Raw genomic sequence first — 72,089 nt, 5'->3', positions numbered from 1 at the left:
AAAGTAGAAAGGCATTATTACAAATAGGGCATAAAATGGTTACATATTCTCATTTCTTTTATTTAGACTCATCAAAACACAAAATTCAATATTAAGTGGTAAACTCAGTCACTATATTTGTTTTTCTAAAAAATGAAACAAACAAAAATCTAGTATGGGGTTTTTATTCTTTGTGCACACACAAAAAAATCTAGCTAATTACTCCAGCTTACTGTTTATCAAGTCTTTAGCAAGTCTGAAATCTGTGTTTCTAAACATCTTTTCTCTCTGAAATAGTCACAGGCATTTGTCTTAATCAAAGGTCACTTTCTATTTTATCACAGCATATTTTTTACATGTGAGGCAGAGGCATAGTTGCTTGCATATTTGAGCAATACCTTCTTTAATAAACAGACATGAATATCAGTTTTAACAATCAGGTCTTTAATGAAAAACATAGAAGACTTGTATGAAAGCACATTTTAATAGTATTTATTTTAATTTCTGCCATTAAAGTAGGAGGTTGTTCAGCATATATTCACTGAATATATGCTGAATATTAAATTGAACCAGCCAGTATAAAAAAGTACTGGCTGGTTCAATTTAATGGAGAGAGAAACTGCAGAGTTCCATATCTAGAGACTTCTCAAACTAAATAATTGGACTGAGTTCAGTAAAAATCATGAATAAAGACAACAGAAGGCTGACATGTAAGTCTTGACTCTTTTTTCTGCAAATGTCTATTGGAAATACATTCAGCAATTTAACCTACCACAGTTGCAAGAAAGATACCAAGGAGAAAGAGAAGTCTTTTAATTCCAAATAGATAATGATAACAACACCAGCAGGAAAAAAGTAAACCAAGATTAGCAAGATCTGTCCTAGGTCACTCATGCTCAAGAGCCAATATTTGAAAGAAAAAATCTGGTGAGATAATGGTAATTAATTTTACTGATTGATAACTCCACTTCCTAGAGAGAAAATGTGACTCTTCTTCATTGGCCTTCAGGCAAATAACTGAAGCATGTTAGCAAAGAAAGATTCCTGTGTGCAGCAGATGTTCCAATGAAGGCCTTGCAACAGCATTAATGTTGTCAAGTAACAACAATGAAAAAGATTAGGTTAAGTTAGAGTTTTCTGTAATAGACTAGTACAAAATAAATCTGTCAATATGTGTGAAGTCTATAGTCTGCAAAAATTACAGAAGAAAATGTACATATCTGTGAGTGAGATGCCAAAATAAAAGAATGGTAGCCAGTCCTTATTTCTGTGCTCAGGAATCCTGACTTGCACCCTGTTGTGAATTAGCAATGCAAACAAAGCTCAAAAGGAAGTACACATTCCCAAGGTTCAGCCACACATGTGCCTCAGGGTGCTAGTGTTTGAAGACAAAATATACCACATAGAAGGAGGAGTTGTGTTAGGAAGATGTAAATTTTCAAATGCAGGATCACATTCTTGCTTTGAATTATTACGAGCAGAGATGATGTTGCTCAGATCACAAAACAGTAATAAAATGCAAAGTGATAGAAGAAAAGCAACACAAAGTGCCTTGGTATAATGAATATACATGAAAACAGAGGTCATAAAGCACTGAACACTAAGAAGGCATGAAAAACCACAGGTATTATTAAGCTAAAGGCATGGTTTTGAGAAGCCTAGAAATCAAAGTGGTATTGACACTCCATGGAATTATGGACTCTTTGTAATAAAAACAGGCAAGAATGCCAAGGGTACTTCTAGCAAGCTTAACTTTGGAATATTTTTCTCCTGTGTAGTAGATCCACACCTTAAAATAGATGTAAAACTACTAAGCTTTTTCATACAAATAACCTGAATAGAGTTTTCAGGGGAAAAAATTAACAGGATTATTCCTATGATAAGTTATTGATGTACTAAATTGTATTGTTTGTTGCCACACATTATTAGCAACATAAAAAAAAACATGCCATGTTTTTTATGTCTATATATACAACTACAAAATATATTAAAGAGTTCATGCTGAATTACTATTACACTGGTAAAAGGGACAAGGTACTGTGGTAGCATGAATGTTATTTCTCTAGCCTATTGACAAATTACATGAAGAAAGATAATTTTAAATAATTCGATTTAAAAATCAGATTGCATCCTTTTGCTATAAATCAAAGTCTCATCAGAAGCACCTAAATCAGCTATTTATAATTTTTCTGGTGCCATACCATTCCCTGAGGAACAGAGCTGGCCCTGTGGCTGGTGCAAGAAGAAGCCATGCATCCATGGAAGAGAGAGGCAGAGAGCATGATCTTGTGCAAGGTGTAAGGGGGCAGAGATGGAAAAGGGAAAAAATCAGACAGAATTAACAGAGAGATGGAAAATTTCATGCTCTGCACATTTATTAGTTTGGTATCAAAGTGGTTTGGATCAAAATATAAGGATTTGAGAAATGCAGACCAGATCTCAAATATCTTCCTTTTGGAGGAAGTATTTTAACTGCTCTAATGCTGTACAGAAATAACTCCTTTCTTCCCTCCCTGGAATCTAACTGGGCCCTTCAGGGAGCACATACACCCAGATGGGATTCACCTGACCTAGTTTTGGACACTTAACATCTTGATAATTAGATCTGAGTTAGCTGTCTGAACTGTTTTCATAGTGAAGAAACAGTTGTATAGCACCATTCCTCTCAGTTAAAATAAATACTCATAATAAATACATCCAAGTAATAATTTCCTAGAAATGTTGTTAATTATAAAGGGACACCAAGGTGACTAACAGAGACACAGGGTTAGTTCATGCTGCAAAGAACCTCAATAAGTCTCCAGACTAACCTCCTACTCACTGAAGCCAGACCAGGTTGCTCAGTGTGTGTTCAGTTAAGTCTTGACCACTTTCAAGGCCAGAAGTGGCAAAACCTCACTGGACAACATGCTTCCCTGCCTGACTGCCCTCATGTGGAAAAAATTCTTTCTTATGTCCAGTCTGTGTCACTTTGTGCTTGTCATCTCTTGTCACCATGCACCACTGGGAAGAGCAAGGCTTCAACTCCTTGCTCACCCCCCCCCCCCCAGGCACTGTTAGGGGAAGGCTTCTACTGGGTGCCCCCAAATCCATGATTTCTTCAGGCTGAACAACCTCTTCTCTTGCAGCATCTTCTCACAAGCCCCAACCACTCAGTTTTCCACTGAACTCACCTCAATTTCCTGTACCAGGGAGTCCAAAACTGAATGCAGTATTTTCAAAACCATAGAACGTTGTGAGTTTGAAAGGATCTTTAAAGACCAGTTGGAATAACTCCCCCTGCTGTGGGCAGGGACACATTTCACTGATCATGTTGCTCAAAGCCCCGTCAAGCCTGGCTTTGAACTCTTCTGGGGATGGGGCATCGTAAATTTTCTTTGTAGCCCACCAATCAGTGTGTGCAGCAGGAAGGGGCTAAACAGAGGGAAAAATAAGGGACTTGAGGAGTAAGTGGTGGCAGGGAACATCTCAAAAAGTGTTTCTGCTTAGGATAAGATCTAAAGAGCCATATAAGTCTCTGTGTCTATGTCTGGTCTGCTGGGGCCATGCTGGGGCCATGCTGTGAAGTCTTGAACCCAACAGAACAGACATGGAGGCACTGTGGGTCTCTGTTTTTTGTCTAGTCTCAGTACTATTTCTTTCCCTCATAAATGAATAAGAAATTGATGCCACAATCTGCCTGTGCCTTGTAGATGGCTATGCATCTTTCCTGAGAAATATGAAAATATTCCTGGGTTTGATAATGCAAACATTGTCTTTGTGGTCTCACACTGCTCAAGCAGTGAAAATGGTTCACCCAGTTTAGTCAGAGAAAAGAAATCCCGTAGTACTGACTCCAGTTCTGTGTCATGGCCACTTCCAGATAGGAATACACAACTGCTAGCCACAACCAGGCAACCTGGACCACTCATCAGCCAAATGATGGACAGAAGACTTGTCTTGCACAGAAACTGTGAAACAAAAGTTTAGGTCTTCTTGTATAATTTTGGGTGAGTGCTCCTTCTCACTTGGAAAATAGGGCTAATATTGCTATTTTCTGTTCAGCTTTTAAACTTTTCTACTACAATCTTTTGCTAAGCATTGACATTCTGACTTCTCAGCATCAGCTGTGACTTGTAGGTATTTCAAAAAATAGGAACAGTCAAATAGAAAATCAGCAACGTAGCATTTTGCCATGTTGCTGGCAACAGCAGTGTTTCAATACTCAAGATGGAATGCTGACTAAAGCAAAAAAAACCAACCATGTATCATTATTTTGAATGGTTGCAAAAATCCTTTTCTGATCCACTTGTCCATTATACCAGAACCATGACCTTGGATTTTCCTCAACACTATAGGCTTGGCTGGAGAACACTGGATGGTAGCTGACCTTAATAGTTTGCTACAGACAATCCCCATACATTTCCCTTGACTTCCCAGACCCCTGCCTCATCCTCATGGACATGTCTGGTGGCCTGGATTTGCTGGCTGACCTGGTTGCCATCACCACCTCTCCCCTTTTCCCCTTGTTTAGGTGATGGGATTGCAGTCCTGCCAGCCCCTCCATCCCTCCCTGCTGCCAGCCTCACTGGCCTTGTAGAGTATCCCAGGGCTGCTGCTTCCTGACAGAGCCTAGCTGTGTCAGCAGACACAGCTGTGTATTGAGCACCAGAAGATGCAGATGGATAATTTTATTATAGGTTGTACTACTGATATTCATGGAGTGCTTGCAATGTTATGAACCAAATAACCCTTCTTCCTCATCCAACTCTCTTCTTACAACCCTCTGTCTCTCTTCCCTCTCGATGACCTTGTACTTCACTGCTTTGTGTATGCCTCAAAGTATCAGTAGCTAATGTTTTGGATAATGTTTAGGCATGAACACAGTTACTTTCTATGTATTTGCACAAACACAAACATGAATTTGAGGATCAATAAATAACAGAGAAATATGACCTCTACCTCTACCTGTAGAAGATGCCAGAACTACAGTATAAAAAGGCCAAGTATAGACAGTATATCTGGCCAACAAATTTTATTGTCTAACTATATGAAAGTCCTTTGTCTTTTCTTTCTGTTCATTATCCTGTAGTAGAACAATTATTCAATATATATTGCATTATTTTGGCTACATAGATGTTGGTCTATCTATAGCCCAAATAATCTTGGGCTATAACATTGAGAAAATGAGTAGAAAATGTCTGCAGGGTTTTTTTCAATGCTAAGATGTTACTTTTTAAATTTCACTTATTAAAATAGCTTTTGTGTGTGTGTATGTGTGGGGAGATTAACTATACTCCACTTAAGTTATAATTTATTAACCTTATAATTTTTGCCGAAGAAAAATTAGATTATCACTTCTAAAGTCACTTCATGCGCTTAGTTGAACCTGACTCCATACAAAATTGACTTTAATAGGGTCCTACATGAATTAATTTAACTCACTTAAATCTGGCTGGACTTCAAAGCCAGCTGATATTTTCCTCGCATGGCTTAGCTGAGACCTCCTCAGTCAGCAGGACTGGGTCTTCCTCTTACTTTCTCCTAATTTGACATGGTATCTCTCCACAGACTTTCAACACCCTCTTGAATAAATAGTGAAGAGCACTGTTTTTCAAACCAACAAGATTGTAATGAATGTTGACAGGAGTCAGATTCTGGAGCTGAAAGACATCCCTTTCTGTGTGTCTGTGTCTATGTTTCATTGCAAATAAATTTAAAGGAATTCTTTCTATAGAAGTCCTGTTGTAACCTGTGACTGTGTTATAATCAATATTTTTAAAACTTCTGATAGAATTTTATGTGTGAGTTTTGCCAAAACTTTTTGAACATTAAGAAAACTTCCCTGTCTGACCATCCAGCAGTCACTCTGGCTGTCACATTCCCACCACCTGAGACTGTCACTGCTGGGACAGAGGTCCCTTCACATTGGGCAACTTTAGAGAGCTGCTGGAGCTATCTTGACACCCTACACACTCCTTTCCCAAACAGTCAGACCAGGTTTCCATACTGGCTCAACCCTTGGATTTCCACAGCAGAATCTCAGACATCTGGATCCCTAAAATAATTTAATCATGGTGCAATCACAGAATAGCAGGCCAAGCTGGTGCCTCTGAGGACAGACCCTGAGCAAAGGACTCCTGGGCTCTCAAACCCTCACAATTGGTGCATGGTAACGTCTGGGGTCTTCCAGCTGAGTGCCCCTGAGTTCCTGGTTGCCTGGCTGGCCACAGGCCCCTGTGCCCTCTGTTCTGCAAAGGGTCAGCAGGTCACAGCCTCTTGGCTGGGGCTGCAACACCCAGAGCTCAGCCTGCACCTCGAACTGCAGCTGCACCCCGACCTACCAGCACTGAATGTATTCCTCACCGTGAATATCAAAGCAATTTCTAACCATGATTTCCTGATTACAGATCAACATGGAAACATAAAAAGAATATAGAAAACAAATAAATTATTCTTTTTTAAATTTTCTCACATCTCTAACTCCATGGCCTAAATTTTAAAATGCCATCAGTTGTTTTGAATGGGAATTATAAATATGCCCAGTTTAGATAAAAAGCCACATTTAGAAAACTAAGGAATCACCCTCTGAATATCTGTCCCTTTTCTCAGGTGGAAAATTTAAATACTTGAAACCACAGGGTGATACTTATAGATGTAAGATAAATATAGAAAAAATCCCATTACTGTTCAAATTCTTCCTAAAATTGATTGACTTACGTAGGGACAGTCATGAACAAGTTCTTAATGTAATAGTTGCACAACCTACAAGAAACATTTTGTTGCTTTTTCATTTTGAATCAAGGCATAATATTAAGGAGTTTATCTAGCAGTTTCCCTTGAACTTCCTTTTCTTTTCATCCTACTTCATTCAAAGGAAGCTCTCATTGGTTTGTTTACATACACTTCATTAGATTAAACTAATCCACATGTATCTTAGTATATTTATAGTATATATCATTCCCTCGTGGATAGCCTTTGCTGGTGACAGTAATTTCTATTTTTAGTTGAACAACATATTTACAGAGTGCTGGTACAAGTCCTTGGCTTCAGATTTGTAACACAGTCAAGCTTCATGGAGCCAACAATTTTGTGGACATATTAATATGGCTGATAATGAAGATACAAACACTTGTGCACAAATTGTGTTTATTCTTACATTTCCAAGAATTATATATCTAAAATTCTGTCAGCATCACTCCTCAGAATGTGCATAGGATTGTTGTTGGCTTTTTTTTTAAATTAAACCCTAGAAAATACATACCTACATAAGAGAAAAAAAAAAAAAAAGGGGGGGGGAAAAAAAAAAAAAGAAAGAGCAAATGCCATTATCCAGTTCTTTTATTTCCCCCCAAAATCTGACAGAAATTTCATTTCTTTATATTTCATTACATATCATTTCATTGCAGGGTAGCACTTACCATTAGATGCAAACATTCCTAAACACATTTATTTTGAATAGAAGAGTCTCAGTCAGTGGAACGGTCTCCATGAGTATTTTGGGAGAGTCCTCCCTCTAGTGGGAAAAGAGGAGAGATTTTGGAAGAGGTGTTTGTCACACCACTTCCATGACATATACAAGAGATAGACACGATGGGTCGATGCTGCAATATGGGAAAAGGTAAGAAAAAAACGCATTTAGCTAAGAATCAGAAATGGGATGCAGGAAACAAACCATTGTGGACCAGATCGGAGTGTTTTAGGGAACTGTATAAATAGTGATTGTCATCTTCTGCCTTTCCTAAAGGGAAAAAAACCCCGAACAAAATCAACAAAAAAACTCCATACAAAACTAGTTTTCTTCTATCAGAACTGCTGCATCTTTTATATAAAAATATATCAGAAAATCCTTCAGAACTTTGCATAAACAGCAGGTAGAAAATCCTTGTGTACTTATTCATTATTCTAGGAAGTAGTCCAGTTTCAGATTAGCTTCCAAGAAAATTCCGTGTTCTTGTATCAGCATTTAACATAACTCTCTTCCCTTCATCCACTGATTTGTCAATTTTGATAAACTTCATCCATTTTGATAAGCTTTACCTTCCTCAGAGGCTGCAGAAGAAAATGTAAAGATACTCTGGAAAAGTTATTAAGAATGGGAAACCTTAATTTACTTGGTGTTGGTATATTACCTATTCACTACAACGCTTTGAGCCCTGTCATTGAGGCAGCTCTTCACCCAGTGCACCATGTACTGCTCCTCCCACAACTGCACAGCTTGTCCAGAAGGATGCTGTAGGATGGTATCCAAAGCCTTACTAAAATGCAGAACTCTACATCTACTGCATTCTCTTCATCCATGAGGTGGATGACCTTGCCCTAGAACAATTTCAAATTATAGATAAATAGGAATTTCTCTTTGTGAGCTTATGTAGATTGTGACTGAAGGCTACATTATTCTTTAAATGCCTTTCAGCAGTACCCAGTATAATCTTCTACAGTGTTTTTTACAGAAACTGAGGGTAGAATAAAATGTCTCTATCTTCCCTTGCTCTTTCCGTGGATGGGAATAACACTGGCCATTTTCCAGTCAGTAGGGACCCCCCCAGACATCCAAGACCTTTGGTAGATGGTCAAGAGAGGTCCTGCCATCACATCCATCCCTTGAGAACTCTGGGATTAATCCCATCAGGTCCCATAGACTTGTGAACACTCTGCTGATACAGCTAGTCCCTTAAAATTCTGGTGTTCACAAACGGAGAACCACTGTTCCTGCAGCCCTGTGACTCAGTGACTCAGTGACTCAAGGCTTACCAGTAATACTAAAGACTGACTCAAAAAAATCATTCTATGCCTCTGCCTTTTCTTCGTCACCATTTGTCAGGTGACCAGCTTCATCAGGTTTTGGCTCAATATTTTCCTTAAACCTCTTCTTGCTATGAACATACTTTAAAAAGCCATTTTTTATTGTCTTGACACAACACCAACCAATTTCAACTCTTACCCTAGGGAGTGTTTTCTCCCTACCCATGTGAACTACAGCTCTATGATCTTCCTGCAAAGCCTGACTTTGCTTCCAGAGAACACACAATTTTTTCTTCCACCCAAGTGGCAAAAGGAGTTCCCAGTTCAGCTAAAATGGTCCTCTGTCCCATTTGTATAACTTACAACACCATGGCATTACCTGCTCCTGGGCTTGCAGAAGGCGGTTCCAAACCGACCTGCTCTCACAGAAAGCCCTGCATGCTCAAAAGGCAGGGCACTGTAAACTGTCTCCCACAGCAATTAAAGGCTTGCTCTCTTCTAGTCCAGGGCAGTGACTTCACTGACCTTTTCTCTCATTACACTGCAAATTTTGAACTCTACCATTTTGTGATCAGTGTGGCCAGATAATTTGTGTTACTACACCTACCACCACTTCTCCTGCACACAGAAAAGAGGTGATAAGGTCTTATCTGTTGAGTATTTAAGCAGCCGTGGGGAGACACAAAGCTAGTAAGTGACCTGACAAGTTGCCTCATGCAGTCGGAGTGAGAAGCCAGCCTCCTGCTCCCTGAGCACCTGGGATAGAGAGTTTGTGGCCCTGAATGACAGAGCTGGCCAACAACAGGCTGTTGTTGCCTGACTTGTAAGTCATTGCCTGATTTGTAAGATGCCATCCTTGTAATGCTGTCAATGTTCTTTGGACACAGATCTCGAACCAAAGATATGAGTGAATATTTTTTCAGTACTACAAAGCCATCTTTACAGATTACAGATTTTTATTTTACTCAGGGAACTCTTACAAAAGCTTTACCCAAGTTCTGCTACAGGAAAGCAGTGCAACTCTCCTATATCAATTGATTAAGTAGTAGAAATGATTATCAGAGTGAAACAAGGCACTTTTGGATAGTTTTGTCTCTAAAGTCAGTAATATCTAAGTGTTATGAGAAATTATAACTGAGAAATTGAGGAAATTATGACAGAAGTGAGATATGGGAAGTTCTAACAATTGCTATTAAAAAGCTGGAGAGAATTTATGTACCCTTTGTGTCTTTAAAATAATCTTTTTAATGCCTGAAAATTACTGAGTAAATATATGATCTGAAGTTAGACTAAAACGATAAAAACACACTGAAAGACACTTTCTAATGTTAGACTGCAGCAAATCAAGTTTTTCTCCTATATTTGGATTCTGGTAAAATTCACCTTCCTCAGTGTCTGCAGAAGAAAATGCAAAAATACTCCTTAAAAGTTTCTAAAATGTTAAAATACTACACCAGCCATTCATAAAAATTTCAGGGTTTCTTTTTTGTTGTTGTTGTGGTTTGTTTTTTTTTCCTTTATAGAATTATAGTATAAAAATATCCAGTTTTTTATTATCCCCTAATTAAATATTATTCAAAAACTTGCGAGGAATAAAAAAGTAGAAAAAGAGGATTCCACAATGCCTCCTCTTAAAACAAGTTTAGTCATTTTCCTCTGGAAATAATCCAAATTACCTCTAAAAGCATGACCAAGAAGCAGCAATGTCTGTGCTCCCTCTCCTGGCTCTGCAGCAACATTGACCTGGGCAAATGCTAACACGGGTAATATCAGGACTGAAGCCTGTGCACAACAGAAAGAACAAAAATGTGAAACACTGTACTGTTTCAGCTTCCTTAATGAGAAAAACTAGAAGTTGCTTTGAATGGAAACTAAAATTATTTTTAAAATATTTGATTTCCAAGCTTCTTGAAAGTTTTCCCCAATATCTGACAATTAAAAAATATAAAAATGCCTTGCACAAGGGACAACAGCAGTTCACTCAGTATTTGTAATACTGCAGGTAATTTTTAAGAATAGTTACAGATATCTTGATCTTCATGGTGGGCAATCTGAAATCTTTAAAACAATAGTTTATCTAATAAATTGTTCACAAAGAAGATTTAATTAACCTTTTTAATGCTTAAATTAGATCCTTTTTAATTGTGCAATTGTAAAACCAGTAGCTCCCCAAAACCAAACAGCACCTGAAATAAAAAGAAGACAGCTTCATCCTCTCAGGTGCAATTTATATCTATATTTCTATAGGAAGAACTCATAGGACCAACACTTCATTGCATCACCATACATGATTATGTATAGTCTACTATGAAGAAGAACAGGTTGTATGAACAATACAACTTCCACCTCAAATATGACAGAAGGTATCCTTTAAAATTCTTTGCAGTGGTTCTACTACATTCAACACAAAGCTCTTTCATCTCTAGGATGAAGCCATCATTGCTGGATTAGTCATGTGTCTTCTCAGCAGCCTTTAATAATGGCTGGTTATTTCAGTTTTAACTAAGAAAATATATTCATTTATAATTAAAAATAAATTAGTGGTTTCACAATAAATGGATAAAGTACATTCTGGCACTTGAGATTACTTTTTCATCTATTACAATTTTATTACGCTCTTAGATAGCTGAGCCATCTCAGAGGCAATAAGGTTCATATGGTGACTCAGTCTTCTCTCTAGTGTGGTATACCCTACACAAAAACTAGGGAAAACAATTTTCCTCTCCTCTTGCTCAATTTAATAGGAAGGTGAGCTGGGCATGAGGGCTAGCAAAAAGGACAAAATAAAAATCCTGCTTTCTTCCTCCTACATTTTTTGTTTTCTTAACATCTGAAATGGAAAGGATACCTTTTTCCTTTTTTCTTTCTCTCCAAGAGATTTGGAAAGCAAAATACACTAGACAGCACTAAAAGAAAAATCTGCCACTCCAGGAATCAACTGTCCACATACTGTGTAGTGTGACTCAAAACGGGGGCAGAACATTAGATGGTGTCTAAGAACTGCAGACAGGACTTTGAAAATAACATCTGAGATGGACCAAGTTAATTACTAGGGAAGCAGTCTCTCTTCTCTAGCAGTAAATCCCAATCACAGCATATGTTCTTCATGACATGACAGCTGAGACCACAGCAGCATCACAGCTGCCTCCAGCCTCAACCCCTCCTACACAGCATTTTGCCTGAGGGAACTGGGGAATGTGGGCAGCCTCTTACTCCACATGCAGGCATAAATTCAGGTGTGGCTCTGCTCCATAATAATTTGCTCGTGCAAACCAGAATGACACAGTAGCTTGAGACTCTATTAAGAAGATTTCTGGAAGAAGAAGTTCTGCTGGTTGGTGTCATAGGGGCAGAGTTACGAGCTATGTATTTCCTTTCCTGTTACTCTGCAACTTGGGAAGAAAAGGAAAGAGGTATTAATTACACCCTGGCCCCTTTTTCAGTCATCCTTCCCCAGAGGCACACACAGGGGCTAAGGTTAATTTTGCTGCCATTGGCAAAGTGGAGCAATCCTGCCTCTGTGCTGGTACAAGTTAACAAGCAAGTTCACAACAAGCTATCCCTGCATTAATACAAGTTGATGAGGTTTCAAAACACCAGCATCTTGATTTTCAAAACCAACACTTCCTACTTTTCAAAACACAAAGCCATTAAGAGTTATACAATACACACTTAGAATAGTGTGACTTCAGAAGTGTGATGTATTCTGCTAAATATCAACTGAATATCCTACTTCTGGTCTCTGTATTTAAACAATAATTAAAACCACAAAATTTATAGGTTTGACTTCTGATGGTAGCAATTTGTTGCAACCTTGGCTTTCAAGAAAACCTGTCAAACAACTGTTAGGTCATTTCAAAAAAGCAATGCTTATTCAGTGACTTGCAATCTCAAGCTAAATGCTACATGCAGCTACAAATACTTGAAACACTTGTGGCTTTGGGACACTCTGCACAAAGCCTTTCATAGAATTGTAGGGTGGTTTAGGTTGGAAGGCACCTCTGGAGTTCTTCCCTGCTCAGTAGGGCCATGTAGATCCCTTTTCCCCAGCTATGTCACCTAACTGCTTCCTGCAGCAAGAGAAAGCTGGAGAGATATATAATCCCAAAGTTTAGGGCTATTGTATAGAAATACCATGGACAAGGAAGTTGTCTAATGCCCAGAGTTTATTTAATAATTAAAATTTTGATTTCAAGGTTAGAGGAAGACATTTACATCTTACAGACCATCTGCTCTGAGAGCTTCTACAGACCCTGCTTTTTAAGTAGCAATGGTTCTATTTGGTTAAATTCACTATTCAGGAGTCAATAGTAAAAAAGCAAAGGACTAAACATTCCTATAAACACTGATCTTTTTAGACCACAATCAAGTAAAAGTATTACGACGTGCTTTGTTATACCTGTGGAAGTGTTATACCTGTGGAAGCACTAGTAGGTGTATTCATGGGGAAAGGCAAAAGTGCCTCAGCTTTCAGATGCTCAAGAACTGATAAACATTTTCTGTGTGTGAAGAATGGAATGGGGAGCCTTCAGGTCTGGATCAATTCTGTGAAATGATTCTCAAAACTCATATTGAGGCCTCCAAAAATGAAACTCGCCATAGACAAGGAGCATCAGGAGAAACATCATTTGATCCTTTTACAGAGAGTAAAGGCAGTGCATGTACAGATATATGTCTCAATAGCAAGTGGCAAGCCCCAAAACTCAATGACAGTACAAAATAAAAATCCAAACAACATACAAAATGGTTTAGCTCATCAACCCATCTTGATGCCATCCAGTTTCAGCAGCCCTACTTTTTAGCCTGTGTGTTGATGCTAGGGGTTGTGATAAATTTCAGGGACAAGGAACCCTTGATATCAGGTCTGATACAACTGAGGTCTATAATGCTGAAATGCTTTTTCTGTGAGAAATCAGATACTAGGAGCTCTAAGTCTGGTGTGTTATACCTGCTACGCAAAACCAGAATCACATTTAACACTAGAAGAAAACCTCCACTCAGAGATGAATGTTTAAATACAATTGCATTTTCCTAAATAAAAAGGTGAAGTGTTAGAAGCATAGATTGAAGAATTTTTTGATGACATAGACAAGTCTGGCTTGTCTTCAAAAGTTAAACTCAATAAACAAAAAACCCAAGCCAAACCAAAACAACCAAACCATAGACAAACAAATAAAAAAGAAAAACAAAACTTTTTTTTCTGTATGACAGAAACAGGGACTAATGAAGGTAGTATAGGTTTGGCAAAAAGATGGATAATGAGCCTGAAAATTATTCTCTTCTACAGTTGCTTTTTGTATTTAAAAAAAATGGGAGACAAATCTGGGTTAAAAAGACATCTATGGAAGTTAAGAAAATGTCACCTTTCAAATAAAAATCTTCAACACGTAAAAATCGTAGTTTTACACACTGACAAAAATTGCTTATGAGCAAAAGTTCAATGGCTTTGGAGAGGAGTCATTGAAAATAAAATCTCAAGAAATGTCAGGAAGGATTGATCTCTCTTAATTTTACGGGCCACATTCAGCTCTCATGTTAGCAGGTGATCCAATAAAAATGTGAATAAATACAACCCATTGTTTTTAGACATCAAAGGTCACTACATTGAGTTAGATAAGATTACTGCAAACTGAGTGCACACCAAACCTATGAACTTTGGAAGTTATTACACATGAAAACATCTATACTACCCTGAAGAACCTAACAAAGTTTTCATAAGCCAAAAGGGCTGTTAAGAGTCTATGATGTATGAATTAAGAGAATTAAACTTGTATTACTTTATTTTCAAAACAGTCTATTTATATTTTGGGTTTATTGATGTTAAAATGCAACATTTATATTAATGCACAGAATATATATGTCAGTTTTCAAAGTTTTGAAATTATTATGTAGTTAGTTCCTAATAAATGTTTGGTACCCATAGGTCATATACATGATACCACTATCAAGTATCAGCTTAAATGATTCCTTAAATGAAAGCATTAAATTGTTGAAACCTAAGGATAGCTGTTCAGCCTGTTCTTTTTTCCTTGTTATCCCCTTCAGGGCTTTTTTGTACAAGTAGGGATGAAATTTAGGGTATGTTCTTTTTTCTTTTCAAAGCTTTGTGAATTTTATATTGAACAGCTGCAGGAGAAATAAAAACTTATTTGTCTTACAGAATTATGACACTGTAGAAGTTAATTATTACTTTGACCCTTTGTACAGATTCTTATGTTGCCTTAAATTAAATCTGATCTTTATGATTTTTGTTTTAAAGTACTGATTTCACATGTGAATGAAGTTTGAGTTAAGTCAAAACTATTCCTTTTTGTGTGTTTTAAAAACTATTAAGAACATAAAGGTATTTTTATCTTAAATAGAAACCACCTTATACATAGAAGACACTTTATATTTCAGAGAAAATTATTTCCTCTGATCTATTAAATAATTTTGTTTGTATTCTTGTAATTCCAGCTGTGAAATGAAATGAACATTCCCCAAAAGATGCTACAAAACATTGCAGTCACTTCTGAAGATGTGGGATGTAAATATTTTTGAGATTTTGAGATTTTTTTTTTGAGATTTTTGAGATTTTGAGATTTCAAGTCTGCAAACTCTAGAACTGGGAATATCAGCATTTATTTATTTATTTATTACAGTTATTGTGAATATTACCACAGAAGTGTGACTACAGCACACTTCCATAAACACAGAAATGCTCAGAAACTACCACATGCAGACAAGTCTTATCCAGTACATAAAATATATTTGGGAAAACCTTTTTGTGATCACTAATTTCATTTACTTACTGCATTGTGCTCCCAAATGGCTGAAAAAGCAGTTTAGAAAATGAAGTATCAGAAAAGTTGCTACTCTGATTATATCCATACATTTATGTGGGGAAGCCTTAGAGTCTGTGTTTTTTCGCTGGCTGTTGCATATCCAAGGATCAAAGGTAGTTGCAGTGCTTGTCTGAATGCAGTGCTTGTCTAAATTATTTTCACTAGACACTGGCTTTTGCAAAGGACTGAGGGGACAGATCCAAAACCAAATTAAGATTCCTATCACAATGTCTAATCTCTATGTGCCTGTCCCTTCAGAGACCCATCAGAATCCCAAGGTTAGTGGGATTTTTTTTTTTTATATGTTCACGGGGAGCAAACCTACAAGTCAGTGACTGCAAGTCGAGGACTTTTTACGTGTTTATAGAACAGTCTCCAGAAAATTTCAGGCTCTGGTGATTTTCTGTCTACTGACAGGATGAGCTGTTCATTCTCCACTATGCAGGGAAACCGAAGTGTATCTTGTAATTGGAAAGTCCTCACCAAAGTACCTACTAAGCTGGCAGCTTATTTGTTTGGCTTGCCACACTCTCCAGTCTTCAAAAAACTTTCAAAGATGATAATCAAGTCACAAATAACTGCGTGTAGGCAACCTTAGCCTCCTCCAGCTCTCATTTAGCTCTCTCGGTGACAGTGAATTACCTGAAGTTCCTTTCCCTCTGAGAACACCAGGCAGGAAGCTCAGGAGTCACCCTAAGAAAGGCAGAGTGAATGATTTCCTTCCGCTGCCTATGCAGAACACCTGGCTTGGGAGCTCAGGTGGGACACAGATCTTGGGAAAGCGCAGATCAATCTGACTGAGGGACATCAAGCGGGAGTATTTTCTTTCAGTGCTCGGTTAACCCCAGGTACCAGAGAAAGCAGCACGTACATAACTTTCCATGGGAAGGTGCTGCACTGGTGGGCACAGGTGTGAAGGGAGCTGTCCTACGTGCTCCCTCCGCTGTTGTCCCTGGGGTGTCCGAGCAGCAGTGTGGGTGCACCCTGAGGAGCTGGGACTCCCCATGTCAGGAAGAAGACACAGAACTTTACTGCCAACCCCCATGTTTTCAAACACTTTTTTTTTTTCTTTTGGTCCTATGTCTTCTTTAAAAAAAAAAAAATTGGATGTTTTTCCTTTTCCTGTCGGTTCCAAACATTTATGGGAATTTGCCTGTGGGGAGCTGAGGGAGTACTGGCTGTGCCTCCCTTCCTGCTTGTCCAGGGTGCGGTTCCTTATTGCAGCAACTCCCAGCTGCCCGAGAGATCGGGGGGCTGCTCTCTGCTGGTGGGAGGCCAAGGACAGGAGGATTGCTTCCAGATCATTCTTGAATAAGTGCTTTGAGGGACACAACCTGTGTCCACCTTGTGGCTTATTACTAGGAATAACCCCAAGCACCAGTACAGATTGAGGGTGACCTGCTGGAAAGCGGCTCTGCTGAGGAAGACCTGGGATTCCTGATGGACAACAAGTTGTCCATGCACAGACCAGCAGTGTGCCCTGGTGGCCAGGAAGGTCAATGGTATCCTGGGGTGCATCAGGAAAAGCATTGCCAGTAGGCTATGGGAGATGATTCTGCCCCCCTGCTCAGGCCAAATCTGAAGCGCTGTGTCCAGTTCTGGGCTCCGCAGTACAGGACAGACATGGAGCTCCTGAACAGGTCCAGATGCTGTGGATTAAGGGGCTAGAGCATTTCTCTTACAAGGAAAGGCTGAGGGAGCTGGGCCTGTTCAACCTCAAGAAGAGACAACTGAGACAGGATCTCATAAATAATTATCAGAAGGGAGGATGCGAAGAGCATGGAGCCACACTCTGGTTCAGTGGTGCTGAGAGATAGGACAAGAGGCAATGGGTAGAAACTGATGCGCAGGAAATTCCACTTGAATCTGAGGAAAAACTTCTTGACTCTGCAGCATCTGAATATGAGGAAAAACTTCTTGATTGTGCAGGGGACCCTGAACAAGAACATATTGTCCAGAGAGGTTGTGTCACTCAAAGAACTTATTCAAGAACGATCTGGAAGCAATCCTATTCAATGTGCTCCAGGATGACCCTGCCAGCGTAGGGAGGTTGGGCCAGGTGACCCTTCCAACCTCACCCGTTCTGTGATCATATTAGATTAGGCTATCAGTGTTTCCAAGAAACAAAACAAGTACACGCGCATTTCAAACACCAGTCGGGAACACACAATGCTATTTCTTTTGCCCATAGAGCACTGCTTTGTCCAGCCAAGGCACCCTCACGCCAGCAGGCCCTGACACCTCTCCGGCCCCTCATACCCCCTCCTCCCGGCCCCGCCTCCCGGCAGCCCCCGCGCGCCGCCCGGCCTCGCGAGACTCTCCGCTCTCGCGACAGCGGGGCGCCGCCATCTTACCCGCTCGCTGGGGCGCTCGGTGTGTCGGGCGCTGCGGCTCAGGGCGGCGGGGGGACTCCCCGTCCCGCACCGCACCGCCCGTCCTGCACCGCACCGCCGCCGCACTCGGCCGCGCCGCCCTCCGGCGGGGGTGACCCGCGCTGCGCCCGGGACGCGCTCCCCGACAGAGGAGCGGCGAGAGTGGGGCCCGCGGAAAGCAGCCGCTGCTCGACTGGTTCCGCCCCCTCCGTGTCGCTGGGCCTCCGGCCCCTGCCAGGCGGCTTCTGCTGAACCGGGAGCCGGCGGAGAGTGCGGGGAGGCGCGGCGGGAGCCGGGGTGCCGGCCGGCGGGCGGCGCGGACCCCGCCGCCGGGGCTGCTGCTGCTGCTGTTGCTGCTGGCGGGGAGGCGGGGGGCCCGGGCCGCTCTGAATGGTGGTTAAAATGATCATAGAAAACTTCGAGGCGCTGAAATCCTGGCTCAGCAAAACCTTGGAGCCCATGTGAGTAACCGCTACCCTTCCTCGCTCTCTCGCCCCCTCGAAATAAACCTTCTTGTAGAAGATGGGGATCCGCAGGGGCGGGAAACGCGGTGCCGGCGAGTCCCGGGAGGGCATCCCGGGAGATGCCCTCTCAGCACCCTTCTTCCCCGGCCGCCGTGTGTGAGGGGCTGCGTCGTTCTTGCGCTCTCCCGCTCTCCCGTCGCCGTCCTCGGCCGGGAGGTAGGACCATCTCCCTCCAGAGGATGCAGCTTCCCCCCCTAGCGACCGCGTTCCTCCTCCCTTTGTAGCCCAGGGAGAGCGGGAGACGCTGTGTGTGCGTGTGCAGCTGGCTGTGCCCCGCGCTCAGCTCCCGGAGCGTCCTCGGTAATGAGCACGGCCCGCCGCCCTGTGCAGGGACCTTCTCCAAGAGAACTCAGGTGCCACTGGGACGTCCAGCGGGATCCTGGGATCTTCCCAGTAGCGTTTGCTACAGACTCGTCGCACATCATTCTTGGTTATTTGGAGTATTTGACGCTCTCTGGTTTCCCTTCCCCCAAATAAAAATTGCATCAGTAGAGGACTTGGGAGTAGGAACCCCCAGAGAGTAATTTGCCTGTTTGTGAATACCTGCGTGCCCTCTAAGGATAACATTTGTGTGAGTAAGTGGGGCTCTTCTGCAAATGCGTTTTTCTTCTCTTAATGGTACTTTAGTGGAGCTGAAGTGTGAACTTAGCTTTAAAGGTGTATCTTCTGGAAGTATGGTGTTTACAGATGAAAGCATGCCTTTTTTTTTTGTCATTCTGAAACACTATTTTAACATGTCCGAATTAAATTTGCTGGAGTTTGATTTGAGTTAAATGAACTAGAACTCCTGAATTCAGTCTGGTGTTAACTTTTGTGCTGAGGTGTTTGCCCACTGTAGCTTTTACTCTTGATGAGTTCAGATAGGGGAGCAAAATTTGCTTTATTGCTTCCAGGACCATTAGTTAAGTATTTGTATGTACACATGCAGTTTGTAAGGCTTATGCTGAAATAACTCGAAAAAGTTGTAAAATGCAGTGACATTTTTAGGAGAAGTTCACTTGCATTGTTCTTTTGTTTGTTTGTGGCTTTTTTTTTGAAGCGGTGGGAAGGAGGTGGTGGTTCTCCTTTATCCCATAGGGTCTAATCCAGACCACACTGAAATAGATGAACTGAGTTTACTTTCAGTGGTTTTTGAATTATGCCTGCAGCAAATTACACTGAGTGTCTTTGTTATAAAAGGTTTGACATTTAAGATTTTTTTATTTGGGTGGGGGGAAGGACATCATCTTGTAAAGCTGTAGTTTGGGGAATGTGGATTACTTTTTATCTTGGGTTGGTATAATGCAATATGTTGTGTTCTGGGGTAATAGACCTCCCTAGTCCTCTGCTGCATAATGCTCACTATTAGTTTCTGGGTGGTTTCTTGTATCAATATGTTGTTAATGGCAATCAGCAGTTTGATGTCAGTATTTTAGAATGTGCTGGTTAAGAGGCTTGGGACAGACTCAGGTTGGTCCACATTTCTTTGTTTGAATATTAAACAATGAGCTCTCTTAGCAGTAGTCAGCAGTTAAAGGGTAAAATTGAGATTTTCAGCTTTCATGATCAGTGCAATTTTTTGGTTTTTTCCCCTAAGAGGACCAGCATGTATTTGTTAGGTTAAATGTGGTGTGTGAGCAGATCAAATGTGGTTGTCGTTTTGGAGAACCGTGGAGAGCTAGGGAGATGCTGGTCTGAAGGATGATGAGTTCCTGGCATTTTTAGCTTTGGGAGGAAACAAACCAGCAGTGACTGTCATTCAGTTTTCTGCAGTGTCCTGTGTAACTGCATTGTTGAATAGATGTTAGATTTGGTGGAGTTGTATTGTCCTTTCCTGGCAGACAAATACTCCTGGAGGTGCTTTTGGTGTCAGCTATCTGAAATGTGTGACTACCAGCCGGAGCTTCTGGCTGTGTGAAAATTTCAGTGTGGAGCTACTTCTAAAGAAGTAACTGTTGCACTACTAGTACAGTGAGGTGCTAACTGCTGATCCTCTGAACGTGTTGCTGTAGCCTAGAAATTATTTTTGACTTGTCTTTTCCTGTTAACGAAACAAAAGTGCCAAGTGTTGTGTAGTAGCTCTTTCTACAAAGAGCCCTGTATCTTGCAGCTAAAGTGACCTTTAGCTGCAAGATACATGGCTTAACCTCCTAACTACACCAGGAAAGACACCACTGTATTAGGTCATTATGCAGGTGGTGTCTTGGTGGTTTTAAGGGGAGAAGTGCATTTAAGAAGAACCATGAATAAATTTTATACAAACGTGCCCAGATCTATATTTATGTGCTAGTTACCTAGAGTTGAATAGTTAGAACATGCTGCACTTTCCAAGTTGCCTTTTCCAAGGAGCTAGCCTTTTTTAATTAGGATGTATAACTTGTTCCAAAGGCCATAATACATGTACTCCTAAAACATAATGTTTCAGAATTCAAGTATCACAATAGCCACAAAAATTCTCTCTTTTTATCTTTAAACAGTTCTAAAAATGCTGACTTCTTAATATAATGAAGCAAGTGCGTTATGTAATTATATAGACTGGACAAGATATGGTTGTTGGACTGCTTTCACATGGAGTCTCTGGGAAACACTGTTCATAGACAAGAATGTTTGAAGGGGAGAAATGGTGGAGGATTTAAGATTTGGAATTTTGTTAGTGGTAGGTTTTTGGGTTGGTTTGTTTGTTTTGGACTATTCTAATGCCTTTGGCAAAGCCTTGGTGATCATCCATACAAAAAGGCCTTATGTGAGTTTTGTCTTGTTGCAGCGAGGCAGAAATTGCAAATGCTGCCATGCTGGAGCCTTTGCCCAGTCCAGCTCCGTTTAGGGGTAATAGGTTTGTAGGATCTTTCTACTGCTCTTCAAGAAGAGGCTGCTTTTGTAGTTTTGGAAGTAACTCTTCATGCAGAATTTCTAAATATACACACAGAGTCATTGCAGATACAGCCATGTAAATGTAGTACCAGTACAAATAAACTGGCAAGAGGCTTTTTGTGCTGTGGCTACTGTGTGTTTGACTAGAATTATCTTGTATATTCAACTCCAGTCAGCTCTGTAAAGAAGACATTTGTTACCAGTCATCCTCGTTGCTTGCAGGCAGTAATGAGCTAAGTTTCTCATGTTACACACTTTCTTGTTCGTGGCATGGTTTCTATCAAGTGTTGGAAAATGTTAAACTTGGAATATAACCGTCTGCCTGTCACTTCTGATTTCTGTACTAACAAGGCACTCACTGAGCCTGTCAATTGTGATGAGTTTCTTTCCTGCAAGTCCATTCCAGATACTCTATAAACTGTGTATATCCTTCTTGCTGGAATATCAGGATGTGCCTTGGCAAAGTTCCAAGTAGGGATTTCTTTAACTTTTTTTTTCTTGAATTTGTTTGAATCTCTACTTGAGAAAAAAATAGCTTTTTGTATTACTGCTCACTCACAATTTTGCTTTTAAGACATTGTAATGTTCTCCCCTTTGCCCTGATTCTCTACACTGGAAAGTTTCCTTGGTTTTAATTACTTTGTGTAAATAAATTAAATTGAAATATTTGTGGCCTGCTGAATTTTGCTTTCAATTTGATTAAGGCTCCCATATCTAATTTTTTTCCACTTCATTGTATTTATATTTTTGTGAAGGTTTGTTCCTGTGCTAAATCAAACTTGAAAGAAAGATGAAATTCCTACAACAACATTTATGCAGTGTTTAGGCATACCTCATTGAAATGGAAAGGTATTTTTCATTGGTGAATTCTGTAAGTGAATGTGGTGTTGTAATGACTTGCATCAGATGGAATAAAATGAAAATTATTTAAAGAATATTTTGAGTATATTTATCGTTGGAGTATTTTTTGGCAAGTGATCTGTGTCCTCTGGTGTTATGCTATCACTGTTCTTTGTTTGTCAAGCTTTTCAGCCCCCCCCTTTTTTTTTTGGCTTCACAGGTTACTGAGAAAAGGTTGCAAATAAAAAAAGTTTAACAGTGGTGTAAGGAATATGCTAATAAGCCAGGACATTGAAAGCATAGAAATAAGTTAAAATGAAAAACCTTGTCATTTATTTCATGTGGCACACCATCCTACCATGAGATTTCTCTGATTTTTCATGAAACTTCCTAAGAAGTTCAGAAGCAATAAGCATTTCTCTTCATTTCACTTAGTTTGTTAACACCTTGAGTGAAGCTATTTCTAACTAAGATAAATAAAGCACAAATGCACATCAGTGGTATGTAGTTTTTAACACTAGTTAATTTTCTACATCCGCTATGAAACTTGATAGTTTGTTCACCTGACTCACAGAGAGCTGCTGTGTTTGAGAAATCAAGGTTCCTAGCTTAGAGTACTGATACACTGCTAAGTTTCTGAGTAAAAATATTATGTTAGTATTAAAAGATTGGTATTATTAGGTATAATTGAAAGCAGAAAATAAAAAGGAGAAAAATGCAGGAAACCTTTTTTGTTCTTGCAGTGAATATCAACAGTGAAGTGAAGTGAAACCCCCATTGCAAGTCACAGAGACATTGTGATGAGTTTTGCTTTCTGCATGGAATGGGTTTTGGAGAGCCAGCAAGCTGACAGCTGTTCTGCCTCATGAGAGCTGTCTTGAATCTAGAGGTGGTATTCTAGGCTGCCAATTACTGGTTGCAGCTGTATGAACATGTCAGATCTGGGTATCAGAATAATTTAGAACTGATTTAATGGCATCATTAGTTTGAATAGCAGCTTTGGAGGCTGCAGCGTTCCTCAATGTGTTTCTATTGCTTTAAGTAATGTTAGAGAGGTAATTAAAGTGAGTATCATAAGAGTAGTCCTTCTCAGCCACGATAGTGTCTCAGGATAAAAGTTGGATCTTGCTGAATGAGTTTGTCATTCATTTTACTTACGGAAGTAAGTTTGCTCCATATTACTTTGTACTATAGCTTTTTATAGATTTTTTTTTTGTAACAACAGAGTGGTGCGACTGCCTGAATTAAGCTGGCTGCACTGCCCAGTAGGCCATGTACATCTTTCTGCACCCACTCAGTCCTGCAAGTAGAAAGCATTTCTCTCATCCTTGAAACACAGCCGTGTCCGCCTTGGTTAATGTCGAGAACTGAGGAGTATTTTAGCAGTCGGTCTTCAGGCAACAAAACTAGACTCTGAAATTTAGGTTATTAACTCTCAGGATCAGAGCACAGCAAATAGCGTGCACCTACATGTTATTTCCTCTACAGCAGCACCATTTGTTGCCTGGAGGACTACAGACGTGCTTCTGAGGTTTCACTGTGTTGTGGTAGTTTAAATTTGTCAGGGAACTAGTTTCAGGATTTGCAGCATCTTTTTGGGTTGTACATTAATTTTAAAACTGAAGAAAAAAATCCCCTTGTGTAGTTCCTTTCCATCTTAAAAAAGTATTGTGTGCATACAGCGTAAGCTATGTGTTAATAAGGGCTTTTGAACATAGAGCTACATGACTAATATGTTTTTGCAAACACCTTTAATATCTATTCTACATATGCTGCATATCTCATTTAATGCTAAAGTCTGTAGTTGCCTGGTGATTAAAAAAGTCAAAGTTGGTTCTCAGAACATACATTTGAAAAAAGTGAGTATTGGAAACAGGTGAAAAAGTGTTTAATGAATTGCAGAGTATTCAAATAAGAAGTAAATACTCTGCTGAGAGGTGACTCAGCCAAATTACTTTTCCTTTTTCAAATATTAATTGCAACAAAAAAAAAAAAAATTTACCCTGATAGTTACAGCTTTTCTGGTTTATCTTTATTTGAAATAGTAATTTTAAATAATGACTGCAAAGCAACATGAGGTCAGAAACATAGGTTTTTTAACTTTCCTGTGAGCTTTATTGAACTGTTCCTTCTGTGATTGAGCAAAATACTTGATTGGGAGTTGCTTTCCTTTTTGAAGCTTTTGAACCCTCATTATCTGTTGCATAGCAATTGGAGGTATCCATATAATCCTCTGAAGAACATGTAGAGATCTAGCAAGAAAATTCTTCCATCTATGCCTGTATATTCAGTACTGTTTATTAAAGTAGGATTACATGAGAAGTCTCCCTTGTTTAAGAGAGAGGAGTAGGCACTGTGTATTTTCTGGCTTAGAGAGTACAGACTACAAAAATGTATTACTAGAGGTATAAACATTTAACATTGCTAGGAGAAATGATATGTGTATATTTCTGAATATATGATATATATTCAGAAATTGGGTGTAAGAAAACATGCTATGGTGTTTAGAGGTAGCACACACTGGGATGTACTTGCTGCAGTGGAAATGAATTTCGATTGTGCCAGCTGGTGCTTGTTTGTTTGTTAAAGAAAACACAAGTGAAAACAGAAGGAGAGATTTGTGATTACAGATGTGCATTAGTGCTTGCAGTATGTTGAGGGAATGAAGATAGGGAAATCAGAGTTGAGAAATGTTTTTGTGCATGCTTCAATGAATGTGGTCATTTTTCTAGTAGCCAGGTGTTATCATAAGAATGAAGTTATGGATAAAGTTCTGTCACACTTGTAATGCACAGATTGTGTTTATGGTGAGGACTGATGTACCACACTATATTCAAGTTTAGCTAAGGATTCAAACCTGTATTTAATAACTGAAAATGTATATCATTCAGTGAGCAGTAGAATGAAATTACAAAGTTTTTGTTCATGTTTAGAGCAACTTAGAGTATTTGAAATGTGTTGGTGGTATTCTAATTTCTTCTGAGATACCAGTTAAGAATCTTTCTCTATTATCTTTCAATCTGCAAAAATATAGCAGGATACCTATATTGTATGATAAATCCTTGTGCTACACTGTATACTTGCTGCCATCAGCATGGGTGCCTTTATGCTTTTCTTTATTCTCACATTACTTGTTAACAAAACCAAGTCGATTATAAGAGCATAAAATGCAAGACAAAGAGGTTTAGAAAAACTGACAAAGCTAGCTGAAAACCAGTGAAAAATCCATGTATGCACAACAGAGACAGAGCAGGCGTATTGCATATTATTCACACACAAAGGCTGCTATTCTCTTAGAAAATACTGTTAAACTAGAGAACATAAGATCTTGTTTATCAGAAAAACTCAAGGCCCCATAATCCAAACCAGCGGATTTTGACTAAACCCGTGGATGAAGAATTTATACAGAACATTTCAGAATTAAGTTTGAATGAAAAAATGGAAGAGGAATTGCTTTTTAAAAAAGTTCCTCCTAAACAAAATTATTAAAGATTACGTTTAGAATTCTTGATAGCTATAAAGAAATTTTCAGGCAGACTTCTTTTATTCACAGTTTTGTAAACTTTAATTTCTTTTTTTCACCTTGTGAGACCTGTTAGTCCTCTCTTCCACCACTTGAGGTTGCTAGCAATTTAATTTTAACATTATCTTAAAAAAGGCATTGCAAGAGTTTGAAAAGCCATAAAGGATCATATTATAGACTTGACTGATTTATTTAAGATGCTATCTAGAGAAACAGTCTTCACATTAGTGTGGGGAAAACAGATTAATTGTGGGCTTTTTTCATGCTTTGAAGAACAGATATAGAAGATACTTGTGTTTCAAGTCAGTAGCTGAAAAAGGATGTCAGCCTCTATCTGTGTAGAGATCATTTGCTGTTTAGTTTTAAGAAATTAAAAGAAAGCACATAAAATCCTAGTGTTGGTTTGCGAAAACATTTTCATCTCACTCTGCCACAAAACTCACTGTATTCATTATTGCTTAATTAGTGTCAATTTGAAATAATTTGCCTGTTAGTATTTTTAAAAAAATAGTATTCATTAAGTAGCCAAAATTGAAAGCATGTAAATTCCTGTTGTTGTAGAAATACTCCTGTACACACTGAATGATAATTATAGTAGAATTCCGTGCAATTGTTTTGATTAGTTTATATGTGGCTGTACAGGGTGACAAATGTTGAAACATGTGCATGAGTGCACAGCAGAAAGTGATCCTGTGTTTTGCAAATTAAAAGTACATTTTCATTGAGAATATTTTCATAAGCATATCTTGGGGTTGGGTGGGAGACTTCAAGTCCTGGGGTGGACAGGATTGCTAAGATTTCCAAAGTCATCACTGCAGGGAGGATGAAAGCATTAGCTGTTCATTATTTTTAAACATCATCTGTTTGTTTGGGTTTTGGGGTTTTGTTTGTTGGTTTTGTGTGGTTTTGTGGGTTTTTTGGTTTGTTTTTTGGGGGATAATTTATGGTTTGTTTATTTTGTTACAGTCTAGGTGGCTTTCCAGAGATTTTCTGGTTTTTATCCTGCTCATGAAAGGGGAATTGCTTTAAACTGAATATGAGGCTGTTGTATAGTCAGTGCTGTAGGAACTGGAGAATTAGAATGCATTGTAGTAGTTCAGAGCAGTAGGTTTTTACCTTCTAGGTGGACTTGGGTTTGACTTGGGTTTTTTTCCTCCCCCTTTTTCTCCTTCTCCCCGCCACTTCAGTGCACATGTCATTTAAGTAAGTTTTAGTGGATTTTGAATGACAGCTGACTGTTTGTATTATTGAATGAGAACCAAATTTATGGAAATTGAAATTAAAAAAGGAAAACTGAGGATAATCATGTAAAAACTGTCTGCTCCCCACATGTCATGATGAAAACAGCGCATTATTTTCCATAGCACAATTCAGCTTGAAACTGGGAAAGTATTGAAAATCTGAAGTACCACTGAAGTTGTGTGAAGAAACAGTAATAAAAGTTAATAACTTTTCAAATGCATGGATTGAGAGGTTAGGAAATGCTGATCCATAGTGCCTGTTGAAGGCTGAGAGAGAACCTTCATTACAGACTGTGATGAATACTGTTCAACCCTGGGATTTCAGATAATCTGCTTGGCCGATTTGCTCAGGTGCTTGCAGCGTTAAGAGTCCTGCTGCTCTCACTGTAGGCGGTTTTGTCAGGCTGTGCACTGACTTGGTGCTAGGACTGTATTTTCTTCTGGATAAAGAATTGTTAGATCTGAATGGGGCAAACTAGATTTGAAAAGTTTCCGAAGAATTTTTAGTCAGCGTGCAGTCTGGTTTTTGATTAGCAGTATATATTTTCATTTTGTTCATTTAGTATCCATGGGTTCTTTTGCAATGATTGTGAGCTAACATTTCCTGTATCTATAAATAATGCAGACTAACATGGAATACAGGGGTACATCCACTAGCAGCCCAAATTGCTTTTTCAGCATGAAATTTTAGTATTGCCTGCTTTCTAAAGGATGCTGGGTTACATTTGAAGCTCTGACCTTTAACTTCAGGGGTCTCTATGCTGGGCCCAGGCTGTCTATAAGTAATGCTGACAGATTGGCTTCCTTTGCTTAGCAGATATGTTTGCATGGAGGATGTTGCTTGCTGTACTGGAGATAAGTTTCTCTGGTGAGAGAAATTAGTTGGTCTGATATATTTGCTTTGGGATTTGGCTTCTGTTGCCCGGTGTCCAAAATAATGTCATTTCAATGATCAACATTTAGATTGATAATTAATCTTCAGTATTTGAATTTTACTCATTGTGGAAGGGATTTCAAACTTATTATTCCTTTAAATGACTGTTGGACCTCTATACTAGAGCAGTATTTGTGTAACATTCATATTCAGTGCAACTCCCTGACCATAGATTGATTTTTCTTATTGGTTATTTTTGCTAGAAAGCATGTACAGTTAGGATGTATCAGTGCAGTTTTTTCTTCTTGTCATTCTTTAAAACATTAGTACAAACTTTGATGACCACCCAAATAAGTTGTCTGTATCACATGACCAGTATGCAGCCATTCAATCTTGCATTGTTTTGTGTGGCCTGAAGTCTTCCTTTGGTATATGCTAAATAAGGAGATTAAGTTGTTTAAGACCAATGTCTCACTATGTCATTAGTTACTCTTTTTGAAACATGAATGGTTTTGTGCAGTAATCTCACTTGCTTTGGCAGGCTTTACAACACCACCACAAAGTTTATTGTAGATTGCTATTTGTGAAACATTGTAAAAAAATCTGCCACTTACATTAAATAATGTTCTACTGGATGTGGATACATGGCTTACTTCATTCTAAGTTCTTTGTTTATGTGCATAAGACCATCAGCTTATATATTGAGGTGCTCTGTATTTAACTGTAGGTTGAATTAGGAATTCAGATGTGAAATGGAAAATGATGCCCTAAATTTCCCTCCATTTTCAGTATACCTCTTATGGAAATGTCTGTTACAATATATGAGTTTGGCTTTTGAAACTGAAAAAATCAGTTTCACTTTTCATAGTGTTCATAAGTAAGTAGTAATAAGAATGTTCAAAAGTGTAAGAGAATACTCAGAGGTCTGACTTTTTTTTTTTTTTTTTTTTTTTTTGTAGCATAGATCACTTCTACTGTATTACTGTATTTATTTGTAATTGGATAGACTGACTTTTCCCAGATAACAGTTACTCAGTGTTGCATTCAGAATTCTGTCTTTGGGAGTTAGGGAAGTATTCATTGTCTTTGTTTTTAATAGGAAACAGGCAGTTGAGGCTGTTTCTTATGAAACAGTTTGTTCCAGTTAGCTCTGATGTTCTCTGTGCAGTATTGTTAGGAAATATTCAAGGCAATTATTCTCTTGAAAAGGAAAGTGATGCTTAGAACTGTTATCTATCTGGACTCTGTTTTGAAAAATACACCTGAGTATTTTTCAGTTGCTTTGGCTGGAAATTATTTTGCCCTATGCATGTATTGGTCATACTAGTTTCAGACATTAATTTCTGTAATTAATTTGCTTTATTTTTTTCCTAACTAATCTATTTGCAGATGTGATGCAGATCCGTCTGCCCTAGCTAAATATGTTCTGGCTTTGGTAAAGAAGGATAAAAGTGAAAAGGAACTGAAGGCATTGTGTGTTGATCAGCTGGATGTATTTCTTCAGAAAGGTATGGGCTTTGTCATAACAATTAAGATTGAGTGAAAATTCTGTCTTGTTCAATTTATTCAAGCAATCATTTACCACAGAGTTGGGCTTTGATCTCTTTATTAGCTTTGTTACTTTGCAGAATGTAATTCAGTTTTCATAAAGTAACTTTAAAAAGCCCAGGTGTATAGGTTAGCACGCATATATTAAGTATATGTTTTGTTGGTACTCACAGAGGCACAGAATCATAGAATGGTTTGGGTTGAAAGGGGCTGTAAAGATCCTGTAGTTCAGCCCCCTGTCCTGGGCAGGGACACCTTGCACTAGACCAGGTTTATCAGGGCATGGTCTGAACTGGTCTTGAATACTTCCAGGGCTGGGGCAACCACAACTTCCCTGGGCAGGTACTGAACCTCTGTGTATATATAGGCCAGAAATATTTTTCCAGATGCTTTATTAGGAGACATTAAGTAATTCAAGAATTGAAAATTTTTGTGAAATGTTCTTCATTATTAACATGGTTTTTGACTCTGTAAATTTCCTTTTAAAACAGAAATTAGGGACACAGTATTTAAAGAAAATACTCTTTGGTTTTTTGCTGAATGCAGGTTTTGGTTGCTTGTCTGAGTTTTTTGGGTTTATTTCTTTATTAATTTTTAAAGCAAATGTTAACCATGGTTTTATATAATGTTTTTTTTTTTTTTACCCTCCTTACTTTTAGAAACTCAGATATTTGTGGAAAAACTGTTTGATGCTGTGAATACAAAAAGCTACCTACCTCCACCAGAACAGCCGTCATCAGGAAGCCTGAAAGTAGAATTTTTTCAGCACCAAGAAAAGGAGACAAAAAAGGAAGAGGTGGGCATTGATTTTAATTTACATGTACATCTTTTTCCTCATTCATGTAATTTGCTTACATGTTCAACTTCATAGTGTTTATTAGTAATAGTTATTAGCAATTTATTATATTTAATATCAATAATAATTTAAGTTTATTGATCATATTATTAATAATTCCATGACAGCATTAAAAAAAAGTCAGAAGATTTGTGCTTGGCACATTGAGCACCGCTGCACGATTTTTCTAACACAAGTGGGTGTTTCAAATGTAAACCAAGGTGGTTTTGCTGAGGCAAAGGTAAATTATTTAGTAGTGTAGGAGCTGCAGTATAACCTGCATTAGTTCTCTGGTCAAAATTGCTGTTGTAGTTGTGCTGCACTGTAATTCTCCATAAATCCAGGCTGCCATTCTAAATTGCAGTTCTCATTCCTTCAGCTACTTGATGCAGATACATCCTTTTGTCACTAGTGTTTATGTTGTTCATTGAGCCAGAAGAGTAAGTTTTTGCTTTTCAATAGCAGACCAAGTCTTCCTCTGTGAAAGTGTTCTAAGTGTGACCTGAACTAGATAAGCTGCTGATGAAAGAAAGACTTTGGTGTTGGTTGTTGAATATCCATGCTTTCTCAAATCTTCCCAAAGCCTTAATATGGTTTTTTGTCTACCTACAGTAAAAGCAGATGTATTTTCAGTGCAGAACTATAAAGATTGTTTTATCTCAAGCAGGGATTTGAATATTCCTAGAAATAGAAATAAACATGTTATGAAGATTCTCCAATTATTTTAGAGACTAAAATATTTAATTTCAGTGTTACTGCTGATTGCTCAGTGTTCGGAGATTTGTTTTTATTTGGTTATGCAGAAGTCTGCATTTTAGTGTACTCATGTTTTGATCTAATATATATGCTTTAAATTCAGATTGTTAAAGAGGAAGAGCGAGAGAAAAAGTTCTCTAGAAGATTAAATCACAGCCCTCCTCAGTCAAGTTCTCGCTACAGAGACACCAGGTAAAAATTTTTCTTTAACCCCTTGTATTATATCAGTAATCAGATGGATTTGAGTTTTTTACTGAATTAAATACTTTGTTTCTGTATTGTCATCTAATAAGCCTGAAAAGAAGGCTTCTTTTGCTTTCACGCATATGTAGTTAAGTGGTGAGAGTGTGTCAGTGTAACCTGTGTCTCAAGGTGTGCACAGCTATTATCCTTGGAGTTATAGGAATAATTCTGTTGTTAGATTTGTGGTTTATATTGCAGTATTTATTCTGCTTGATATTGAGTTTGAATTTTGATTTAGAAGCGTTCCCTTTAATAAGTCTTGGTGTTTCCAACTTGGGAAATATGCAGTGTTGGGCAGAAACAGAAATTTATATATGTTCTAAAATCTTAGTATGGTAAAAATAAAATGAAAAAGCAAAATTAATTTTAAAATCCTTCTGAGAAGAAAGGAGTAGCCATAAGTTATGTGCAATTGGTAGCTCTTCTCTAAGCCTAAAGTTTGTTAAAGTTTCTTTAAGTTTTTAAGTAGTTAAGATTTCAAATTATGGCTTCATAAGTCTTGTAATTAAGCTCTAATATTTCATGTTTAGAAGCCGTGATGAAAGGAAAAAAGATGAACGTTCTCGCAAGAGGGATTATGACCGAAATCCTCCCAGAAGAGATTCCTACAGGGATCGATACAACAGACGGAGGGGGAGGAGTCGGAGCTACAGCAGGAGTCGAAGTAGGAGTTGGAGCAAAGAGAGGTTGCGGGACCGTGATCGAGACCGGAGCAGAAGCCGGAGCAGAACGCGAAGCAGAGGTACCAACAGTTGGTCTCTAAAATACGGTGAATGTTTTCTACAAAATTTAGAAACTAAACTTGAAAACTGTGTTCAGAATGTACTAGAATTTCCTCTATTGTTCTTGTTCCTTTATTCACATTTAGCTTTGTTTTCTGTGGAAATGAGGCTTTTGTGATTGTGTTCTCAGGCTTGTTTTCCTCCCTTACCCTCTGATCTTCTTTAATATGTTTGTATTGAGGTGGCTGTGCTGGCCACTTTTAAGCATTGTTGCACGAGAGGCAGAAAAATACAAGTTATTTCCATTTCATTAAGTTTTAGGAAACTCAGAATCTGGTTTAGGGAGATAGAGAAATTAATATAGATCTGTTGATCTAAAAGGTGGAACTGGCAGAGAAATTGACTGTTTGGCAGTAAATGACTTGTCTAGCAGAACAGTACAGCTCAGTTCTCATGGTCTTGTCCCCTCTTTAGTGTCATAGGTGAAGGGCTGAAATTGTTACAATAAATACTTGCATTTGTGCACATATCGATAGGACTTAAGGCTTCAGTACAATAGTTAGTTGAATTAAACTTTGAAAAGGGGACTGCTTTTTCAGCTGAAAAGAGTGGTTTTTTTCCCTCAGTATTTTTTAATGGTAAATTGGAAAAGACCTGTGAAACTGATTTTATATCTTTGTCCTGTCTTTGACGATGTACAGGTAAAAAACAGTCTGGTAGAACTCTCCTGTGTATTTTTTTTTTCTCTGTAAAACAGACCTTGGTAACTCAGCCTTAAAACTAGGAATGCAGATTTCTGGAAAATATGAGAGCAGATATTTTCCAGACAACTTATTAACAAGCAAATTAAATGACATGCAGCAGTTTACCTGAAGGATTACAACATGATTAAATCTTAATTTAAGGATTATTTACACAAACTGAAATGACAGTACCTTATGGACAGTATTTTATAGTGAAAGCTTTGTTTCTTAGAACATGAAGAAAAGCCTGCTTTACCCACACTGATGAGCCATCTTTAAGACATTTCATATTGTTCCTTTATTGTGGAGTTATTTAAGTCTATTCAATTCTCTCATGACCTAACTAGTCTGTCTTAATTGGGATGCTTTTTATTTGGTGGTAATACTAGAAAATGAAGAGAATAGTTAGTATGTATTCAGAATAAAAGGTCATTTTACTTGCTGTATCTGCCCAGGAGTGTTCCACACATGTCAAGCATTATTATTTCACCTATTAAGGCAAAGCTTTGCATGCAATAAATACATGCATTTGAGTGCAGCAGAAAATGAAGATCAACAAAATGAGGACACAACAATAACATTGTCTTGAAACATTAAAGATTTGTAACTTTTATAGTATTTTCAAACCATGGTTACCTTTTTCTTGCCATTGCTTCCCTTTATTCAAAAAAACTTTATATCTGAAGTTCTTGCATGGATCATTAAAGAAGATGTACTCTGCCTGAAGTTAAATACGGTATCTGCTCTACTGTGGATATATCTGTTACTAAAATTGCCCTGGGACTGACTATGTACTTCACAGATTATTATTTTTCTGATTAAACCTTTAGAATGCAGAATCATGGAATAGCTGAGGTTAGTGGAGACCTCTGAAAGTGGTGTAGTCTAACACCCTTTATCAAAACAAATAAACTGGAGCAGATTGCTTAGGACCAGCTGGGTTATAAAAAACTCTAAGGGTGGAGACTCCATAGGCACTTTGGGCAACCTGTAAAACATTTCAATTATTGGGTATATGTATTGAGTTGATGTGGAATAAAGATATTTAGAGAGAAGTGGCTGTTTCTGGTGAAAAGGTAGATAAGGAATTATCCAGTATAATTTTTATTTTTATTTTTTTGTTACAGAAAGGGATTTAGGAAAGCCAAAATATGACATGGATAGAACAGATCCATTAGAGAACAATTATACTCCGGTTTCTTCTGTGACAAATATTTCATCTGGCCACTACCCTGTCCCTACACTGAGCAGTACTATTACTGTTATTGCTCCTGCTCATCATGGAAATAACACTACTGAAAGTTGGTCAGAGTTCCATGAAGAGCAGCTGGACCACAACTCCTATGGAAGACCTCCGCTGCCAAAGAAACGCTGTAGAGATTATGATGGTAAGTACATTTTAATTTTTTAATTGCCTCCTGCAGTTATGATTGCCCCATTTCTGAAAAGATTGAGGTATTTCACCCTTCTTTTTCTGATCTTCTCTACTATAGTCAGGTTTTTCTATTGCTCACTTCTTGGTTGCAAATTTTACCATGTTACCACTTCTTACTGACTTCAGACAGATGGCTCTTTTAGTGTTTGTCTATTTTTTTACTTGCTAGTATTATTTTGTATTAATTAAAAATAGTATATTAAAAAAATCAATTTTTACCCAGGTTTTCTGTCTTAGGTCATGTTCCAACCAAATACTGTATGTGGTGGTTTTGACAATGGTTGGCACCTTGCTGATCTCATCCTGTTTCATTCTGTCCTATCTAACAGACAATTTTTAACTAGAAAGGTCCAGAGCTGAAACTTCCCAGGCTCATTTCTTTCTGTGTAGGTGTTTCTTAAAACTGGCTAGGTTTTCACTTATCTGTGTCTTAAGCTTTCATTTTAAATGTCTTGTGACAAAATACACACAAGAGGCTGCTTCAGCTGGCAGTGCCTTACCTAAACTCAGCCGGTCAACCTGAGAGCTCTGGAGGATTGAAATCTTCCTGTAAAGTTGCTTCTGAGGGATTTTTTTGTTGTTCTATTGCATACCACAGTGAGGAGTTTAAGTTCTAGGCCAGTTTACATTCAGAACTCTTATTAGAAAATTTTTTTAAGTAAAAAAAAAAAAAAATGGGAAACTGAGCTTTCAAGTATTGGCAGAATTGTACTGACGAAGAATAGCTTTGCCAGTGTACATGACAGCAATATGGAGCAGGTGGAATTGTGAATGTGTCATTTTGTTTTGAAATTTTCTCTCTTCAGTGGCTACATGTTCCATCATACCACTCTTCCTATCTGCACTTTCAAATTTTCAACTTTACCCTCTGAAAAATGTTTTTGTTCAACATTTCAATTTAATGTGCTCTGTAACTCTTCCTGAAGATGAGGTAATACATACTGCTTCCCCACATCATGTTTTGAGGAAGTGGGCACTCCTCTTTCTTCCTATTTACCAGAAGGTGTTTCAGCCTTTTCCCTGTATTGCACTGACTGGTGTTTTGGTGTTGTTTCTGTGGACACTGTTGCTAAACAGATAATAATAGAACAGTCTGGGCTAGAAAGGCCCTATTAAGGTCATCTAGTCTGGCATCCCTGCAATAGGCATGGTCATCTTCAGCGAGATCTTGTTGCTCAGAGCCCATTCCAATATGACCTTAAATGTTTCCAGGCATGGGGCATCCACAGCTTTTCTGGGCAGCCTCTTCCACTGTTTAACCATCCTCATTATAATAATTTCTTTTTCTTACATTTGCTTTGAATCTACCATGTTTTAGTTTAAAACTGTGACCCCTGGTCCTATCACTTCATGTCCCACCAAAAAGTGTGAAGTATAAAGGCTGCAGTGAGTACTTGAATTCACTGTGCTGAGCCTTCTTTCCTGCAGTCTGAACAGCTTAATTCTCAGCCCTTCCTCATAAGAGAGGTGCTTCAGGCTTTTGGTGGTTTTTGTGACCCTCCTCTGACCTCCTTCTATATTTGACTTGTGCGTAAAAAAAAAAAAAAAGTGAATGTGTATTCATTTTTATTTATATATATTTAATGCTTAGAAGTGCATATGTTATATGTAAATAAGAAATTTTGCTCTTATGTAACCACATTCAACTATGGCAAATGTTTTTAATGTTTCCTGAAACAATTGCAAAAGAGGAAAAAAAGGGTAAATTTGCTCATGTTGGAATTTCATAATACTAACTTCTGACTTTTAATTGGGGTTTCTCAATCCTAACATCTGCACTTTTTGCTTAGAAACAAATTGATTTTATTAATATGATGACATCTAGAGTTCATTCTTTGCTTTCACCATTTGTTATAATACAGTGCAGAATTAGTTCTTTAAGAGCAATTAAACACTTTTGTCCTAGCAAGTTTCTGCAATTACTGTGTGTGCTGACTGTTAGGAATAAAATTAAACAATTTCATTTTCTAATCTAAGCTTCTGCTCTTAATTTACAAACTGCCATATTACACATTGAATGTCTTCCTGAATTGAGCTGCAGCTGAATACTAACATCAGTTCTTTTTGATGTTTCAGAGAAGGGTTTCTGTATGAGAGGAGACATGTGCCCTTTTGATCATGGAAGCGATCCAGTAGTGGTAGAAGATGTGAATCTTCCTGGCATTCTGCCTTTTCCAGCACAACCCCCTGTTGTCGAAGGACCACCTCCTCCTGGACTTCCTCCCCCTCCACCAATTCTCAGTCCTCCTCCTGTTAACCTTAGACCTCCAGTACCACCACCAGGCCCCTTACCACCTAGCCTTCCACCTGTAACAGGTAATTTAAAAAGATTAAACCCTGGGGTTTTTTTTATAGGAAAGCCTGGATCTTACTTGAATTGTATGCAGTGCAAAAAGCCTTTTTGAAGAATCCCAGCTGTATTATGTAAAGTTGAACAGTGCTCTACTATGGCATAGCTTACCTCAAAATTATTCTGTCTGATGATAATTGTTGCAGAGTTGGTTATTGTAAAATGCTGCATGCTAAATGTGACTACTCTTTTATATGGAATAATATTTTCATTGTTTTTAAGCAAAAGCATGACATGGCAAAATTCAGTTCCTTGAGTATTATAGGAGAAGTTGTCCGAAATTGACTACTGTCAAAGAAGGGAAAATCCTGGAAACAACTGATCCTTACTGTTTCATTCTAGTAATAGAAGTAAAAATAATTCATGACCACATCAAATTTATGTCTGAAAATACCATTTGAGGTTTATTTTAAAACTAAACTTGTAAAGTAAGAAAAAGTCTCAGTTTTGTTTACTGTTTCACTGGAAAGTACTTCAACTGAAGCAATAAGAATTACATTAAAACTTATGTACCTGGCTGTCATTTATAAAGTAGTTAAAGTTTAGTGCTCAGCTGCCTTGTGTGGTTTAAAAGCTGTTATGTTAGTTTTATGGGATTATTCCTTGGTCTGTTTTTTTCCCTAACTTTCATGTGCCAATTCGTAAAATTATTCAGGAGTAGTTGATATTTGATATTGCTTAGGAGTTTCTTAAACTGTTTAAATTTCCTGTTGGTAGCATATTGAAGAACGATATGAATGAATGTATTTATTTCAGTTAATACAGAATGTAACTTCCTCTGGTTTGGGCAGTGTTCTGCCTTACATGCTGTTTTCAGATCTGGTTCACAAGTTCAGATATATCACTTTATAACTTTTTCCAAAACCTACTCTTGTCAATGATTAAACTGAAGATCAGGCTTGACTGCTTGGCTTTGAAAGAGTCACATTACCTGTTTAAAAAAAAAGTCAAACCAATCAAATTTTAAGAAGAGTTCCATTAGAGTTGAAGGTTTCTTCTTGAGTCTTTAGAAAAAAAATTTCAGTTAAGTTAGTTATTGTCATCATAGCATATTTTTGTAATATTAAAAATACTTTTTTACTTCAAAAATAGAATTTGTTTCTTTGATTGGCTTTTATTGAGTTTTCAAGTGCTTCATTTGGTAAAGATGAATACTGGTCTAGCAATTAAATTTTACTTGTAGAAAGAAGGTGTTTGGAAAAATGTTAAATGATTCAAATGCTTTTCTGTCTAATCCAAGTTCTGAGTCATTTGTGTTGGGGGTGGTTTCATGTGAATTTGTGGTACAGCATCAAGTCTGCTGGTGTGCTCTCTCAGCCCTTTTTTCTTAAATAACCTTAAAAGCACTTTAGATCAGTTTCCTTATGAGGGGAGTGTAATGAAAGTGTAGTGGATAATAAATGAATGCAGCATTTTCCTTTGTTTTTGACAGGACCACCCCCTCCCCTTCCACCATTGCAGCCTGCTGGCATGGATGCCCCCCCAAACTCAGCAACCAGCTCAGTTCCTACTGTTGTTACCACGGGTATTCATCACCAGCCGCCTCCTGCTCCACCCTCTCTTTTTACAGCAGGTGTAGTACTGAGGCTTTGCCCACAAGGTTTGCTAAATAGAATAACATTGATTCATATTATACTGTACTTTATAGAGATTATAATGTCATAGTTCGGGAGAATAAGTTTGTGTTGTATAGATTATGACAGTAAATTAACATTCTTCTTTTCAGACTTAGTTCAAGACTTAAAGCAAAATTTGCATATGAAGTGTGAATTTTGACTGGAGAGTAATATTTTCATTGTGTTAAAGCAGAAAACTTGGCATGATGGTTTTTTATGATAGTAGTTATACAACTCTTTTATTGTAATTCTATCTTGTAATTAAATTAAATATTATATCTGAAACCTTAAGGATTTTAACTGCAATTTATTTTAATTAGACAATTTCTTTGTTACCAGAAACGTATGACACAGATGGCTATAATCCAGAAGCTCCAAGTATAACAAATACTTCAAGACCTATGTATAGACATAGAGTACATGCCCAAAGACCAAATTTGATAGGACTCACATCAGGTGATATGGATCTACCACCCAGAGGTATGCTCTCAAAGCTATACTGAGTTTAGCTGATTTTCTTACATTAATGCAGGTTGAGGAACTTTGCAGAGAAAATCTTCTGGAATTAAGAGATGTTTAGCTGAATAGAGAACTATGTCTGTAATTGCTTTGTGTGTGCATTATTGCAGGTAGAATGAAATATCTCACTAGAGTATTGCACAGTTTACCTTTAGCTGTACTAACTGGTCACTTTGTATATCTTTTGTACAGAAAAATGTTAATGTTTCTATGGTAGAATCTCAGGATGATTTTTGCCTATAGAGGAGGGAGTCATTTTTATCTGGTAGCAGTTTTATGCACGAATAATCTTAACCTCACAGTTCCTGTGGCCCTGAGAAGCAGCAGCAGCAGCACACAAAATAAGAATGGAAAAGAGATAAAACCATTTTTAATGTGGTTTTTATTTGCATTTGTATGTATTTCTATTTAATCTTACTATGTTTCTGTTGGTGTATTTTCAGTGAGGAGTCCCCCAGTGTGATTCCTGTTCTTCAGCAAAAGTGACTCCTTTCCCAGTCCATCCATTAATCTTGCTCCTAGGTGTTATTGCCCTGGAGTACTGTGCATTTCCTATCATGACCATTTTTGTGTGTGCCATCTAATAGTAGAATGGAGGTGTTAGCTGGAGTGGTGTGAGCCTCAGAGCATTGCATGGGACATTGTGAATCATTGTGAATCAGAGCACAGTCATCTCGAGGCAGATGCCTTCTGTCACACCTCTTTTGTTTTCTGTATGTGTGATGTTACTGTGACAAAAATGAGTGCTATTAGGTATTTTGATCTGTCTAAACATCTGTTGATAGTTAAGAAGTCTGTGACCAAGATTTGATTCAGTCAGAACAAGAATCATAGTAATTTCCAAATAAACAATTGTGCTTTTCAGTGCAAAATCAGTGTGAGCAGAATATTTTTTTACAAACAAATGCACAGAAAATAAATTATAAAAAAGTAAAATCTTCTCATCTATTTACAGAAAAACCTCCTAATAAAAGTAGTATGAGAATAGTGGTAGATGCTGAATCCAGGAAAAGAACAATTGGTGCAGGGGATGGTGGAGTTCCTACAAAGAAGACTTGGTTTGACAAGTGAGTGACTGTTAACACAGTGTTGACTTAAGAGCTGGAATTTGATTACCTGCTTTACTGTAATCTGACACACACACACACACACATATATATATATATATGTATATAAAAATTGCAAGTGAAACTGAGTACATTGATGGTACTAAAGTAAGTCATACTACAGTGCGAGCTGTATTTATTCGACTGTCTTCTATCAAAGGTAGTATACAGATAGATGAAGTTGCTTTGGATGATACTAAGATCTGTTCCTTGAAATTTGGCATGATAGAAGAAACAGGGATGTTGCAGTGTGATGGTTGTTAGAGATGATTGATTTTAGTTGTGAAATGTGAATTTTATCACTGCTATTTTGTTTTGAGTTGCCAGGTATGTTACTGAGAAAAAAACAGAGGGTGCAAGGTTGGAAGGGATTTTAAGAGATTGCTGGGAGTGAGGAAATCCTTGAAGTAATAGTTGAAACAGTAGTGGGGAAGTTTCATGGAATAGCTAAGAAACAGTTTTTGGAAAGAAGCAATGTAAAAGTCAGGAATTACACTGACATGAGCAAATAAATATGAATTACTTCACAGATTTATGTGCTTGGGTATGCTCAGAATATCAGTGGGGAAGATAGCAATTGAATGGGTGTGTGTCCTGTTCTCTCCTTCACTCTTCTAAAACTGCATTATTTTTTAATTATTTTCTGCAGATCTTTGTGTCTCATACACACATGCTTCTGTACAAGCATATACAATTTAACATTGTGTTTGCTAGTTTGCTATGGATTTCTGGCTTGATTTTTTATTTGTTGCAGGCAAAATTTTAACAGAACAAATAGTCCAGGTTTCCAGAAGAAAGTGCAGTTTGGAAATGAAAATACAAAACTTGAATTGAGAAAAGTTCCCCCAGAACTTAACAACATCAGCAAACTTAATGAGCACTTCAGTAAGTTTGGAAACTTAGTCAACTTGCAGGTAAGAGTCAACCATTTCTCACCCATTTTATCAAGTTTGGGTATGCTCTCATAAATGGTCTGTATATTCAGAGATAAATTGTAAATACAGAAAACCTGCATTTCTCATCCAGAAAGCAGTCCCTGTGACATAATTGCTTTCTATGATAATGACGGTTTGTCCCTTAAAATTACTTTGTGATTTATTGGAGTCACCCAATAAGCAACTGAAGAGAGAGGAAAGCAGTGAAAGAACTAGAGCCTGACTTAAGCTGGTGTTACATATTGCAGGCTGCACGTGTAATGTCAGTATTTCATACCCACTCTCTAAGCTACATGGTGTGACCTTTCACTGTGCTTCATTATCAACAAGTTTCAGGTGCTGCCCTGCATTTTCTAAATCCTTTCTTGTTTGCACTGAGGGCTGGAATGAAGAAGTGCGGCAGTATTTTTGTACATACTGATACAGTACAGAATAAACACTCTGTGCCTGTCTGAACACTGGAGGGATTTTAAATCTCTCTTAATTGCTATTAAATATTTCTTAAGCGTTTCTGTAGTTTACCTAAGAATATGGGTGTATTAACAGGCAATATTATTCATTAAGGCAAATAAATAATTCATGGATGTGTATGGAGAGACAGATATGTATATGGGGATTGCAAGCTATGCTCCTCTTGCAAAGAGTATTTATGGTCTTGGCTTTTGAAACTAAAATGATGTGTTAATGCTCAATGGAGGGAAATCAAAATGAACTTTGCTGTCTAGCTCTAATGTTAGATAGGACATTTACTATCTGACTCCTGCATTTTTCATAGTAATTTTCTTTACTTTGCTGAGTCTTCCTTTTGTCTTTCAAACAACTGCTCATATTTGCAGACCAATACTGGTTGACTGTGGGTTTTGCTTTACTTTGTTAGTTTGAGGTTTTTTAAACTACTCTTAAAGTTTGTTAGCATGAGCTCAAGGTTGATTTTGACAGCAGGCCTTTCAAATGGGCTCATGAATGGGAAGTATTTATCTAATGACATATATTGGGATTGGGTGTAAACTGTAAGCTTCTAAGCCTAAAAGCTAATGATTTAATGATAATTTTGACACAAATGAGAATCCTCTATGTGGTAAGTTTTTTTCTTCTGTTTTAAATCTTAGGTTGCATATCAGGGTGATCCAGAAGGTGCCCTTATTCAGTTTGCCACCCATGAGGAAGCAAAGAAAGCTATATCAAGTACAGAAGCAGTATTAAATAATCGTTTTATTAAAGTTTATTGGCATCGAGAAGGCAGCGCACCGCAAATCCAGACTACCACACAGAAGGTAGAGGATCTAAGTCTGTTGTAGAATATTATGTAAAAAAGAATCTTCAAAACATTTTTAAGAGACTTTATATCAAGTAAACTAAGTCCCTTTGAAGTAATGACTACTTCATGTAATTAATTTCCAAAAGTCACTATTCAGTTGTAAATTCTTTGACCTGATATACAATGTTCAGCAGTTGATTAGAAAGATGAGACCAAAGGTATTTAAGGAAAGCCCTTCTGTGACCTTTTGTGTATTCCACTCTGTTATCATGTCAAGCAAGATTTGATGAAGCTCTCTGCTGAATAACATCTATTTTGCTTTAATTAATATAGGCTTTTTTCTTTCTTTTGGTGAGCAGCAGAGTTATATTTCTTTTCATGAAAGGTGATCTCCATTTTCTTTCATGAAGTTCTGGTCTTTCCCTTTCCCCTTCCCTTCCTGTTGAGCATGTGTATTGTACAAAGTAACAGAAGAATTTGATTTACACATAAGTGCCTCTGTGTATACACATGTAGATATAAGGACTTGCAAACAATAGTGGAAAAGAACTGCATACTGTGTCTAACTTTCTAGGAAGGGATCAGGGATGTTTTTAAGTAGGGAGGTAGTTGCTGATCTCTATGATATCCAGGGATAGAATGTCTGGGAATGGATTGGAGTTGTATCACAAGAGGTCCAGAGTGGGCATGAAGCATTTCTTTGCTGAGAGGGTGGTCAGACAATGAAACAAGTTTTCTAGATAGGTGGCTGATGGCCCCAAGCCTGTCACTCTTTTAAAAAGGTATTTGGACAGTATTCTGAACAATGTGCTTAAACTTTAGTCAACCCTGAAGTGACCAGACAGTTGGACTAGATGATTGTTGCAGGTCCTTTACAACTGAAATGCTATGATCTGCATTTTTTTATTGAATTGCAGAGGCACATTTGGAAGTTGTCATGTTCGTAGCCGCATTGGCAACATTAAAAAAATTAAACAGCAATTACTGCTGTGAAGGGTAGATTTGTAACCTGTGTCAGGCCAAATCAGACTTGTCAGCAGTACAGCAGTGGCTGTACTCAAGCAGAAGAGGAGCTTTGGGTTTGCCATTGCTCTCTGGGTTATTGAGTTGAGTCTTCTCAGTTAGTGGCTGGTGTAGCAAGTCCTTCAAAATATCTGTGTATCCTGCTCTATTGAATTTGCCATCAGTGTGGAACAGCACATTCTGCACTTCAAAAATATGAGACAGGCTCTGTAGAAGAAATGGGCACTTAACTATATATGCTGATTTAATATGTGAATGACTTAAGTAAGGGGATTCTTTCAATTGCTACTCTGAGTTGAGAATTCCTACTTTCTCTTGATGGTGTGTGTCATCATCATTTAGAATCAGTGACCTGATTTTCCATGGCAATCCTGCTGTACAGGATTTTAACAGGTTTCTTTCTCTCCTTCTTTGTAAGAAATGCCCTGATTTTTATCTTCAGAAATTCGGTTTTAATGGCATCTATCTCACCGTCTTCCCTGTTGTTATCCTTTAGATTTTATCAATATCCTTAATGCTTTGTCTAAAGTAGTTCTGCTCAAAATGGGTATTTATTTTTTAAGGTTGGTTTTCATCTCAGCCAGAAGAGGGCAGTGGAGTACATCATTTGCATTTCTCTTATTCAAACGATAGCTTGGACTGTGCTATTGGCTTATTTGCTGATTATGCTGTTCAGATTATTATTGGAGTATTAGCTCTATATTTCCAAACAAACATTCGATCTATATAGTTCTTATTTATAGTAGTCCCATAATTTTTAGTGGTGTTAACACCTTGCAATCACACCACCTTTAGCAAGTCAACTTTGTTGGTTTAAGAATGAATTCCCCTTAGTCCTGGGGACAGTATTAGATGTTTCTGCCTCACTAAGAACAGCCATTCAGCACATGTCAGCAGACTGCATTTTGAAATCTGTTATAAGCAACGGAAGGCACGCAGTAACAAGAAAACCTTTTAACAGGGAATTAAAATTTCAAGTACAATGCTTCTATGTTCTTCTACCCCAGGATATAGAATTTAACAAATTGTTGAGTCAGTAAACAGGTATTTTTTAAGTCTTTCAGAAGCATGAATATTTACTTCTCATTGAAATTAATATGTGGTATCATATCTATGGGTAGTACGGACAGTTTATACCTCTTCATATACTATAAATATTGTCTTTTGTCAAGATTTCTGGTACATTAATTAATTATGGGTTAATTAATTTTGCCTGTGTTTGTAATGGCTTCCAACCAGATTTTGTTTATCAAGCACCAAGATAGGCTTTGGAATTTTCTTCGGTGTAAAGTCTGTTGACTTTTAAATTGTCCCTTCAGTAGTATCTGGTCCAGCACAATTTTTTAACCATTGCTATTTTATCAGCAGGATTATTTTGGAAATTTTTTGCTTTAGGATTTCCACGGATGTGGAAGTACTTAGGTAAAGAACTATAATAAATCACCAAATAAAAGGCTTCTGCCAAGAAGCAGAAAATAATATGCACTCCCCATCTGAGGCAGATAAAACAGGAACTTCTAGGCCTAAAAGGCAGAACAAAGAGATTTAGGTTAAATATTAAAAAAACATTTTCTAATGCCAAAGCATACTGAAGCACTTCTGCCTAGAGAGGTGACAGGACCTGTTTCATGTGAAATTTGTAAGAACAAGATAGATAGATACTGTCAGTAATGGCATAACTGACTTTGCCCTACAGTGGAGAGAAATGGATTAGGTGACCTTCTGAGAGCTATAAATATGACAATAAGCTTGCTTGGAAGCATATTTTTTGATCTTAACTGTTGAATGTTTTTGTCGAAGAAAAAAAAGGAAAGCTGTTAGCTGCCAGGATATATCCATTGTACATTCAAAGATTATCTGCTCTCTTCTCTTTTTCTTCAGTCCCATGACTGCATGTTTCTATATCCTTTTTTTCTATTTTGTCCAAGTTAAACACATAGGAGATGAAAAGTGTGATGTGTCACTGTAAAAAGTGAGAGTCTTTGTGATACAAGTTTGTATTCTGTCTTTTCATAACTAAACAGTTGATGGTGAAAGAGTTGTGAGAGGAGCCAGAAGACCTCTTTATTACGTTTTATTTTGTTCTAACAGTTAGAATTTAAGTTAGGCTGAGTAAATGTAATTAATAGAAATAAATCAGTTTTTTGTTCACTTTTGTAAGTTGTAAATGCAGAATGAATGTTATTGCCACTGGTGCTCCACAAATATTCAGTATAACATAATAAATTTCATGAGGTGCTTGTTTATCCCATCAGGTGAATGATAAGGGAAGAAGTGTAAACATAAATTCCATTGTAATTTCATTGTGTACTAACTGAATGACACGTGTAGCAGCCTTCTGTTGTTAATCTTGTGCTGTGCCTTTTGGGGGCTGGGGCTGTGTTGCAGGTGATCCAGCCCTTGGTGCAGCAGCCCACTTTGCCTGTAGTGAAGCAGTCGGTGAAGGAGCGGCTTGGTCCAGTACCTGCGAGTAATATTGAACCTGCAGAAGCACAGGGTGCCAACACAGAAGTCGCTCAGGTTGGTATCGTAGTGAGGAATTCGGTTGCCTGTTCTTTCTGAAATAGGTTCTGTAGTGTAAGAATGTACCAGTTACTTCTATGGTGCAAGTTACTTCTATTTACTACTTCAAAGTGCTTCTGCTTACATTGTTAGTGGTGTTTTCCTGTAACGTTTTCCTCAGTGCAGTGATATTTGGCTTTTTTACCTGAGCCTGGTAAAAAAGCCAAATAATTTTTTTGTATTGTAGCTTTTTACAGAGTTTAAAAAGAAAAACTGAAAAGCTTTCAGTCTGTTTCAGAATTGTTGTGTTGAATTGCTGGTGTCAGATTTCAAAATAAAGTGAGTCTCTATCCAAAGAAGTAAAAGCTAATTTTTTTTCTATGTATATGTATTTTATCTGTTAAACACCTAAAACCATTAGAGAATGAAGCTCTGTATCTAGAGGAATTTTTAGAATTTGTTCCTCTCCCCTAATAAAAGGAAGAATGTAACCACAGTACCAGTGTGAATAATGACAGAATCTGGTGTGTTACTCCCATTAGAAATAGTCTTTAATGTTTTATTATATTTGCAATATTTCCTTCTTAGCAGTACGCTGCTGCTTTGGTTTTACCTCTGGAAAGGGAGACCAGCACAAATCAGAACCCATTTGTAACTTAAACCACTTTCTGCATTTGATGCAGATGTAATCTGCAGATAGCAGATTATAGAACACAAGGGCCGTAGTGTATTTAAAAGGGCCTGTGTAGATAGTCCTCTACCAGCTAGCATGTCTGGAGCTTCTTGCAAAAAATATGTAGGATAATCTTTGATTCCAAATTTGGCTTTGTATTTGTCTTACCCAATTATAGATGTATATTAACTGAAAAATCAAATATCTAAAATTAATTTTATCAATAGTTTGAATATTTTTCTTTCATTGTTGCTTAAAAGTCTATGATTTTATTAGTTAAATATTTTTTCTAAATTGCTAGTGCTTGTAGTGTACATTTGAAGTATAATTATGCTTTGTTTTCTTAGAATGTGACTAAATTATCTGTGAAGGATAGACTGGGTTTTGTGTCAAAGCCAGTTACTCCAGCAACTGAAAAGGTAAGAAAATGTCTCATATTTCCTCATATTTATTTTCAGTAGAATTTTTTTATCAAACCCCTTGTGCCAATATTGTTTCATAACTACGAATAAAACAATTTGTGAAGGATTAGTATTAGGAAGTATAATAAGTCAAAACTCAGCAGATGGCTAAATGATTATAAGAAGGACAAAAGCTGCTATTTTGTGGATTTTGTTTAATCTATCACATTCCTTTTATTCAGTCATACAAAGAACTGGATATGTTCCATAATCCTGACGTGTTTAGAAGTATACAAAAATAAATTTTAAAAATAAATAAATTTTGACATTACATATGATGCTGTAGAACACAGTTCTATAAAATGTTTCTGGTCTTCTGTGACCCTTAAAAGATGATGCTGTAAACAGTTGCCGTTTTATTTGGTTTTACAATTTGCAGTACTTTGTTGAAAGATAAAGGTGGAAATTAATCAGTATAGAAAGGACAAAGGTAAGGGGGGAAAGGTGCATCAGAATTGTGGTTATAAGCTATGTATTTTGGCCAGTGTTTCCAATTTTCAGAATACAAAGTGCTTGATGTGTTTACTATAGTAGCAAAGTTTGTAATGCATGTTTCCAGATCTATTTGGCACTTCAGGGGATCAGCTTCCTCAATGTTTTTTTAACATTGATTTGAAAAACTGGTAGTAGAAACACAGAAAGTTTTACCTCATAACAGGATTCCTCTGTCTAGGTATATATCTTTTCTATTAGGAGTTAGCTTGACCTGAAATAAATGAAGCATCCACTATATTTCCCCACACACATCCCCTCCCACCCCTTTTCAGTATGGCAGTTGATGGATGAAGTGGCACCTAACAGGTAAAATTCACTCCAGAGATACTTAACATAGAAAGGGAATAATACTTGAAGTTGATAATGTTAGTTGTCATATTAGAGAATGTCTTTGATTCATTTCAAGCCAAGCAGTCCTCCTAAATGCATTGATTAAGGCTTCCTGCCTGTATTTTGTTGTTAGTTTGATTAGTTCCACTCCTGGTACTCTAAATTAGTTGCAGATAAATACCTTGCTGTATATTCCTGATCTACATTTTACATACATAATACGTACTTACTTTAGAAATAGGAAGTCTGCTTCATCTTGCAGCTTGAATGGAAATAGTTTTCCTCGTTGTGTAAGAGTTGAGTTATCTTGAAGCACTTTTCTTCAAAGAGTAAATTTTATGCTAGAATATTTTTCTGTTCTATTGTCTTATAGTACAGATGTGATTTTGCTGAGAGGCTGTTCACCGGATGTGTTGTAAAACAGCAGTTTCCTTTGACATTTTTAATAGGATTCTAGAACCTGATTTGACTTACTTTTACCTACTACCGCCTCTTTACAAAGAAATACCTTGCTTAGTTTGCAGTCGTTCTATTTTATAACCATTAGAAATAAAATGATTGACTTCCATCAAAAAATAGAGGCATCATGTCCTACATGTTTTTTTTTGCGCCTGATGGAGTGCATGGTTTGACAAGAATTTTGCAATGAGAAAAGAGCTATCTATTCTTCCCAAAGAGTGGGAGGAAAAGGTGCGAAAACCATCATTGTGAGACTTTGTGGGATCTGTATAGGGAGTTAAAATTTGTGGACTTGTGAAGAGATGCACGCTATTCACACTATTGCTTCTCTTGAATAGTGTAAAGCTATTTAGAAGACATTAGTGTTGCTCTTGACTTGTTTGTGTTGGTGCTGTGGCTTCTCTTCTTACATCTCCTACATAAAAGAGACAAGGGGATGTGGTTCACTCTGCCCTGAAGACAGTTCAGGCTGAGAGGAATATGTCAGTATTTTTGTCTTTGCTTGATCCTCTGTTTGTCTTGTAGCCTGTCCTAAAGCTACTTTGTAATAGAAACTGTATGATTCAGATATTCATACTTAAATGTTCTTTAATAGATTTATAAAAAAAATCTTTCATCTTTGTAATGGCCTGCTTAGAGCATTTTGTACCACCTTCTATAGTACCTTATAAAGTGTGTTGGTTTCTTTTTGCTGTTGTTTTCTATGCACTGTGTACTCTTAAAAACACTTTACTCTGGGAAGAAGTAGTATAATATCACACTGAAGTGCAGAGGGTTTATATGAACTGTTCCTGTTGTAAATTCTTCTAAGCTCTTGGTCTTCCTTTCTGTTTCTTGTCTGTCTCTTTTTTCCCCCCCTTCCTCTTGGTGGGCATTTTGCTGTTTTATGGAGTGCATGGTGACTAATAAAATCTGCATGCATCTTTTAATTTTCCACATAGATGGAAAGTATTTTTAAACTTCTGGAAGTCATACCAATTACATAAATTCTTCTATTTGCTAACAAGGTGGACAAGATCATACCTATATTATCTCTAGGACTTAGCTGTGTATTTTTCAGTATTAGCATGCCAAAAAAACTCTTTAAGGAACAGGCTCAGAAAACAGTTAAAATCTTCAGATATTGTGGAGAAGTGCATAGTATGTTTTAGGGAGATTGTAAAGCAGTCCTTGGTGTTCTCAGTAAGTCATGGAGAAATTTCATACCTCATTACAAATGTAGGAAGGAGAACAGAGAGACATAGGAGTCTCTTCCTGGGCTGTATAATGTTGAAGACTTCCTTGTTCTTGAGTTACTTCTTGCTGATTGTGCAAGCTCTACTTTGCACCAACTGCATATGAAAAGAAACTGTTGTCTCTACATTGGACCTTAGTCTCTAAAATTATGTTGAACTTTTGCTTGGAAAAATTCATGCAGCCATGAAATACTGTATTTTAGACTTCAAAACACAAAAACAACAGTTACTCTTGCAAAAATCTCAATCTTCTGTTTTCATAATTATGCTCAAATACATAAATATTTATGTATTTGAAACTTGGAAGTGCATACAAAATTTCAGTGGAGAGGATTTATTCGCTGATGTTGATGGCTTACATATCTGATGTAGTGCTGCCTCTTCAGAAATTGTTTAACTTCAACCACTCCAAATATAATTGCTCCACAAATTTTTAGATTCCGTATCAGCAAAGGAGACAAAAGAAAGGACACTTATATATTTTTAAGCACTCATGCGGGTTTTTTAAAAGATTGAAATTCTCTGGCAAAAAAATAAAATGATTTCCTCCTATAGGTTTTATCTACTTCTACTGGCTTGACAAAAACTGTGTACAACCCTGCTGCTTTGAAGGCAGCACAGAAATCTTTGCCTGTTGTTTCCACTTCCGTGCTAGACTCTAATGAAGCACAGAAGAAAAAACAGGTAAATTAAATATGCTTCTTTTTAAAATGGACCTAGGTTGGGAACTTGTGACCTAGAGATAGAGTATGTATATTCATCTCAAGATCGTAGATGAAACTTGTTGCAAGATTAAATTCACTATAATGTTTTTTTTCCCCCCACATATTACAAGAAAATTCAGCATTGTTTTGTTATTTTTCAGTGTATGTTCAGGCAGTGTAAGCAGGTTTAAAACTGTAGAAATTCAAAATGTGAAACACTTTTTCCTGGAATCAGAATCTACACTTTGAGGTATGAATTGTCTGTTGTGAGTGAAAGGGAGTATAGTATAGTCACTGTTCTTCTCTCTTAAACTATTCTGGAACTGGCCTCTATTCTCAGTGTTATTTTGTACGTGTGACCAAAATGGTTTCTCCAAGAGAACTCTGCATTTTGTTGTTTCTTAGCTATAGTTCTTCTGCACCCACTTTTATTTTTACATAGTGCTAGGCTTTCTCTTTTTTATATATGTTAGAAAGGAAATGCAACAAAAATGTATTTGGACTCAATAGGTCACTCAGTTATAGTTTAGCTTGCTTAGAATTTTCAGGAGAGCACAGCAAAGCTCCTTCTTCAGGTTTATTCTTATCATTTAGAGAAACTAAATAGAGGACATTGTTTGCCTTACTGTTTTTTGACCACAAATTACAATACTAAGGTTACATCCAAACGTAAGTGTTGAAATCAGTATAATTGTTAAAGATTTTGGTCAAGTACTGCTAAATTCTGTAATTTATGTCTAATGTAATTTGAACTAGCAGTTTGTAGCTGTGCGTGAATTTTGCCACTGGTCCAGAATTTATAGAAAGCAGTTCTGATTTTGAGATTTCATTTCGTGTTTGTCCCCTAACACATGCTTTTAGAATTAGAGCCTTTGCCTTTCAAGTGGAGATGCTAAATGCCTGTAAAATGGCAAAAAACTTGTAATTAAATTGTTGACTCAACAGTTGTAGAGGTTTTTTTGAGAGAAGACTGAAGTTGTGCCTAAGTGATTGGCTCCTTTTCCATGTGATCTTGTGCTCCTTCCTGCCTTCAGAGATTTCTGTTACAATATACTAGTACTTGTGGAAAAACATTATTTTGTGGGACTGACTCCCTTCTTTTCCTCCTGTCTCCCTGCCTTTTTTTCAAATTCATCCCATTATCTTACCTTCCCTTTCCCTTCAGAAAAATGATTGCACACTGTATTGAAAAACTAACATTTCATGCAGCAGAATTTGTCAGTATTTGGGAAGACATACTGAAACTTGACTGCTATTTATTTTTCTATGGCTGCTGTGAATTTACAGTCTTTGTATAAAATATTCCACTTGCAATTGATCCCAGTTGATCATCTTCTGCCTCTCCTCTACTACTCCATTAAATATATTGATATCAAAGCTCTTAAGGGTTTTCTACTGTCTAAGACTTCTGTATTTGAGAACAAGAAGCAACTGCTTTCTTACAAGCACCATTAGTAGGCTCTGAGCACAGCAGGGGTGGCATCTCATCCTGTTTCTCATTCAGAGTGCAGTATTGTCACTTACTGATCAGTTTCAGTTCATTTTGATTTGCCCATTGCCTGGTCAAGGTTCTGTTGTTGGTAGATGGAGTAGCTGTACTGTTGGTTCCCAGTTAGAGTGCTCATACACAAAAGAGGTGCTTTTCTTTGGGTGACACTTCAAAAAAAAGCTTTCTTTTTACTTGTAAAAATTCTGGAGAGTGTGTTCTAATTGATGGACTTGATTTATTACAGTTGCTTTCAAAATAATTGTGCTCACACATTTAAAACTTGCATGCTGTACCTCTTGAGGTAGTGTAATATGTTGCCTTTCAGCTTTCAGTGGAGTTGTGTAAGGTGTTACTTTATATGTGAACAATAATAAAGTCTTCCCAGCACAGATCTAACTAAAAAAGATAATTCAGTCTTTAATTTGGTGATGGCGTTATAGTCTAAAACATAGTTGGAAATATCAGTATCTTGCATTTCCTATTACTAATTTTTTCCCTGTTACTGTAAGTTACTCCTGTGTAGTTGTCAGGCATAGTAAAGTATTCTGGCACTAATGCTTCAAAGTCTAGAAACTTTCTGTAATCTTTTTATGCTTCTAGGAGGCACTGCGACTTCAACAAGATGTGAGGAAAAAGAAGCAAGAAATCTTGGAGAAGCACATTGAAACACAGAAGGTAAAATACTGGTATTAAAGACAGTCACCAATTCAGTTACAAAATCTCAGTCCAGTTAAAAATATTTCAGAATTTGTAAGAATGAACAAAAAAAAGTCTATAAAATAAGCATTCTCTTAGAATGGCATTATCATACTATTTCAAGTTTATAGTTTTAATCGAACTTGTCCTGTTAGTTCACTTAAATAAAACTCTACAAGCTCATGCAATTTATGTCAAATTTAATTGATACTGCCTGATTTGGGAGCAACATGCATATGTTTGGGAGAAGGGAAAGCCTAAGTTCTGTTCAACAAGAGCAGGAGATAATGATGTAGAAAATGATGCATGACTGCACTTAGGCTTAGGAAGAGAAAAAAAGTCAAAGTGTCATATAAGTTGAATAAAATTTTAAATTAATTCAAGTGTGTTAGGCAAATCTGTCCAAGTGAATTGGAAATACCAGTTGTTCATTTGGAAACTAATCAGAGATTCAGACAAAGATTTTCATTTATACAACCTGTTAAAAGTCCTTTGTGTTAATTTGTAGGTCAAAAGAAATGCAGTATTTGTTTTTTCCATAAGTTATACTGACCTCTGCAAAACAGGTCTGTATTAGTAGTTGCTGAGTAAAAAGACTCTTGTTTTTTTTAACTGGACAGATGCTGATTTCAAAGCTGGAGAAGAATAAAGCCATGAAGTCAGAAGACAAAGCAGAAATCATGAAAACACTGGAAATTTTGACTAATAGCATTACCAAGTTAAAGGATGAATTAAAAGGCGTATCACCAGGAGGAGGCGCTCCTTTAAAAAGCATGAAAACTAAAACTCAGGTAGTCAAGTTTTGGTCAGCTTTTTACTAGATGAATTCACGTTTGTTTCAGAAGAATAAAAATAAGTAGTCCCATTAGCAGTATTTAAAACCCAAACTGGTTTAGTTTTTAAGTCCTTTTTGAAGTGAGATTTATTTTGCCTTCTTATCAAAGGAGCATAGTTAATTTTAAAACCATGCTGTTGTCTAAAAGCTGTATCTGCTGTTACACAGATACTGCATCGTCTAGAAGATGAAAAAGAACCAAATCAAAAATCGTGTGATTCTTTCTTTTACTTTGTCGAATGCTTTGTGTATAATCTATTGCTTTCATAAATTTTGAATAGAAATTATGAAAATAGTATTTCTTATGTGAAAAGATTATAGTTAGGCACCACAAATATCTTCTGTTCAGGCTTTATTCACAAAACAAACTGTACTGGTATGCAATTTCCTGTGACTCTTTGTGTCACGGAAATTTGTTAATATAGTAATCTTTTAAGATTGAAGATTATACTGATCAGTTTTCCTTTGATCTAGGTGCCCATATTTGGATTTTACCTGTGAGAATTATTTTTCCCTGGGCTTTTTTTAGTTTATCTAATCACCATAACATCTTGAATTTTTATTGTATGTATCTTTAGAAAAAAATCCATTAACTTTGGCTTTGCTTGTTAGTCTAAAAGGTTTGGCATCACAAAGCTCAGCTGGAAGTTTTGCTTTGCCATGAAGGCTCCTAAGCTTGTGTTTTGTTTGTTTTTGGAGGTGAAAACCCAGTGTAATAAGCAGTATACCTGCAAAGTTACAGCTTTTTATTGAACAGTTGTTTCCTTAGTACAAAATGTGAACTGTGGAACTAATAATTCACCATAACAATTTCTTAGATGCAGAAGGAGTTACTAGATACTGAACTGGATTTATACAAGAAGATGCAAGCTGGGGAAGAAGTTACTGAATTAAGACGAAAATATACAGAACTGCAGCTGGAAGTATGTTTGTGTCTTCTTTTGTAGCAATTAACTTTTAATCAAATATTTTTCTTTATGTTTATTAGCTTGCATATTGTATCATGAACTATTTTTATCCAGAGTGCACTACTAAGTTGCATGTAAATGGAGACATTTAGCAATAATCTTTTAAAAAAACACTTTCTCTACTGCAGTGGAATTGAGAAATAGTATTGTCTCTAATTGCATTTGCTAATCTGTTTAAATTCTGTAACTATTCAGATTACATGATATTTTATAGATTTGTGGGTATTAATGCTTTCTTGAGAATGTGGAGTGGTTTTAAATTGTTGGCTGAAGGTCATTTTGTGTTTGAGCCAGAAAAGTTAAGAAATACTGCCTAATCTTTTGTCCCTAAGCATTAGCATCCTTTTAACGAGATAAATCAAAAAGCCCAAGATGCCAAAAGTAATATTATTACAGTGTTGGTTTCAAGAGGAGAACTTAACAGAAGCAAATACAGTGTTTGAAGAAGTATTCAATGTGTAGAAACACAATTTTTTCTTCAAGTATTTAATTTGAAAAAAAATTGAGATGGCTGTACAAAATTCTTCATATGTGTGTCTAATTTTGAGAAATTATGAATACTGTGAGTGTTATTCTGTGTTACATTGCACTTTCTTACAATATCTACTTGAATCACTTGATAATCTGATTTCTTTTTGCTGTTAAGCAGGGCTGCTGTGTCAGCTAAATGGCTCTTGTCTTAATGAAGTTTGATCATGTCTTAGGTATTACTGCACACGAATACAGTGCACGTATGTGTGGCCAAGTTGCATTAAATCCTTACTTTAAAACTAAGTTGTTATGCAGCTTTGGTAATTGTGAAAATAGTTTTGCTGATAAATCAAGCCAATTGAATAGAGATGATACAAAAGCTTATGTTAACAGTATGTTTTCTGATGGTAATGCTGTGTAAGTGTACTGAAAGCTTGTTTATAAATTCTGCATCTCATAAAACAAGTGAATTGAATGATATGTAAAACAGGAAAAGTAGGTGCACATTTAAGATGAAGTTACGTCATAGCTGAGTGCACTAATCTTACTCTGTCTCTAAGTCTGTTTGTATTTTGAGTTAGGTTAAAAAGAGCTTTTTCAGGACAGTAATATATAAATGAATTTTCTGAAGCCTTTAGCAAATAACACCAGAAGCGGATGGAGAAAAACAGGGTCATCAGTATTGCACACTTACATTTCAGGGGACAGCATTAAATATATCTCTTGCACAGATTACAAGAGGGAAATGTTGAGGGTTTTTTTCCTTGATGTTTGTTTGATTCTTCAGTATTGTTAAAAATTCTTTTAAAAACTTCTATTTACACATTGTGCTTGTGACTTTGACTCCCAGAATATTTAATGTGTTGTTTCTTTGACTCATAACCTGTTTTTCTGTTCCAGGTGACCCTGACCTTACTGAAAGAAAATCCAAATAGTTTACAGCTTGTTTGTTGAGTCAGCGTGCCTGAATTACTCATTTAAACATTTTAAAATGCTTAAAAAACCCCAAACAAAGAACAAAACTGAAAAAGCCCAAATGCCTCAGGATTATGTTTATAAAAAACTAAAAAGCAAACTAGATACTACTGTAAAATTATCTGAGTAATTTAATGAATAAAGCCATAAGAAAATGATCTCCTCATGGATGGCATCACTGACATGGATTAAAGTAGTGCCATCACTGCTTGAGTTCGTAAACACTGTAGGATTTATTAAAAGTGTAGTGATTTCATTTAACATTTGATTCCTATGGCAGATCTATTTGGGTTCAAAAAGATGTGCTTTCTTGCTGTAAACATTGAAATGAAATACCTGAAAGTGGTTTTTCAAAGCTTAAAATAACTTTTTGAAATTCTTTTTTAAATGACTGTCCCTGTCATCAGCCTTTTGATTGTTCTTGAAGAGCATATGCTAATTCTTTAGAAGGGGTACACAGGTACTGTGGAAGTGGACATTTTTGAGTACCTAGAGCCAAGTGTTCACTGAATACTTTGTCCTTGGAGGTGCCCATTAAAAGCCTTTGTTTCGCATCTCACAATTCTGTGGCCAAAAGCTCTTAAGCTGCAATAATTCTGGTCAGAATAAAGGTCTTGCCTAAACTTCAGAGACAAATGGATAAAGTAAAGAGACTAAGTAGGTAGACACCATATCAAGAAATTTTGATAATGAAATTTCAGTTATGCAGCAGTTGTTTTTTTCCTATGAGGTGTTAATCTTCACAGATAAGGGCTCTTTTGATACCTGGTTCTTGTTTGCTATTTCCGTCCTATTATTGAACTGGTAATAATTGACCATTTTTAAGACCTCCTCTTTCTGGGGATTTCATGGGGATGTGTTTTTAAGAAACATCAGAATATGTGTTTGTTAATTCTACCTAAATATATACACCGTGAATTTTAACCTATCAATATGTTATGTGTAAACATCGTAGGCTGCCAAGCGGGGGATTCTCTCTTCAGTTCGCGGCAGAGGGGTTCACGCGAGAGGCCGGGGCACGTCGCGCAGCAGAGGCAGAGGAATACGGGGCCGGGGCAGAGGCAGAGGAGTTCCTGTGCACGCGGTGGTGGATCATCGGCCCAGGGCACTGGAGATCTCCGCCTTCACCGAAAGCGACAGAGAGGATCTTCTGCCTCATTTTGCGGTATGTCACAATTGCACTCTTTGTTTTTTTCCCCCTTTGGATAGCATCCTTCCATTGAATGACTTGTTTTCTCCTGATTCACTTCATCTGGAAATATTATCTAGGAATGAATCTTTAGTATGATATACAGAGGAAGCATTAGGAAAAGGTAAAACAGGAAAATACGCTATTGCTTCAACTAGTTATAGCTGTAATCACATAGCATTTACAAGGCTTTTTTCTTTTTTCTTTCAAACAGCTTGTAATATTTATTTGCTCAGGACAAATGTAAATGTTTTACATTTTTTAGGTACAAAAAGATACAATAACTCAAGGGATGGTGAGAACAAAGATTGATTTATTGCCAAACTTTCAGTACCTGAAGTCAGTCTGTCTTTGTTGAAGTACCTTAACAAGAGCCTAATGGAAATTTCCTTCAAATATTTTCCATTCTTTTGCCCAACTATCTGAATTTAAGAGTCAGAGTAAAAATTGTGTATTTCTTGAAAAGGCATCCAGACGTTTCTGTCTAATCATATACTTAAGCTTAAGAAGTCAGATATTTTTCTACTTTTTTTCCTATTTTCAGTCTAAAAAATTATGAATTGACATATGTAATTTTTAACCAAATTTTTCTTTGCAAATATAGTAGTGAAAAATCAACATAAATTTATGAAAACACTTATCCTCCAATTAAAAAAAAAAAGAGTACAATTTAAGCAATTTTGTTTATTTTGTGGAATAAATGCTAAGAATATCATGTGAATGTCCATCTGTGTAACCCTCCTCTTTATTTGTTTGGGGTTTTTTCCCCAACATTTAATTGCAGTTAAATTGCAGGTCCTCTCTGAAGGGAGAAGTCAGGAGCCAGTTAGTCCACTAAATTCTACTCCAGTCAATGTTCTTAATATTTCCTGTCTGGCAGTCATGCAAGAAGCTTAAAAAAAAAATAATTCAAACAAGGACCTGTCTCTCTTTGTGTAGGAAACTTACTAGCTTTAACAAGCCAAAATATTAATCAAAAACAACCTTACTAACATGAACAAATGCAATTCCATTCACAGTGTTAGTAGGATAACTGAGAAAAAAAATTCATTATTCAATTTTGCAGGTTGCAAGTTTGCTGTTTTAAACTTGCTTCAAATTCCATTGGAAATGCTCTGAGCTGTATTGCTGTTTTTTTGATGTGATACCACAGCCCTCTAATATCAGCAGTGCAGTCCACTTGCACAGATGGGGTTTTTTGTTGGTCTTTGCAGCTTACAGTGATGGCAGCATCAAAGGTAGCAGTACCATCATGGCTATTACAGGAATAGCTAAGTCATGTTAAGATGCTGAAATGCAGTTAAGTTTTCAGACTTTTTCTGCAGCTCCTGTAGAAATACTTCCGTGGAAGAGTTTCATAAGAGGCTAATGTAATCATTTCAAGATCCCTTCTTTCTAATCAGAGTAGAAATACTGAAGCAGAGCAGCCTATTTCGATAATAGTTTTACCTCATACCTATAGGAATTGGGAAATCCAGAGACAAGAGCAGTTTGATGGTTTAGAAATGCAAGTACGAGTAACTCTATTCTTGGCTAGGACTAGTACTCTAGCATTAAGACTGTGAAGTATACACTGTTTTAGTTTTCTACTTTTTTTTTTTAATGACATTTTGTTTAGGACTGCATTTTTAAGGGTGGGAGAACTATTTTACTAAACTTTTTTTTTTGTTTTGTTTATTTATCAAAAGCAATATGGTGAAATTGAAGATTGCCAGATAGATGACTCTTCTCTCCATGCAGTGATTACTTTTAAAACAAGAGCAGAAGCTGAAGCTGTGAGTATAGTCTTTCTTGAAAATACACTGCAGCATTCTAATACTTTCTGTTTATGTTACACTTATGTATTTGATTAAATGTAATACTGTTAACTATTTTAAAACTATTGACACAAAAGTCTAAATTCAACAAAAGATGTCAGAACCGTATGGTACTGAAATACTTAAGAAATTAAGTTTATAGCAAAGCAAGGTGCAGAATGTAAGAGGGAAATTAAGAGAAACAGTTAGGAATTGATGTTTAGATGTCTTGGTTTATCTTCATTTAATTGCCAATTTTTTTCACCTGCAGACTTGGTACCCTCATAGTCTACCTGGAATTTCACTGACATCCTGCATAGTCAACCTGTATATTTACTTGGGGATCAGTTTGGTTTACCTTTGTCTGAAAACCTCTGGGAGTGTAAATGGGTTTTGGTGTGATTCTTTTTTCCCCCCTCTGTAGCATATTTTTAGAAATTTATGGAGTTACAGAAGCATAAAGTTGCAGAAGTAACTTTTAGAAACTAAAATCCAGAGTTGACTTATGTTATAATTCAGTATCATTAGAACTTAATAAATTTGGCTCAGCAGGACTCCTGCCTTTCTTGGTCCATGGTATAACCATATAGTATAGGTATATTATGTCATCCTGAACAAATTAATGAACATAGTTGTTCTACAAATGATTTTTTTTTCTTCAAAATACTTGTGTCACTATTGGGTTGGAGTGTTCCTTAAAATAGTAGGGACTGCAGAAAGAGTGGATTCATATTTGCAGTATGGCAGTATAGAAAGATTTCAGTTTATGTTTATGTTCTGCACAAATTTTATCTTGTGGAGTTTACTTGAACAGTTTTCATACCTGGCCAGACTATTCTCTTTGTCATCTTGAGATGCCAGTAAGGTGACTGACAGAAAAAAACCTGCTATTTACAATGCACATTAACCACTGGGGACAATAGTTTTGAACACTCAGGGTATCATTTATGGTTAGATATTTTGATATCCATGTGCCAAAGATGTTTTAAAAAACACTGAATTTGTTTTGTTTGTGAAACTCTTAGCTATAGGAATGATGAGCACTAACTGTATGGAGCTAATATTTATTCTGGAAAACAGGAGGTACAATTAATGGTACATGATGTATAGTGACTTATAGGGGAAAACTAGTATTGTACAGCTGTATTGAAGGAACACAGTTCAACAGTGAACAAAAGTTCTGTTCAAAGATAAAAGCTCCTGTAATTTGTATATTCATAAATGAATTGAATTAAAGTTGGGATTTTGGTTCTGGTGCTTTCTGGTATTGGGTACTTCCTTTTGCAGTTTCATATTCTTCGACATTGTAGTTTGCATAAGAAATACTTATAAGTGTGGAGAGAAAGTTTTGCTTCTGAAAAGAGAAATAGGTCACCTAGAGCAATTACCTGTTTTTGTGGATTATCCAAATAAAGTCTTTACTTCTCCCAGATGGAGTATGATTCAGTGCAAGGATCAGATCAGGATTCATGATCAGTGTTTGAGATGTCCATGTTTTAGTAAGCATTAAGACATTTAATTGTCAACTTTGTGTTTGATTAGACTTTGTGTCTAATTTCAGCTTCATTTTTAAATGAAGATTTTATCAAAACTGGATTCAACCAAATCTAGGAAAATTTGTATTTTCTTTAAGATATTATTACATATTCAGTGTATTTCCATTGGTATGTCTGTGTTTACAACTAAAGCGTTAAAGCTGATAATTTGGGAAGTTATAGAAGGTAATCATTAAAAACATCTGCTGAGGCAAATTGTGAAGTAAATGCAGCTAATATTTTACCTTCTTAAATGAAAATAGGCCTAGACTTTATGATCATGTATGTTCTAGCCTAGAAGGAAGAGGAGGATTCCCTGTTGTAAAACATTGCATTTTTATGTAGTAGTAATTTCTTCCAAAGATTACAAGTTATTTCTGGACCTAAATGTCACTTATAAGTACTTTTAAAAATTCTAGTTGTGTGACATTGTGATGAGACCATGGACAAAAAGCTCCTGAGCTGCATTTTAATAAGCATAGAATCTTTTAAATTTATCATAAATTTATATGTACAGATTTAAAATTTATACCTGGGGACTTTAATATCACACAATTCATGTTCAGATGTCATTGAACATGTAATTGTTTCTACATTTCACATTATGCTGTACTTTCAGATTGTACTATAAATCTTTTGTGACCATGACGGTTATTTCGGAATGTTGCTAACGCTGATTTATGCTCATTCATGTTACTTTAATTTGAACATACTATTTCTAAAGCAGCCACTTAATGCAGCTGGTACTTAGAAAGACATGACTATCCCATAAGTTAGAAATTTTACATTTCAATTACAACATCTTTACAGGAAGTGGAATGTTTTCCAGTAGATTAAATTGTAATCACAAAGGGGCTTTTTTTTCAGTTGTTTGCTTGTTGGGTTTTTAAAAATATGTTAAATCATTTGTAGGGATGTCTTATCTTCCAGTGTTATGCATTAACAGTTTTGTGTCTGACTTTAAAAAGTGAGGAACCCAGCAAAATAATACTTAAAAAACAGGAAGGTGTTGGTTCCATATGTTACCCACATTACCAAATGATTTATGGTTTTCCAAGCTTATTTTCTTCTGAATGTATTTTCATCATTTTCCTCAAAGGATGAATGAATTGCCTGTGCAGTGAATGAAGTAGTTTCATTTAACCTAATCACAGTACTTCAGTATGATCATATTGCAACTTAGACTTTCTTTTGTAAAGTCATTTGTAACTAAGATAGTTAAACTTGTTTTAGGCTGCAATTCATGGATCTCGTTTCAAAGGACAAGAGCTAAAGTTGGCATGGAACAAGCCTGTTGCTAGTATGTCAGCTGTTGAAACAGAAGAAGCTGAACCTGATGAAGAAGAAGTAAGCTTGCTTTTCTTTATTTTTTATTTTAAATTTTCTTTTTTATGATGAAATAATACAGCTTTTTCAAAAAGAAAATTTATCTGTGGATTCATACTTGTATTTTTTAATCTAAGTCACATTTTGATATCAGAAAGTAGATTTCTGTATATTTCTCGGGGTTTAGGGTGTTGGAATTCTAGATACTTTGCTTTTGCTTGCAGAAATATTTCATTTCTTACATAACAAAAAACTTTAGAGGATATAGCTAGAAAATGAAAGGCACAGGTTTGAACTTGCATGAGAGATTGAAGATTTTGTCTAAAACATGGGTTTGTGCCATCTGCTTTTGGCACTAATTTCTTAGAGGATCATATTTTAGACTCTTAATTTTCCTTTATGGATATGGCTCAGAGGATACAGGGGAAGGAGTAATTCAGAGCATTTTCTGACCTTACTCAAATATCTAAAGTACCTTTGCTGAGTGTTAGTCTTCATCATGGTCTATAAGAGGCACTAAAGCCTTGTCCAAATAATCCTAATTGGTAATGTAGGAATAGTGGGGCAATATATATTGATGCAGTCTAACTCATTACACTTAAAATACCTATGTTTGTGAATTCAGAAAAATAAATGTCACCTGGGGATAAAGTCAAGCAGTCTTTTTCCAAATTTATTTACTGTCAGTTAACTGTATACACATAATTGGCATAGAAAAGTTCAAGTGGAAGTGCACCTTGACTTACTTGATGACAATATTTTCTCTGCATCTTTTTCCTGTGGCATATTGGTGGATTTACCATAGAAGCAGCTTCAGAGGTTTGCTTTGATACAACCAAATTTGGTTAGTTCACTTACATTGGTGGTGTTCACTTTCTGTTTTTTTCCCGAAGAAAGCCACTTTGTCTGCTGGCTTCCTGTCTCCAAAAATGCCAATTTGTTTTTTGTGTGCCAGTTGAAGATAGATTCCTCTCATATTAGACATTTGTGCATTCCAGTTTACTGGGTGCTACTTTCCTCAGGCATTGTTGGATGGTCAAGAGCATGAGTGAACAAGACACTATATTTTGGAATCTTCAGAGCATCTTAGGTATTTTGTCACATCTCCTTCAGGGAAGTGTTGCCTTGGAGCATCAACAGCAGTGTGTTGATGCAAGGAGTCTGCATTTCTGAGAGGTCTCTTTTAGTAACCACTTCACTGAGGCTTCTTGTGTAGCGAAGGAAGGGCATGCAGGGATGGGCAAACATCTCAGCAGAGTAAAGGAAGGAATGTACAGATTCATTGGTAGGTGAACTACAGAGACATCTGTCTTTAACTGCCTTAGCTAATTATTCTTGTGGAAAATGCCTAAGAGTTGAACTTGGATCAAAACCCTTAGCTGTTCATGGGTTTTCTCTGCTTGCTACTTAGTTAATTTTTGTTTTATAGCAGCAGTTGTAAGCACATGAAAAAGTTTTCTTCAGTATTCCATATCTGTAATGACATGTTAGTTTAGCTGAGTACTATGCTAGAGAAGGTAGCAGGCTTAAGACTTGAATAAAAAGACTTGTCTCAAAAAAAGAAAAAAAGCTATATAATTCAGCTGAGTGAGATTCTTAATAATGAAATAGGGTTCCCAGTTCATTATGTAAATAAGAGGAAAGTCTTTTGGACTTGAGCACTTTAGAAAATCCCTGGTGAGTAGGCAGCTAATTATAAAAGCATCTGGTATTCCTAGATGCCTTGTGTTCTTCACCTGGGTGCCTAAGATTTGACTCTGCTGAGTCAGCAGTTGATCCCTAAGAGTATAAAATGTGTAAGTAGTGATAAGCTTTTAATCGTCAGGGGTTTGCAGTTGAGGGACCTCTTGAGTCAGAAATGTGATGTCTTTGTAGTTAAAAGGCCTTGACATGTGTTTATTGTATTAATTTAGCTGGTTTCTTTAGAATCTGAGTAACATCTGTAGTGTCCTGTAATAAGGAATGCTAGTGTTCAACTATGTCCGAATAAGTCTATTCTAACTATGTCTGTCTAAATTGGATCTGCCACCTCCATGTTCTCTCTTCACTTTCTTTAAGATGCTTTATGTGCAGGGACACTGTCATAGTTCCCTCAGTTATTTTATCTCCCTGTAGTTGTTCCCCTCTATGGAAGCCTGGCTTTTTTGATCATCTGTACTACCACTCAGTCTTGTGCTCTGCAGAGGTCTGCGCTGTACACTACCCAGGACTACTCCTCTTTGACTATTGCAGTGTTGTATTTTAGCTCACTGAACATCAGGGAATACCAGGAAAGAATCTAAGTCCTTAGAAAGCTTCTGTGTTTTAGTCAGGGTCAGACTATGCAGGCATACGTTGATAGGTAAGGTGTCAACAGAGCTCCTTTTGAGACTGTGCTTTCCATATGCAAGAGTAAAGAAGATAGTAGTTTCTCTTGGAAAAGAGCCTGCTGGAAAGACAGACGGCTTAGTTCTAGCTTTCTTCAGCCTACAGCCTCTTCTGTCTCAGAAGACTTCATAATTTTTCAATAACACCTTACACCTCTGGCTGAATTTGGAAATACTGTAGCAAAAAAACTATAGTTCCTTAGATACAAAGAATAAGCAAGAAAGAAAACAGCAGCTATCTAACAGCTGGGCAGTTTTGCTAGAGAAAGACATCTTTGTGTTTTATTCCTTTCTTTAGCTATGGCAGAGTTTGCTATGTTAGGTGTGATCATCATAAATTTTCAAAGATGGGATAGTTTATATACACCTCTGTGTCTATATGTAGGTAGAAATTAAAGCACCTTACAGTCAAAGGCTTTGAAGTCTGTCAAGTTACTATGTTATGGAACAGAATTGAGAATATACTAATACAGTTTGTCTGAATTTCTCTAAATACCTGTCTCCCTGCCTAGTTTAATTTTTTATATTGATTTCAATCTTGATTAAGCTGTCAAAATCAAAAAATCCCAGATTCAGCCTTTTTGATACTGTGGAACATGTGGATTTAAGTTCTTGGGTGAAAACAGACGTAGATACTTTGAACCTGCAAAAAACCATTAGTTTTCAGGATAGCGTATTAAGTTTCATGGAAAGTTAGCAGCTTGGACATGAATGATATGCTGAAGAATCAGAAGAGCTGTTTAAGAATGAGGTGCATGTGTCATGGTCATCTTGAAGTCAAGTTTCATTTGCCATTTAATAATATATCTATATAAGGCATATATATCCAGTGTACTTTATTGGTAAAGCAATAATGTTTACCTATTCACAACCAAATTTTCTTCTGTATTAAAGTGCAAGTGCCAGAGATTTGTATTTTGCCTTTTGATTTTTAACATTTTTTCATATAACAGTTATCACATTTTTCTCTTGAAGTTTCAGGAAGAATCTTTGGTGGATGACTCACTGCTTCAAGATGATGATGAAGAGGAAGAGGAAAACGAATCTCGTTCATGGAGAAGATGATTCAACTGATCAACGACAATGCTAGAGCTGCACCTGTGTTGCATTAGTATTACCTAATGTACTTCTGCATCTTTGTATTAAAAGGGGTTTTGTGATGAAGTTGGATTCAGATATAGATTAAAAAGCAGCTGGTCGGTTATACATTTTGAGAGATTGATGTTTGAGTTACATTTCAGTAAATGATTGCTAAAGACATCATACTAGGAACATATGCAATGTTTTTATTACATAGTTCTACAGAAAGTTACAGAATTCTTTGGGTTCTTTGTAATTTACTGAATTGGTCAAACACAAATGACCAAAAGTTGTTATAACATAGATAATTTTTGTTCTATTCCAGATACGGAATGAAAATTTGCATTTAAAATCTTTGTGAATGTTTTCAGAAATGAATAGATAACAGTACTAAACTGAAGTCTCTAAAGTTATGTATTCATAATATTGCATAGTAGTATGCTTAGGCTTTACTATGTACTAGCCTTTTGTTGGATTTGTGTACGTATTTTACCTATGGGTTTTAATGATAAAGTGTATGACTGCTTTGCATATAAGTCCTTATGACTTTAAGATGTTTAAAAAATAAAGAAATGGAATGGTCTTAAAAAAAAAAAGAAAAAGAAAAAAAAAAGCAATAACCAAAAAAGCTAAGGCAATGGTCCTTCATGATGAAAAAAAAAAAAAAAAAAAAGAAAAAAAAAGAGAAAAGACCATTCCAGATGGCAACCCCCACCCCCATGTTCACAAAAGGAGCTTGAATCACTATCACTTACACTAAAATAATATTGAATATATAAACCAATCTCAATCGTGTTTTATCTACATTAACACATTTGTACTCTTCATAAAAACTTTTGGATGTTCTGAATTTTAAGTGATGCAAGTCAAATCTTAAATAGAATAATACTCTCAACAATAAGGAATTTTTTAATATATCTTGCACTGGGCAACTCTAGAAGAAAGTTTGATGCCACAAAAATAACACGCAGTACTGAAATATAATTTAGAAAAATATGTGAGGAGAATCTGAATACTTAGTAGGTAATAGTCTAAACATTTGAGTACACAACTAATGCATTTTTTTTATATTCTTGTGGTTTTAATATTACATTTTTTCATTTCAAATGTAACACTTGGAAAATCCTATGTTCACACTATAGTACATATTCATTCAAAAATACGTGAAATGTTAGTATACTCTACAGAAAGTCTTCATTGGCTCTTTCTAGCTGGTCTTTCTGGTGTATGAGGTCTGAAGTTGCTTCTTAGAAAGGGGAACTGTCTACCCTTTTGCAGTAAAGGACTTCTCAGAAAGACTTGGTTTTATTTTTTTTTAGTGGCATTTTGCTAGACTGGTTTCAGAAGGAAACCCATGTTAAGTATTAAATTCTTGGGTTTTGTTTTTTTCTGAAGGGATTGAGTGGGGTGTTGTTTTGATTTAATATTTTCCCCCCATTAATTCATTAATGAGTGCATCATAAAACCACTGTCTTACTTATCAAATAGATGGATATGAGCCTGTACCGCCATTCACTTAAGTGTTGGACTCGATGATTCTTGTGGGTCCCTTCCAACTTGGAATATTCTGTGATTTTGTGGTAGTACTTCAGTTAATAAGGTTTTTTCTTTAGTCCATGTTTTTGTCTTTTGCTGGAAAGAAGGGGAGAACAGGTGTAAGTCATGTCCCTGTTTTTTTTTTGGTTTTTTTTTTTTCAATTCCAAAGTAGGAATGGAGGAAAGTAGAAGTAGTAGCATTCTAGGGAGAAGAGCTCCAGCTGTAGAATTTTTGTTTATGCTTTTCAGTTATTTAAAGGGATTTCAAGAACTGGATCTTGGTTTTTTTGTTGAGCTTTTTGTTTGGCTTTCCCCTCTGTCCTGATGTGTATGCATATCTTGCAAAAAACATGCACTTAAATTTTTGTACAGTCCTAGTTTCACATTGAAATGTCACAATTGACTGCCATGCTTGTTACACTAAGTTCTAAATTTTGCCATAAGGAATTGTATTTGGGAAATTTATTTCCTTTTACACTGAATTTAAGGCAAAATAAAATATTTTAAGAACCTGTTTATCCAGTGCTCTGAATGAGCTGTTCTAATTCACTGAATTAAGTGCAAACTTTCCTTTTCCTTTTCCAAACATTTAAATAATTTAATACATTTGAAGGGGGCTAAATTGACAATCCATGATGTGGGGATTTTTTGTGTGTTGTCTTACAGAACAGGTACAGCACAGTAAAACACTGTCCATGCTCCATAAAGTGTTTGTGTGGCATGCTTTGCTGCTCAAACCTGCCTTTTCACTGCAGTCACTCAACACAAGCTAACAGCAACTATAAGTGTGTTTATTACATGGATGCTTCTTACAAATCATCTGAAATTGCTGTATCATATAATTTGAAAACTTGGGTTCCAAGTTTGCCTGCTTGTTTTGAATTCAGCCTGGTAATGCATCCATCCAAGATTCATTTCTTGAATCTTTACACCCTGCAAAGGAGGAAACCTTTAAAATTCTTTTTATCACCTTCCTTTTGCAAACTTTTTATTGGTGTGTATTTTGTTCCCTGCTGTTACCTTGTGATATTCTGAATGGTTGAAAAACACCAGAATCAGAATGGCTTGGTTTATTCTCACTTTAAAACCAACCCCAATAAAAACTAACCTGTGGCTCTATGTCATTCAGTATAAGAAAACAGTGTCCCAGTTACAGTCTGAATGGATTCTATACAGATTTCTGTCATTGTCTAATTATTTTCTTCATTTGATTTCTTGTTGGCTTGCTCTGTCTTCCTTGTCTAGCTCTGCTCTTCCCTCCATCTTTTTGCTGCTACCTTAGCCAATGCTTGTCACTTCAGTTCAGTCAGATCCTTATTAACATAGCTTACAGTGAAATCTTTTGTCACCTGGAGCAACATCCTTGTTTCAGTCAACAAACCAAACATCCTGCTGGCTTGGTTTTCCTCAATACAGCTTTTCAAAATTTCCATGGAATAAAAGGTAACATTTAAGAAGGTATGTTGTTTTCCACTTGGATGCTGAAGGACTTGAGTAAGATGGGAGCTGACATGCAGTTCAGTGGCATTACTGTTAAAAACTAGATTTGGTTGAACTACAAAACATTTGAAGTAAAGAGAATCAGTAATTCAGACTATATTAAATCTCTACAAAACAGTAGATTAACAAGAATAAATCTTTGAAACAATGCTTATGGCCAGTACTGTTCATATTTTTTCTTCTCTTAAGACTAGTCATACACTACAGTTGTACAAACACAAAGTGATATAAAGGGGTAGAGACCTTCAATGAAACACCTCATTGACTAATTCAAATTTGTTTTTTTTTCATGTTGCAGCTAATGAAGATATAGTCAGATTTAATTCTATATTACTTTTATTGCAACTAAGACAGTAATTTACAATGAAAAATATGTAAATTTAGAACAACTGGAACAAATAACAGATATTTAAGGGTTTTCTGGGAAAAAAAGTGAAATTTGAAAAAAATTTTTTATTCATCACAGTGTTCTGAGTGGAGTTGTATCTTACTGTATTGGTGTTACAGCACTTGATTACTTTCAAATGAACCTGTTTAACAAAGTAAAAGTTCTTGATCAAGATAAAAGAAGAAAGCTTCATCTTTCTCTAATGAGCCAATATAGCTGTAAACTTACCCTTGGGGAAGATGAACCTTTAGTTTTTGTGTACTCTGTAAAGAGGTCAATGTAGACCTATTTAAATGCACTAGTGTGCTTGTTACACAGGTACCTAAATACTGCAGTCTTATAAGTTTTTTTTATTTAAATAAGCCTCTGCTTGTTTTATTCTGAACCACGTTTTTACTCTGAGGACATCAAAAATACAACAAAAATAGACTTCAGTGATTTCAATCTTTATTTGAATTCTCTTGAGATCTAATGAGAACTCTAATGAGAAGGATTTCAAGAACATACCACCTATACCAGCAATACCATCTATTTTCCTAATAGATAATTATTTTAAAAATCTTTCTATATGTGTTAATGCTAAAACTTATCTGAATAATTGTACTTTGTTCTTGGTTCAAATGAAGATTAACATTTTTTTCTTCTTCTTGCAGTAAGCTTGTAATCCTGAGACCAGTTGATGTCTTTGAAAATCATCTCATCTGACCCTGTGGTATAGTATAGTAATTTTGATGTTATAGTTTTAATTCTTGAATTCCAATATTCTTCTTGCTTTGTTAGCAGAACAGATTAATTCAGTTTCTCCCTCTCTCTGCCAAAGCTTGAAATACCATATTTAACAAATCTGTCTGGTCCAGTTGATGAGCTGGATTTTAGTATTTCCTTATCATCATATAGAATAAAAATGTTTGAGACATACACTCTTCAAAATTAATTTTTCTGAAAAATGTCCATAGTATACATGTTTGTTTCATTTTGACCTCTTGGATACAGGGGGGGTAGAATAGTCTTTTTACTATTCTACACTATTTTATTTTTTTGTGTTGCAGATATACATAATTTTTTTTGGTAGTAATTTGATGGGTAAAAATATTCTTTAAAAAGTCAGATCTTCTGATATCATCTAATGTACACTCTTTATCTGCAAAGAAAAAAGAGAAAAGTAATTATGTTAGAGTTCCTCCTGACAAGCTCAGAAGATTATTGGAAATCAGAAATGTTGTTTACAGGCCCCAAAACTTCAGCAGTGCTGATGTTCTTTTCCTAGTTGCTGAAGAATGGCTTCTGTTTCTTAAACCTAGTGTTCTTTTAAATGCAAAAGGAAAAGAAACACTAGCTTCTCAAAAATATTTTTGTGATAGTCTGCAGCCAGACAGGGTATGTCCCAGCTCTAAAGCATATGAACTCTTCTCTAACCAATAATTTGCTCTTTAGGGAAACGGCAAAAGTTTCTTAGCTTTTAAAGGTCATAATTTATTCTATGTCTTGCACAAAATTTTGTGCAATAAAGATATTTGAGCCAAAGAAAAAAAAAGACTTCGCAAAAATGTGTGTTGATCTATGCATGTAAGAATCTCTATCCTTTTGCTAAAGTCACGTGCATGTTGCTAGTGCATGTATAGTGTAGCCGAGATCTGCTGAAGCACAGAAATGCCTTTAGGGTAAAACCCCTCATTTTTATAGAGCTTCCCAGTTCTACCGAGCTCTGCTGCATAGAAGCCAAGTGTCCTTTCCATTAAAGTACCTTGTTTTAAAATGAAGAAATCTTCTTCTCATTTGCAAGCTGTCCTTTTTCTCCTTAAAAAAAAAGATAAAAACCCAAAAAAACCCACTTTTGATTTCGTGGGTGGATTTTTTGGAATTTTTTTTGGTTTTTTTTTTCTTCCTCGAGATAAAGCCTTGCATTTTCTCTTTCGGCTGCTAGAGGGCAATATGGCTACACAAGTGAAACAAAAGCTGGGAAGTTCTCCCATTTTAACGCTTCAGTGATATTTTTCCTGTTTCAGTTCTCATGCTAATATTTGCATTTCTTGCAAAAACCTGTACACATCTCTACTATGTCAGCAGAAATCCTGTGTGTGTGAACTGAAACAAAGTATCTCTCTGGATTTAGGTACCAATGATAAAACATGACTCCAGGTGTTCAAATCTGAATAAAACAGAAGAATGTTTCTGTGTTGCAGGAGGCATGTATCTGTTGCCTTTTCTGCTCTGGGAGTTGAATTAGGTTTGATAGACTACATTTGAACTAAAAGAAAACTTTGGGTAGCTTCATCCTGTTTGTCAAAGCTTTTTATAAGAATTAATCTTTTAAACATATGTTTGTGCTCTGGCATAGGGAAAGCTAAAACTTATTGCTGGAAAGTGGAGGTGGACAAAAATGGCACATAACATTGGATTTTCATACAAACCAGAAAAGAAATCACCAGCCTAAAACAGTTTGAATAAATTCCACCACTGTAGCCAGTTATATTTACTTTATGGTAGATTCATCTTAAATTCATCAATTAATTTCTACTGTAGCTCCTCCAACTGGTGCACTGTAATTGCGCAAAACAATTTTTCAGCTGTGACGTGGCATTCTTGCTGATCCTTCTACACCCATTCACTGTCTCTTACTGTCTTGTTTGAGTGTGCCAGGAAGCTGCTGGTAGCCCATGCATTGGAACACTGAGTTTGCCGTGGAGCACTTGGAGCTCAGAGTGCAATGCCCATGCACACAAATCAAATATAGGCCAACACCATGTTGTATGTATGTAACTCATTCTGTGTTGTTTTCTATTCCATTTCAGTCATTAGTGCAACGTCAAAAAGTACTGAGGCTCCACAGATTTTTTTACTCTCCTCCTAACTCACAAAATCAGCTCTGCAGAGATTATTATACACTCTCCTTTTTTCTTGAAGGGGGCCGCTGTATCAGCACCTGTGGATAAACATCACAAAATGCTGCAAGACTTCCAAGGAGTCAGTGTCTTTGAATTCACCTAAAGAAGGAAATCTTACTTACCAGAAGTGATTGTGAGAAAAGGAATTCGGGTTGTAAAAATTACTTGGTTTTATTTGTCATGATTATTTCTTTGCTTTCTGATCTGATATATTATTAATATTTATCCACTGCTGCGCTCAGAGAGATATTAGGTAATGTTTAAAATCATACATCCCCTGTGTGATCTTTCTATCCATTAAATAGGAAATCAAAGCGTATTTTTAATACAGTTTTTAATTATATTTTTCTATCTACTTTCTCTGTGGTAATAATTTACCTTAGAAAACAGAGAAGAGTGTTTGGATGCCATTTATTTATTTGCGTAGTTCTACAATTTCCAACTTTTTAATTGATGCTGTTTCTAAACTTGCCTATTAGCTGTACCATCCTTCACATTAGGCAAAAAAAAATAAAGTTGTGTAAGGTTAAGTAGAATTAGAATTTTTATCAAGAACACAAAAATAGAAATATCCAGTAAGCATCAAGTGAGCAGGCTTAGAAAACTTTCTTGCAGCATAGAATTTTGTACAGATGTCCAGAAAGATGGACTTTCTATACCTGAGTAATTGAAATCCTGTCTTTCAAACAAGTTCTTACACTGAAGACAACTGTTATCTGCTCGTACTTGATAACTTTGCTTCCATCATTGCTCTAGTAATGAAATAGACCTGGATATGGAATCATAACTGCTTATGTACTTGAACACATTTTAAATGGGTTAATCTTTCTTATAGAGAGATTAAAAATCTGATTGTGCCACTTCATCTAAAAGTACGTATTCAGTATCTGTGGGGTAATCTGCCTCTTTTTAAAACACTAAATCAATAATTGGTGAATATTTGTTTCCTATATTCAGAAATTTGGACTCTGGTGGTCCTACAAGCTACTTCTGTTGGATTTTTTATTTGTTCTGTTTTTTATTTGTTGTTGGTTTTATTGGGGTTTTTGTTTGTTTGTTCATTTTCTGTTGTTGTTTGGTTTGGTTTTGGGGTGGGGGGGTTTGGGAGGGAGTGTTTGTGGTTTTATGTTCCCCCCCCCCAACCCGTGGTAAAACTTTATGAGTTACTTTGCAAAACTACCTTTTCTTGTTTAGTATTTGGAATTCTTTGTTCCCAGAAGCAACATCCTGTGTATTGTGTATTTAGATGTATTAATGTGATGTAGCCAAATTTATCTGTGAGAATATTCTGTTACTGAAAATGAGATGAAAGAGCAAAAAGCAATAGCTGTAGCCTTTATAGTGGAATAAGCAAA

At 36.6% G+C, this 72,089-nt stretch overlaps 1 protein-coding gene across 3 annotated transcripts; it reads left to right on the top strand.

Annotated features, from left to right (window-relative positions):
• The first annotated feature begins 17,872 nt into the window (after nt 1-17,872).
• On the top strand, nt 17,873-66,479 carry RBM26 (RNA binding motif protein 26). Of its 3 annotated transcripts, none has more exons than XM_009085295.4 (22): nt 17,873-18,360; nt 29,141-29,259; nt 29,959-30,095; nt 30,994-31,082; nt 31,664-31,875; nt 33,726-33,986; nt 36,110-36,349; nt 37,816-37,956; nt 38,339-38,479; nt 39,474-39,585; nt 40,379-40,538; nt 41,669-41,833; nt 45,229-45,360; nt 46,363-46,434; nt 49,551-49,679; nt 51,789-51,863; nt 52,505-52,675; nt 53,538-53,642; nt 56,089-56,298; nt 58,011-58,097; nt 60,887-61,000; nt 64,321-66,479. In XM_009085295.4, exons 1-22 carry the CDS (start codon nt 18,290-18,292, stop codon nt 64,408-64,410), a joined length of 3,033 nt encoding a protein of 1,010 aa, XP_009083543.1. In that variant the 5' UTR covers nt 17,873-18,289; the 3' UTR covers nt 64,411-66,479. The 3 variants fall into 3 exon arrangements, with proteins under 3 accessions (XP_009083543.1, XP_018764317.1, XP_018764318.1); XM_018908772.3 differs by having other exon boundaries at nt 37,816-37,983; XM_018908773.3 differs by lacking the exon at nt 49,551-49,679 and having other exon boundaries at nt 17,874-18,360; nt 37,816-37,983.
• The last annotated feature ends 5,610 nt before the right edge of the window (nt 66,480-72,089 follow it).

This window comes from Serinus canaria, chromosome 1, assembly GCF_022539315.1.
Source record: "Serinus canaria isolate serCan28SL12 chromosome 1, serCan2020, whole genome shotgun sequence".
NCBI lineage: Eukaryota > Metazoa > Chordata > Aves > Passeriformes > Fringillidae > Serinus > Serinus canaria.
This window is presented reverse-complemented; position numbering and strand designations above follow the sequence as displayed.

What these genes read in the sequence shown, in the direction of transcription:
- RBM26 (XM_018908772.3), top strand. Translation starts at nt 18,290, where the DNA reads ATGGTGGTTAAAATGATCATAGAAAACTTCGAGGCGCTGAAATCCTGG. An exon ending in AGGAGACAAAAAAGGAAGAG is followed by an intron (nt 30,096 to 30,993) that starts GTGGGCATTGAT and finishes CTTTAAATTCAG; the next exon opens with ATTGTTAAAGAGGAAGAGCG. An exon ending in ATACAGAACTGCAGCTGGAA is followed by an intron (nt 53,643 to 56,088) that starts GTATGTTTGTGT and finishes TAAACATCGTAG; the next exon opens with GCTGCCAAGCGGGGGATTCT.